We start from the raw sequence: 72,089 nt of genomic DNA, 5'->3' as shown, positions 1-72,089 counted from the left end.
ACCTGACTCCAGCACAGCTACATCAACTCATTGATGAGCTGTCAAACAGACTTGTGGCAGCCAGCAACACCAATGTGACGACCCGAATTTTCGGACCGTCTTACTTATCTTATTTTTAAACTTTAGAAAATTCTTTAGAGAACTTGGAGAGATTTTTTTTTTAAAAACACATCGAATCAAGGCGAACTAAAATTTTAAAGATCTTAAAAAGAAACAAAAGCATTTAAGAAAAATATGAAGATTGCATATAAAACATTTCATGAGAAGTACTTAACCAAAATTGAAAATACGAATTTAAAACCAAACATAGCAGCAAAAATACTAAAACAAAATCGATGATCTAAATCTCAACCAAAATATAAAACTCTTTGAAACTTCGATGTAAATTAAAATAAAAACCTTTAAAAACTTATTTCTTAAAAACTCGTAGCGGAAGACTTATTTCTTAATAACGAAAACAAAACTTTAAACTTTATTTCTTAATAACTCATAGCGGAAGACTTAATTTGTGAATGGAATCCATGACCCAACCATCTCGCTATCGATACCGCTGGTCCGCCCTGCTCAGTTCCTTGTAAGATGTTTACCTACAACACAGACGTATATTTTTTTCGAAGAGATGAGCTTACACTCAGCGAGAATAATATAAAGCTCACAAAATAAAAAGAGCAATGCAATGCATGCACCGGTTATTAGTATTTTAAAACTAATCGGTGACTTGATCTTTCTTTTCTTGATTCTATCAACTTTTAATTCGGGGTGCCCCTAGGGTAGTCGTACATATTTCAGTGCACACTTTAGAGACGAAGATATGGGGTTGCAAGGTCCCACACTTCGCTCTATCTTATAAACTTATTAGGGCCTCGGCCCGAGAAATTTCTCCATTTGGGCCCGTAAGTCGGCTCGAGAAATTCTCCTTAAGACCTCCGTAGCTCGAGGCGGTACGACTCCCTTGCTTATCTTTATCTTTTCACTTTTTTTTTCGTTACATGCACGAATGAAGTATGACATACAATAAACATGATAACATGACTAGAAAAAGAACATGATATAAGTATTCTAATTTATAACATATCATCACATAACATACCATACCATACCATATCATATCATCACATAGCATACCATACCATATCATATCATAAAGTCAGCATATCATAACATATCATTCATAATTTATCATACGATACCATATCATATCATATCATTACATAACATATTATACCATATCATATCCTAAACTCAGCATACATAACATATCATTCATAATTTATCATATCATATCATTACATAACATATCATTCATAATTTATCATATCATACCATACCACACATATGTAAAACAATCACACAATAACAATAAAAAAATATTATTAACTCATTCAGATCATATACTTATCGTATTTTATTTTGAACTAATCTGTGTTGCATTGAGATTATTCTCACCTTCGTTTCGGAAATTACGACCGTTGGTCGAGGACGGCTCGGGAAAACTAGACGGGTCGAAAAACTACGCAGCTCGGAACCTAATCGATGGAAAAAAATTATTAAGCTACTGTTGAAGAAGTTTTAAAGACAACTCAGGTTCTGGAAATTTTCAAAAACGACTTTCAAAGTGAAATTACCAAAATATCCTTGGCTATTAGGGTTTCGGTGAAAAACTAAAACTCTAAGAAAACTTCTGTAAAAATTCCAATACGTATAAAACATAATTTTGATCACTTTTTGTAAAGGCACCATGGCCAAAATAATATTTTAACTATTTATTAAAAATAAAAGAAGTTCTAAAATCTAACTTTAAAATTTTTGCCAAAAACTGTCTGCGCACCGTTTTTAAAATAATCAGAAAATATTATGTATTTAATGAAAAAAAAATTCGATTAAAGGTTTAGATAGAAGACATCTAAACCTAACTTTTCCAAAAAGAATCAACGCAAAATCAAATTTGTTGAATCAACAGTAAGTGTTTAAAGTCTGAAAATCAGAAATAGGTCTCAGGTCTGTGCACTGATTTGAAAATAATCGGAAAATATTCTGTATTTCATAAAAATATTTTTCGATTAAAGATTTAGATAGAAGACTCTTAAACTTTCCAAAAAAGAATCAACGTAAAACCATACTTTGAAACCAGAGAAAGTGTTTTAAGAAACCGTTTTCAAGGAATCCGAACCAGATAGAAAGAAGGTATACCTAGCTACGAATTTCCAAACAAAGAGAGGAATATGGGAGGGAGAGCAGAGAAGAAGCGTTAAAAGAAAAGGATGGGATGCTTATATATGGTTTAATTAAACCCTAAAAGTCCACCCCTAAAAGCCCAAACTCTAATCCTACTTCTAATATTAATATACTACTTATTATTATTATATATATATATATATATATATCTATATATATACACGTATATGTATAACCTAATATATATAATCCTACTACTATATATACTATGTTTTACGTGACTTAGTATAATATTATATTATTTTATTATATAACATAATATACAACCTAATTATATATACGTACATACATATAAAACTACTCCTTGATTAACTTTTCTATGAAAAAAAAAACAACAACTGTATATTCCTATAAATAGACATACATTAATCATAAGCGTGACTACATATAAACATATCTATCAGATTAAATATATATATATATATCTTGTTATATAAATTAAAAAAATTACTTACGTTATTTATATATATATATATATATATATATATATATATATATATATATATATATTAGCACTCCAAAAAGAGAGAAAAGGAAAAAAAAATTAAATCTCCCATAAATTTCCAAAAAAAAAAATCATTAATATCTTAAAAAAATAAATTGGGGTTTCACAATCTCCCATATTTATTAGAATTTTCGTCCCGAAAATTAACTAGAAAGTCAAGAAGAAACGTAAAAACTCTTACTTGGACATAGTAAAACTCTCTAAAAAGAGCTCGGGATATTGAGTTCTCTTGTCTTATTCTCATTCTCAAGATAGCATCGAAAACTTTCATCTATAAGACGATGAAATCGATCCTTAGCTTCTGAGCACTAATTATTATCGGTACTTTTTTAAGCAGTACTATGATAATGATAAAACATCACCGAACGGTAATGCCACGTCCTTAAAACTAGTCTAATTTTCTCTACACTATTGCCTAACATCGTAACTTTTCCACAAAAAAAAATGTGTGTTGCTCCAGAGTTAACCAATACAAAGGCATCATAACGGACTAAGTAATTTGACCTGCTACTACATTCGAGGTGCTGGCTAGGGTATCGACATTAGTGTAGGCGTAGATGCAACCTTGAGGCGACGGTGGTGTCTGAGTTGCTGGAGGTGCTTCTAGTCGATCCTAGAAAATCTGTGACCCTTCAATTTCTTCTTGAATGAAGGTGATTCACCCATTCTGATAGTTCTGCTCAAAGTTCTGCTTCAGACAATCTTTGAAGATGTGTCCTGGCTGACCGTACTTGGTAACACAATATAGTGCCCATCTTATATTCTCCTAAGTGTATCCTTCCACATATGTTGCACTTCGAAAATGACCTATTTTCCATCTTGACTTTGTAATTTGCATTACCACTATTTTCAGGATGAATCCTATTCTTCCCGTTTTCATTCTCGAGATATTGCGCCTTGTCGACTTGGTTGTTGAAGAGACGCTGGTCGGACTTTTTATTGTTGCATATTCATCTACTTTGAGTCTTCTCTTCCTTCGGTGTCTTGATGTACTGGTCTCGCTCCTTCTTCACTTGAACCAAACGGTATTCAGTACGCATTGCACGTTCGAGACAGTCTACAACAGTGGATGGTGGATGACTTCCACTGTCGATAGCTAGAGCCAGTTTCGGTCAGAACATTCCCATCATCCTTCGAACTCTTTCTGACTTGGTCGGAACCAGGTGAGGGCATAATCTTGCCAACTGGTTGAACTTTCTCACAGCTTCAGTCACAGTCATCGTAACTTGCGTTAACTTCGTAAACTCCTTTTGTTGAGTGTTCATCGCGCGCATGTTGAAATACTTACTGTTGAACTCCTCGATGAAGTCGTTCCAAGACATAGCGCGTGTGTCCCTTCTAGCTGCTACTGTCTCCCACCAGTATCGTGCATCCTTCTTCAGAACAAAAGACGCGCATATGACCTTTTCAATTTCCAAAATATTCATGAAGTTGAAGATCTTCTTCATCTCTGACATCCACTCATTAGACATTAAAGGATCAGTGGATCCTTCAAAATCTGGAGCTCTCATCCTCCTGAACCTTTCGAAAAGATCATCAACCACAACAACTTGACCCATCTGAGGTACGTCCCGAGGGGATTCTTGTTGATTCTCTCCCACATTTCCATTCACTTGGGGGAGGTGGTTCCTCAACTCTTGTATCTCCGCTTCTCGAGCTTCGATACGTTGCAGCGATGCAGTAACGAGGACCGCAAGATCTGGTTGGGCAGCTGGCTGAGGTCCGGGGCTGGACCGTTGGGATTCTCTGCTACTCCTTGTTGTGCGGGAAACGGAGTGGCATGATGAGCATCTTGCACTGGAATATCAGCGACAACTTTGCCTCTTCCTCTACATCGGCCTCGTGGCCTACCTCTACATTGTCCACGAGCAACTTGAACATTTTCCATCTAAGAAAAAAAAATAACTAACATATAAACAAAAAAAAGTACTAACTTACTTAAGTAGGGGGTAGCCGTGCGATCGAATAGAGAAATGGGTCATAGGTTCGTTGCTCTGATACCAACTGTGATGACCCGACTTTTCGGACCGTCTTACTTATCATACTTTTAAACTTTAGAAAATTCTTTAGAGAATTTGGAGGAATTAAAAAAAAAAAACTCATCGAATCAAGGCGAACTAAAATTTTAAAGATCTTAAAAAGAAACAAAAGCACTTAAGAAAAATATGAAGATTGCATATCGAACATTTCATGAGAAGTACTTAACCAAAATTGAAAATACGAATGTAAAACCAAACATAGCAGCAAAAATACTAAAACAAAATCGATAATCTAAATCTCAACCAAAATATAAAACTCTTTGAAACTTCGACGTAAATGAAAATAAAAACCTTTAAAAAATTTATTTCTTAAAAACTCGTAGCGAAAAACTTATTTCTTAATAACGAAAACAAAAGTTTAGACTTTATTTCTTAATAACTCGTACCGGAAGACTTAATTTGTGAATGGAATCCATGACCCAACCCTCTCGCTATCGATACCGCTAGTCCGCCCTGCTCAGTTCCTTGTAAGATGTTTACCTACAACACAGACGTATATTTTTTTTTCGAAGAGATGAGCTTACGCTCAACGAGAATAATATAAAGCTCACAAAATAAAAAGAGCAATGCAATGCATGAACCGGTTATTAGTATTTTAAAACTAAACGGTGACTTGATCTTTCTTTTCTTGATTCTATCAACTTTTAATTCGGGGTGCCCCTAGGGTAGTCGTACCAATTTCAGTGCACACTTTAGAGACGAAGATATGGGGTTGCAAGGTCCCACACTTCGCACTATGTTATAAACTTATTAGGGCCTCGTCCCGAGAAATTTCCCCATTCGGGCCCGTAAGTCTGTTGTCAATGGTGCCCACAAGAAGAGTTGTAATCTTTATGTTGTACATTTGATGTAATAAAGTCTCATGAAGACTCTTGCTTGTAATTGCTTATTCATTAATAAAAAGTTGAAACGTTCATTCATTCTTCCGAGTCTATTTGAAGCTTTATGATAAAACATTAGTCTTTAGTCCATAAACAAACTAAACAACTTACGAAGAGACAAATGTAGATTTGCATGAACAAACTCTTCGTAGTTTGCTTAAAACGATACATTCGCAATCTAAGGGTCAAAGGACTATTGACCTCAGTATGATTGTTAGAAGAATCTATGATGTCTGGTTATGAGGCATTGAGAGTTGGAGACTCTATAGTTCTTCTAGGTATCTTCCGAAGGTACTGAATTGACCAGTGCATTTCTAGAGATAAGATAAGAACAAACCATTTAACCTCTTATGTCTCGAGGTCACTACGTATGAATTGCATCGTGCTTACCTTAATCCTGAAATGAGACATGTCATTTCATACCTTAGTATTCTCATTTGAGAAAGTCAGAGTTCGGACTCACTATGTGATTCCGAACAAGGCCTATTGGTGAAGTACTAAGTTGTGAGAATGTCATGAGTAACTTTGTGAAGTTCTCATAGATATGGAATTCGTGTACAAGAATGCTGAAATGCAATATATATCACATCATGCTTTGTTCCTTGGAGTGTGAATAAATGAACTGGCCAGTATCCAAATTGAGTCTTGACTCTTTTGGATGAAACAATGTGACTTGTTAGCTCCTCGTCAATACATTGTTTCTAACTTATTCACAAGCGACAAAGGAGTTGAGGAAATAACAGCTAGAAGGGTAAAATGGTAATTTTGTAAATCCCGACTAGCTGATGATATTCATGAAGGGTAAACACTGATAATATTCTGTGGATCAACTCATTACAATTAGGTTGAATTCTTGAGTAGAAAATAATTTCATTTGAACCGAGAGATTTTCAGTGTCAACTCTTTAGTGGAGTCAGTTGACATTAAGCTAAACTTGGAAAAGGTTTGTGAACTTTTGAGTCCAAGTATTTTAGCTCAAGCTTTGTTCATTTGGATCCATGAGGTCACTATCACGAATCACACCGATTAGGAATAGTTAAACTGGTAGCTAAGTCAAGACAAGAACGAAAATTGTCAAAAGGGTATTTTTGTCTTTTGAGACATTGGATGAAATGAATGTCAATAAATTTTTTGACAAGTTCATTTGATGACTTAATTTCACTCGGCCAATATTAGTCTTATTGGGCCTTGTGGATTAATTTCATTTCATAAGAATTTTATTGAAAATTCTTAATGGGCTTTTCTCATGTTGTCATGAACACATGAAGAAGCTTCTAGAAGCTCTTTCTAGAATGAGTTTGGGCGCCCAACATACCCATAGGTAGAGATAATATTTTGTGCATAAATGTATCAAGATACTTGCCAAAAGAAAAAGAGGAAACAAATTTGCATATGGATGCACATAGGAATCGGCCAAGGCTAGAAAGGAACAAAATAGGAAACAAATCAAGGCTTCTAGAAGCCTTGTGTTGGCCGAGTATCTCAAGAGGAAAAAGGGGAAATTGGCTCATGAATATGTGATATTCTATAGAAGAGGAAACTACCTTATTGAAGGTAAAGCCTCTCCTATAAATAGGAGCCTCATTCCTCACATTTCATTCATCCAAGTTTAAGAGATTTGAGAGACTCTCTCTCTAGAACTTGGCCGCCCCTCTCCTCTCTCTCTCTAGTCAATTTTGTTTTATTGTTTTGGCACCTAGGTCCTCATTTGACCTAGAGTTTAGCTCTGCGACTTCAAGACTCGTTCTTAAGTCGTAGTGTTTAAAAGTGCCCACTCACTGATTCCTTTTATTTCGAGTGATTTAGTGATAGAAACTTTCGTGGTTGCTCGAGGTGCCGAGGAAAGAAAGAGAGACGTGCTGCGAGGGAGACGAGCGTTGCAACTTTCAAAAGCTTCTCAAAGTTCAAGCTTCAAGAAAGGTTAGTAAACTTCTATGCTCATAATAGTTTTTATTTATATGTACTTGCTCTTTGTCTAGGTTAGTAAAAAACCGTTTTTACTTGAAATTTGTTTTTTTAAATTCCGCCGCTTAACGAAGCGTTAAACTTTTTCTTAAACCCTAGATCAATTCCAACAAATGGTATCAGAGCTATGGTCAAAGATATGCATGTACATGTATTTAAAAATATGAGCTTGAAAATCGTTTTCGAAAGTTAACTAATTTTGTGACAAGTTAGAATTGTTTTCTTAGATTTTTTTTTAATTTATTGCTCTTTTCTTTAAATTAAAAATCATGTTGATTTTCTATGAATTTGGGATGTTATTAAAACACATTAGAATCAGTTCTAAATTTTTTTAATTTTTTATATTGAAAAACGTGTTTTAAAGGTTTGAGAAATTTCGAGTAAATTTTGTGACTAGTTTTCTTGTCTTACTAGTTTCTTTTATTTACTTATATCGTTTTATGCATGTTGTTATTTCTTTTATACCATGTTATTACCTTGCTAATAAAACACAAATAAAAGCTTTAACAACCTCCTAAAACGTTCCGTTACACTCGATTCTTTTTCGCACCTAAAAAGGACCAAGCTTTAATCATTTCTTTTTCTTCGAGCTGGAGTAAAACCCGCAGTAAAAGTGGCATAACTCTCTGCTCAGAAATCGAAATTTAATGATTCTTAAATCAAATTAAATCTCTGTCTGTCCTCTGTCCAATGCCAATGGTTTCAGGTCAAAAGGACATCGGAGCCGCCTGTTATGGCGATTTTACTCCGAGGTGCGCGGCTGTTCCGAAAAACTAGTTTGAATTATGAAAAACCGTTTTCACTTTCAAACTTGAAAAATATTTTGCATCCAAATCAAATAAATTTTCAAAATGTTTTCAAAACTATATCTATATCACATATGTTCAAAATCTATATGCTCTTGAAAATTTGAGTGGGAGGTCTCCTTGTAGACAAGCCGAAAAATAAAAAGATGTGTAATCTTAAACTTTCAAGTGTTCGAGTGAGTTGAAGTTCACACTTCCCTCACGCACTTTCTTGAAATAGAAAATAGGAAAAGATCAAGTATGTACCTTGTGCCTTTATGCACTAATACTGCTCTGAACATGAATATCTAGGATTCTCTTCTAGTTATCCGCTCTATCGCTCTATAACTAGGAAAACCGTTTCCGAACTTATAAGAGTAGATGAACCAACTCCAAAAACTAAGTGGGAGGGTTATACTTGTTGTTTGTAACCCAGGATCCCCAACACTAATGAAAAGTGCAATTGTCGCTAGACTAAGAGTCACCCTCGTGGCCCTCTCTTAAATGAGAGTACTCAAGGGCGCTTTGCACTGATCATTGCTCAATGAGCTAAATCCGAAAGTGAGACAATGAGACAAGACCTCCCCTCGGTGGATTGTTTTTCAAAGTCAATCTTTTGGACTAAGTGGTTGGTTACACACTTAGACTCAATCTCTAGTAATCCTCCCTCGAGGCCCTGCAAAAGGATATGAGTGATCAAACCAATTTAAAAGGTGGCTGGTCAAAATTGGTGTATTGACATCTTGGCTAAGCATTAATGATGTGTCATTTACTTATGAATGGAGATTTTTTTGCGACCTTCCCTCGAAGGAGTAAATTATCGTTTGCTTTATAACACCTTTGGATTTTATCAAAGTCTTAAATAAAACTTAAATCCTAAACCAAAGACTAATCATAAACTTGTTTCAACTTTTATAGGCAATATGTCTCTCAACCCTCTCTCAACCATTCTTTCCTCGAATAAACTTGAAAGCGACAATTACGTCGACTGGAAACGTAACCTCAACATAGTCCTTACTGTCGACAAGCACAAATGGGTTCTCACCACCCCCTGTCCTCAAACGAATGAAGATTCGACGCAAGAGGAAAAAGACGCCCTGGCGGCCTGGCTTCGATCCGATGAGATTGCGAGGTGCTATATTTTGGCATCGATGAACAATGTGTTGCAACAACAACATCGTGATTATGAAACTGCCACCGATATGCTCTACAATCTCCATGAGATGTTTGGAGGGCAAGGACGTCAAGCTAGGCAACAAGCGGTCCGATATGAACTGTCGCATGAAGGCTGGAACTCCCGTTAGAGATCATATGATGCTGATCATTAGCTATCTAAACGAAATGGAGATTCTTGGATCTGAAATTGATGGGGAGACCAAAATAGATATGATCTTGGAAACTCTCCCCGAAACTTTTGATACCTTCAAGCTGAATTACTCCATGAACAAGCTAGAGTACACTGTTACCGAGCTCATGAAGGAACTTCAAACCGTTGAGGCACTCACTAAGAAAAAGAGGGCTCTAGGAGAGGTACATGCTACTGCCTCCACCTCTGGATCTAAGAAGAGACCTCGCAAGGCCGAGAAGAAGAACCAACCTAAGGTTCAAACGAAGAAGAAGGCACCAAAGGCTCCGAAGGTGGATAAGTCTAACGACAAATGCCACCATTGCAATGAGCCTGGTCACTGGCGTAGGAACTGTCCTGCCTACCTCAAAACCAAAGTAAAAGGTATTGTACTTATTACTGAAGCTTGTTTAGTAGCTGATAATGTATCATCGTGGATTGTTGACTCCGCTGCTACTAACCATATTTGCTGCTCCTTAACTGGTTTTAGGAAAAGGAAAAGCTTAGAGGATTGCGACTTTTGCTTCAAGTGGGGTGATGGGAGCGTGGTGTCTGCGAAGGCTATGGGATCCGTGACGCTATCTTTTGAAGATCGCACTTTAAATTTGAATAATGTTTATTATGTTCCTTCCTTTGGGAAAAACTTAATATCTGTTGCTCAACTTTTAGAGCAAGATTATTATTTAAAGTTTATAAAGAATGGAATTCGTATTTCTTTTTCTAATTCTTTTGTCACTGATGCATGTATGAAGAATGGTCTTTTTTACATTTATCTCACTCAACCTTCCATCTTAGACACCGAAATAGATAATAATCTAATTAGGGAGCCAAAAAGGATCAAACTTTCTGAATCCTCCGATCTAACAAAATCAACACACCTATGGCACTTGAGACTTGGTCATATCAGTCTAGATAGGATTAAGAGACTTGTGAGGGACGGTCCACTCCAAGCCTCTGCAATAGGTTCACTACCTACTTGTGAATCCTGCATAGAAGGAAAAATGACTAAGCGACCTTTCTCCGATAAGGGTCGAAGAGCCATTGAGTTGCTGGAACTAATACATTCTGATGTATGTGGTCCGCTCAGCCAACAAGCACGTGGGGGATACGAATACTTCGTTACCTTCACCGATGATTACTCGCGATATGGTTTTGTCTATTTGCTCAAACACAAATCCGAGACCGTTAACGTATTTAAGGTCTTTAAGGCTTTAGTGGAAAAGCAAACTGGCAAAGTGATCAAAACCCTTCGATCTGATCGAGGTGGTGAGTATATGTCTGGAGAGTTCGATGACTTTCTTAAAGAAGAAGGTATCGCTTCTCAGCTTACCGCACCTGGCACACCTCAACAAAACAGAGTGTCAGAGAGAAGAAACCGAACTCTTATGGAGATGGTTAGATCAATGATGAGTTACTCATCACTCCCTCTTTCCTTTTGGGGATATGCCCTAGAAACAGCCGCTTACATTCTGAACCAAGTTCCGTCTAAAACGGTTCCTGGTACTCCTCATGAAAGATGGACTAGCCGTAAAGTAAATCTGGGTCACATCCGAATTTGGGGTTGCCCTGCACATGTGCTAAGGCAAAAGACTAGCAAGTTGGCTAGTAGGTCAGAATTGTGCTTGTTTGTGGGATATCCAAAGGAAACCAAGGGTTTCATCTTCTATAGTCCCGAGGACGATAAGACTTTTGTTAGCACGAATGCTCGTTTCCTTGAGGAGGAATTTATGAAGGATGCAAAACCTAGAAGCAAAATTGTGCTTGAAGAAAAGTTGGGTGAGGAAGCTTCTACCTCATTTGTAAGAACTATTCTTACCCCAACTGAAACACAACCTAACTCATCAAAATCTCGTCAAGTAGTACTTCGACGTAGTGGGAGGGCTACTCAAAAGCCTGACAGGTACATGTCTTATGGAGACTCTCTCGTAGCCGTCTCTGACATGGATGATCCTGTTTCCTATAGCCAAGCGATGGCTTGTTCTGAATCAAACCTTTGGCTTGACACCATGAAAGTTGAGATGCACTCGATGTATGTCAACAAAGTTTGGAAACTTGTAGACATTCCTTAAGGGATTAAACCCGTAGGGTGTAAGTGGATATACAAGAAGAAAAGAGGTCCTGATGGGAACGTCGAGACGTTCAAAGCACGACTTGTGGCGAAGGGTTATACCCAACAAGAAGGGATTGACTATGAAGAAACCTTATCGCTAGTCGCAATGCTTAAATCCATCCGTATACTCATATCCATAGCTGCAGCTCTCGACTATTAGATCTGGCAAATGGATGTCAAGACAGCCTTCCTGAATGACAATCTTGACGAGCGCATTTACATGGCTCAACCAGACGGTTTCGTGGAAGAAGGTCAAGAGACCAAGGTTTATGAGTTACTTAAGTCCATTCGATGAAACTGTGAAAATCTTCGGCTTTGAACATTCAATAGATGAGCCTTGTGTTTACAAGTAAATACATGAAGGCAAAGTTCTGTTTCTGGTGCTATATGTCGATGATATACTACTCATTGGTAATGACGTGGGTAAGTTATCTGAGGTTAAAGTCTGGCTGGCAAAGCAATTCGATATGAAGGATCTAGGAGAAGCCGCGTACATTCTGGGAATCCAAATCTTTCGAGATAGGAAAAACCGGACCCTGTTACTCTCTCAAGCATATTATATGGATAAGGTGATGGATCGCTTCTCGATGCAAGACTCCAAGAAGGGTCAAACACCCTTTAGGCATGGAGTTTCACTATCTAAGGACCAGTCTCCGAAGGTATGCTATGCTTTGCACTAGACCTTACATATGTTTTTCCGTTGGCGTAGTTAGCCGTTTTCAATCCAACCCTGGACCCAAGCACTGGATTGCTGTTAAACATGTTCTTAAGTATCTTCGAAGAACTAGGAACTTGATGCTTACATACTCAGGTACTTACCTGACTATGACGGGATATACCGACTTCGATTTTCAAGCGGATAAGGATTCCAGGAAATCTACTTCGGGATCTGTGTTCATCCTTAATGATGGAGCTGTTGTGTGGAGAAGTATTAAGCAATCTTGCATTGCTGACTCCACAATGGAAGCAGAATATATGGCTGCTTGTGAAGCATCCAAAGAGGCTGTATGGCTTAGAAAATTCCTTAAGTATTTGGAAGTTGTTCCAAACGTCGACGAGCCCATGACCCTTTATTGTGATAATAGTGGGGCTGTCGCTAACTCAAAGGAACCTCGAAGCCATAAGCGCTCTAAGCATATTGAGAGGAAATACCATTTGATTCGAGAGATCGTGCAGCGCAGAGACGTGGAAGTGAAGAAGATCTCAACGGTGGACAACCTAGCAGATCCATTCACAAAGGCCCTAGCGAACAAGGTCTTCGACCAACATCGAGAGGGATTAGGCATGAAGGACTACACACATCTTCTTTGAGTCAAGTGGGAGTTTGTTGTCAATGGTGCCCACAAGAAGAGATATAATCTTTATATTGTACATTTGATGTAATAAAGTCTCATGAAGACTCTTGCTTGTAATTGCTTATTCATTAATAAAAAGTTGAAACGTTCATTCATTCTTCCGTGTCTGTTTGAAGCTTTATGATAAAACATTAGTCTTTAGTCCATAAACAAACTAAACAACTTACGAAGAGACAAATGTAGATTTGCATGAACAAACTCTTCATAGTTTGCTTAAAACGATACATTCGCAATCTAAGGGTCAAAGGACTATTGACCTCAGTATGATTGTTAGAAGAATCTATGATGTCTGGTTATGAGGCATTGAGGGTTGGAGACTCTATAGTTCTTCTAGGTATCTTCCGAAGGTACTGAATTGACCAGTGCACTTCTAGAGACAAGGTAAGAACAAATCATTTAACCTCTTATGTCTCGAGGTCACTACGTATGAATTGCATCGTGCTTACCTTAATCCTAAAATGAGACATGTCATTTCATACCTTAGTATTCTCATTTGAGAAAGTCAGAGTTCGGACTCACTATGTGATTCCGAACAAGGCCTATTGGTGAAGTACTAAGTTGTGAGAATGTCATGAGTAACTTTGTGAAGTTCTCATAGATATGGAATGCATGTACAAGATTGCTGAAATGCAATATATATCACCTCATGCTTTGTTCCTTGGAGTGTGAATAAATGAACTAGCCAGTATCCAAATTGAGTCTTGACTCTTTTGGATGAAACAATGTGACTTGTTAGCTCCTCGTCAATACATTGTTTCTAACTTATTCACAAGCGACAAAGGAGTTGAGGAAATAACAGCTAGAAGGGTAAAATGGTAATTTTGTAAATCCCGACTAGCTGATGATATTCATGAAGGGTAAACATTGATAATATTCTGTGGATCCACTCATTACAATTAGGTTGAATTCTTGAGTAGAAAATAAATTCATTTGAACCGAGGGATTTTCAGTGTCAACTCTTTAGTGGAGTCAATTGACATTAAGCTAAACTTGGAAAAGGTTTGTGAACTTTTGAGTCCAAGTATTTTAGCTCAAGCTTTGTTCGTTTGGATCCATGAGGTCACTGTCACGAATCACATCGATTAGGAATAGTTAAACTGGAAGCTAAGTCAAGACAAGAACGAAAATTGTCAAAAGGGTATTTTTGTCTTTTGAGACATTGGATGAAATGAATGTCAATAAATTTTTTGACAAGTTCATTTGATGACTTAATTTCACTCGGCCAATATTAGTCTTATTGGGCCTTGTGGATTAATTTTATTTCATAAGAATTTTATTGAAAATTCTTAATGGGCCTTTCTCATGTTGTCATGAACAAATGAAGAAGCTTCTAGAAGCTCCTTCTAGAATGAGTTTGGGCGCCCAACATACCCATAGGTAGAGAGAATATTTTGTGCATAAATGTATCAAGATACTTGCCAAAAGAAAAAGAGGAAACAAATTTGCATATGGATGCACATGAGAATCGGCCAAGGCTAGAAAGGAACAAAATAGGAAACAAATCAAGGCTTCTAGAAGCCTTGTGTTGGCCGAGTATCTCAAGAGGAAAAATAGGAAATTGGCTCATGAATATGTGATATTCTATAGAAGAGGAAACTACCTTATTGAAGGTAAAGTCTCTCCTATAAATAGGAGCCTCATTCCTCACATTTCATTCATCCAAGTTTAAGAGATTTGAGAGACTCTCTCTCTAGAACTTGGCCGCCCCTCTCCTCTCTCTCTCTAGTCAATTTCGTTTTATTGTTTTGGCACTTAGGTCCTCATTTGACGTAGAGTTTAGCTTTGCGACTTCAAGACTCGTTCTTAAGTCGTAGTGTTTAAAAGTGCCCACTCACTGATTCCTTTTATTTCGAGTGATTTAGTGATAGAAACTTTCGTGGTTGCTCGAGGTGCCGAAGAAAGAAAGAGAGACGTACTGCGAGGGAGACGAGCGTTGCAACTTTCAAAATCTTCTCAAAGTTCAAGCTTCAAGAAATGTTAGTAAACTTCTATGCTCATAATAGTTTTTATTTATATGTACTTGCTCTTTGTCTAGGTTAATAAAAACCGTTTTTACTTGAAAAGAAAATTTTTTAAAATTCCGCCGCTTAACGAAGCGTTAAACTTTTTCTTAAACCCTAGATCAATTCCAACAAAGTCGGCTCGAGAAATTCTCCTTAAGACCTCCGTAGCTCGAGGCGGTAAGACTCTCTTGCTTATCTTTGTCTTTTCACTTTTTTTTTCGTTACATGCACGAATGAAGTATGACATACAATAAACATGATAACATGACTAGAAAAAGAACATGATATAAGTATTCTACTTTATAACACATCATCACATAACATACCATACCATACCATATCATATCATCACATAGCATACCATACCATATCATATTATAAAGTCAGCATATCATAACATATCATTCATAATTTATCATACGATACCATATCATATCATATCATTACATAACATACTATACCATATCATATCCTAAACTCAGCATACATAACATATCATTCATAATTTATCATATCATATCATTACATAACATATCATTCATAGCTTATCATATCATACCATACCACACATATGTAAAACAATCACACAATAACAATAAAAAAAAATATTATTAACTCATTCAGATCATATACTTATCGTATTTTATTTTGAACTATTCTGTGTTGCAGTGAGATTATTCTCACCTTCGTTTTGAAAATTACGACCGTTGGTCGAGGACGGCTCGGGAAAACTAGACGGGTCGGAAAAACTACGCGGCTCGGAACCTAATCGATGGAAAAAAAATTATTAAGCTACTGTTGAAGAAGTTCTAAAGACAACTCAGGTTCTGGAAATTTTCAAAAACGACTTTCAAAGTGAAATTACCAAAATACCCTTGGCTATTAGGGTTTCGGTGAAAAACTAAAACTCTGAGAAAACTTCTGTAAAAATTTCAATATAAAACATAATTTTGATCACTTTTTGTAAAGGCACCATGGCCAAAATAATATTTTAACTATTTATTAAAAATAAAAGAAGTTCTAAAATCTAACTTTAAAATTTTTGCCAAAAACTGTCTGCGCACCGTTTTTAAAATAATCAGAAAATATTCTGTATTTGATGAAAAAAAAATTCGATTAAAGGTTTAGATAGAAGATATCTAAACCTAACTTTTCCAAAAAAGAAACAACGCAAAATCAAATTTGTTGAATTCACAGTAAGTGTTTAAATTCTGAAAATCAGAAATAGGTCTCAGGTTTGTGCACTGATTTGAAAATAATCGGTAAATATTCTGTATTTCATAAAAATATGTTTCGATTAAAGATTTGATAGAAGAGTCTTAAACCTAACTTTTTCAAAAAGAATCAACGCAAAATCATAATTTTTGAAACCAGGGCACACGTTTTAAGAAACAGTTTTCAAAGAATCCGAACCAGATAGAAAGAAAACATACCTAGCTACGAATTTTCAAAGAAAGAGATGAATATGGGAGGGAGAGCAGAGTAGAAGCGTTAAAAGAAAAGTATGGGATACTTATATATAGTTTAATTAAACCCTAAAAGTCCACCCCTAAAAGCCCAAACCCTAATCATACTTCTAATATTAATATATTACTTATTATTATTATTATTATTATTATTATTATTATTATTATTATTATTATTATTATTATTATTATTATTATATACACGTATATGTATAACCTAATATATATAATCCTACTACTATATATGCTATGTTTTACTTGACTTAGTATAATATTATACTATTTTATTATATAACATAATATACAACCTAATTATATATACGTACATACATATAAAACTAAACTCCTTGATTAACTTTTCTATTAAAAAAAAAAACTGTATATTCCTATAAATAGACATACATTAATCATAAGCGTGACTACATATAAACATATCTATCAGATTATATATATATATATATATATATATATATATATATCTTGTTATATAAATTAAAAAAATTACTTACGTTATTATATATATATATATATATATTAGCACTCCAAAAAGAGAGAAAAGAAAAAAAAAATTTTAAATCTCCCATAAATTTCCAATAAGAAAAAATCAATAATATCTTAAAAAAAATTGGGGTTTCACAACCAACACCACAGAAGTCAACATTATAATGAGTGAGAAAGGTCATTGTTGCTTTGTAGAAACCTTGAATTCTTCTAACAATCTCAACAGAGATTGGATATTAGATTCAGGTGCCTCAAAGCACATATGCACCCATAGCTCTCTTTTTATACTATCAAAAAGGTTTACAATGCCACTGTTACTCTCCCCAACCACACACACTGTGATCCCAGTCAACTACTTTGGTGATGTCAAAATCAGCTCTACTCTCACCTTGAAAGAGGTTCTTTTTGTGCCTGGTTTTAAATTCAATTTAGTGTCTGTTAGTACACTAACAACATTACCAAATATTAAGATCAGTTTTACAGATTTTGACTTTATGATACAGGAAATACAGAAGAAGAAGATGATTGGGAGGGGTAGCATGATAGAAGGACTGTACGTGTTCCAAGAAGAAGCTGACATGCCTCACCACACTGTTGTGAATAACATCTCAGCAACTACTTGGCACAACAGACTCGGACATGTGTCCAAAGCTAAGCTTGACTCTCTAAAAAATATCTAGCACTTTAATCCTGTTAATGATCTTAGTCCTTGTGGCATTTGCTCAATTGCAAAGCAACGACGCCTTGTTTTTCCTACTTCTTCTCATACTAGTGCCTCGGTTTTAGATTTGATTCGTTGTGATATATGGGGACCCTTTCATACTCTTTCACATTGCAATCATAGATATTTTCTTACTCTTGTTGATGATCATAGTCGTTTAACATGGTTGTTTTTACTTTCTAAAAAATCTGATGTGCATACCATTCTTCCCAAGTTCTGCAACATGATAGAAAACCAGTTGTCTAAGACCATTAAAATTTTTAGATCTGATAATGCAAAAGAATTGGTCTTTTCCGAGTTCTTTGGCAAGAAAGGTATTCTACATCAGTTCTCTTGTGTGGATACACCACAACGTGGTGGAAAGAAAACACCAACACCTTTTAAATGTTGCGCGAGCTCTCTTTCTTTCAGTCACATTTGCCTATCAGGTTTTGCAGTGAATGTGTCACAACTGCTTGTTACTTGATAAATCGTGTACCGACTAGAGTTCTTGACAACAAGACACCATATGAAGTCTTATACAACAAAGGAGTTGATTATCAGCATCTTAGAGCTTTTGGATGCATGGCTTTCGCTTCAACTCTCAAAGCCAACAGAGACAAGTTCCAACCTAGAGGATGGAAGTGTGCTTTCATAGGTTATCCACAGGGAGTTGAAGGTTATAGACTCGTTGATTTAAATTCCTATGATATTTTTGTCTCTCGTGATGTGATTTTCCACGAGCTCATTTTTCCCTTTGCATGTATCACTAACAAAGACATTTTGTTTTATCCTTTCCCAGATTTAGTGTTACCTTGTGTAAGCAATGTCTATGAATTTGATATCCCTGTCCCAAAATAGCTCACAGACACATCACAAAACCATGACACGGAAATTGACCACTCAGATACTGACACTACAACAAACATCACTGATCCCATTGACCCTCCTGTCACTAATGACCAACCACACCCTGACACTTAACCACAAAATATTCAATCCACCACTGTCAGAAAGTCAAAAAGACCTCTTAAACCCCCTAGCTATCTCCAAGACTATCACTGTGACTTGGCCAATTCTGTTTCTAACAACATATACACATCACCACACCACATATCCAAAGTGGGCTATGACTCGTTTTCAACCACACACAAAGCCTTTGTTCTGAGTGTGACATCATATTATGAGCCTACAAAATTTCACCAAGCTGTCAAGTACAATCATTGGTAAGAAGCTATGCAAGAAGAGCTTGATGCCATGAGAGCTAACAACACTTGGTTTATTGTTCCTTTGCCTCATTATGAAAAGGCTACAGGCTGTAGATGGCTTTATAAGAACAAGTATAACGCTGATGGTCAATTGGCACGATGAAAAGCTAGGCTTGTAGCCAAAGGTTACAATAAAAAAGAAGGCTTAGACTATCTTGATACCTTTTCACCGGTTGCCAAGCTTGTTACTGTCAAGTTGCTGCTTGTTCTTGCTTCATCACAGCATTGACATTTAGCTCAACTTGACATAAATAATGCTTTTTTTAAATGGTGATCTATATGAAGAAGTTTACATGGATATTCCTCCAAGTTGTCAAAAACAGGGTGACAATCCCAATACCAAAATGGTGTGCAGGCTTCAACAGGCCTCGCGACAATGGAACATCAAGTTCACTGATGTTCTGATTGGTTTTGGTTTCAAAAAGTCCAAAGCAGATTATTCCTTATTTTATAAAGGACAGTCTAATTCATTTGTGGCAGTGCTTCTGTATGTAGATGACATTGTGGTGGCAGGGCTATCTCAAAAGGTGATCATGAAAGTCAAAGAAAAGTTACACAAGAAGTTCAAGCTCAAAGATCTAGGAGCATTGAAGTACTTCCTTGGACTCGAGAGTGCAAGAAGCAGCAATGGAATTCACTTGTCTCAGCGCTAGTACACTCTCAACATTCTCACAGACTATGGTTTCTTGGAATGCAAGCCAGCTAAGACACCAATGGATCCACATACCCGTCTCAGCGTCGAAGATGGTGTTCTTCTTCTAGAGCCAGCTGTTTATTGAAGCTTAGTCGGTCGTTTGCTATACCTGACCATAACAAGACCTGACGTTATGTTCAGTGTTCATCAACTTAGCCAGTTTGTTGCGTCACCTTGATCAATTTACTTGGCAGCTGCACACCACTTGCTTCGATACCTCAAGAGTCAGCCAGGTCTTGGGCTTTATTTCCCATCGTGCACTTCGTTACATCTCCGAGCGTTCTCAGACACAGATTGGGCAACGTGTAATGACACAAGAAGGTCGGTTACTGGTTACTGTGTCTTCATCGGAGACTCTCTCATTTTGTGGAAGGCGAAAAATAAAACAACAGTTTCACGCTCCTCAGCTGAAGGCGAGTATCAAGCCATTGGTGCAGCCAATTTTGAAATCATGTGGTTGCAACAGCTGTTGAAAGACTTTGGAGTGTCCCATTCACAGTCTGTAACGTTGTTTTGTGACAGTCAAGTGGCGATGCACATCACAAAAAATCCATCTTTTCACGAGCGCACGAAGCACATCGAGATAAACTGCCATTTTATCTGGGATCACCTTAGAGCAGGTGTCTTCAAGCTTTTACCTATTTGCTCAGCAATGCAGCTCGCGGACATGTTCACAAAGCCGTTAGCATCACCGGCTTTACAACTTCTTCTTTCCAAGATGTCACTCAAGAGTATATGTGTTCCATCTTGAGGGGGCGTATTGAGAGAGAAAACTAAACACCGGTTTAGCTATGTAAACCTTGATTAGTGGCTTAGCGTGTATTCATGTGACCTTCCCGTTTTGGGTATATAAGCAGTGTTTGTATTCTTTTTAATTAAGTTGCTCAGTTCATAATTGAAAGACGTTCTTCGTTTATCTGATATCTCTCAGAGTCTTTCACCTCCTCTTTCTCTTCTACTGAGTTCTTGAAAACACAATCCCTAGATTTAGGATTGTAATAAAAGCCATTCTATATCACGTCCTTGAAATAAACATGAATATACGCGGCTGATTTAATTACAACTGTATAATATCTGTCGTCCGCTAGGTTGATTTAGATTTGCAAAAAAAAAATGTTTTATTCATAATTAGGTAAATTCCACAAATATCTAGTTTTAAATTTTAAACTGACTTTCCCGTTATTTTATATGAAATTTGTAAATAACTAAAAAAAAAGTTGAATGAAACTGCAAATAGAACAAAAAAAAATAAGGGTTAAATATTTTATAAAATGAGCAAAGTACCAGAAAATATAGCATAAAAAAAGCTATTTTGATAGCAACATAAAAAATGCCTATATGAATTTAATTCATTATTTCAAGATAGGGTTCGTTCAAGATCCCTTCTTACTAAGTGGAATCAAAGAATTTGTAGATCTATTCCGCCCAAATCTAAATGGGTTAGGATTATGAACTTATAATCGATAATCTAATGATTGAGCTAAATAAATTGTGAGCAATAAAGAAACTATATTCTCAAAGTAAAATTAGATAGAAAAATTATACCAACTAAGTCGCATTAGACATTAGAATTGCATTCTAACTAATGTTTCATTTTTAAAAAAAAGTAGTCATTTTAATGACGTGATTATTAAATCACAAATTTTTGTACCCATATTATCCTTATTAATTGATTATTTTATTTAAATAAAATCAAGGATATTGTGGGTGTAAGATTTGGCCTTCTAAGAATATAAATATTTTGGAGCCCAAAAGCCTAATAGTCGAGAAAGGCCCATGCAATTTTAACAACTAAAGATGACTATATGACGATATTAATGTCGTTTATCTATTTAGCCTTGTATATTGAATAAAGCATTTGGGCTCGGCCCGAATGTTATGCTTAAAGCTCAGCCCATTCTCCTTAAGCAAAATCACGACGACAAAGACAGCATGGATTGCGCTATTCCCCCTCAAGACTCGAAGTGTCGACAATTTCTACCAACCGTTTAACCAAGCGACGAGACGTGGCAAGAGAAGACACAATAGAGGACGAATTCATCGGTACGCGTTCCCGGATAAGGCGCACTTCATCAGTCTATAAATTCCTCGCCTACATGAACAAATAGAGTCTTGTTTTCCTATTGTTATTATGAATTCCTTATATCTCAATTGTATGTTCGAGCTCTATATCTACCTTTGTGATTGCTGAGTTTGGCACTTGTAGTTGAGATTATCTCGTTGATAAAACCATCCCTTTTGATTCAGCTTTCGTTTATTATCCCGAGTTTATCCTTGTGATTGTTGAGGTTCGGAAATGACATAACCATATATATCCTTATTATGTTCAAATTCATAAGCTAAGACTTATATTGCCAATAAAATATAACCTAATTGCTAATAAAATATTATTTGATTCTATTTTGATATTGCAACATTTAATGGCTGAGATATATTGCCTTTATTATCTGTCTCTTTTTTCAAACGAGACACACTCTCTCTCTCTAAAGATATGGGCTTCGAGGAAAAGAATCTCGTCGGTGATGCAATGGCGAACTTGGTGGGCGGAGGGCACGACTCTCCGAGGCGTCTTGATCCTCCATCACCACAACCCTTGCGGCGGCTCACCAAGGACATCGTTGCCACCCACGCCTTCTCCTTCATCAACCCTAATAAGAATCCTAAGAAGGAGAAGTCCCTGGCTCGGATCATCTCTGAACACACGGTCCTCCTCTGCCGCCCTCGTCGCTCCACCATCATTCTTCTTCCGTCCGACCGAGGTTTGTAACCTAATTTTTTTGTGTCTGTATATTTTGATTATATACGACAGAGTTTATTTTTGGGTCTACGATAATAAAAGAATAAGAATGAGATATTGACTCTGAAGAAGAAAGAACAAGATTTATTATGAATCTTGAAAACCTAATTACCATAAATTGTCGTTAATAATAGTTAGTTATTGTTAGCGCCCAGTCATGTTCATCTTCGTCTACATATTTTTTTTTTTGGGTTTTGTATATAATTGTTAATTTCTGTATATTTCTTTTAATTGAGCTAATGTCGGTAAATTTATTGTAAAAACGCATGCTGAATAAATCTGGGAGACTACGATGCAGCCTTTGAACGCCATAAAGAAGAGTGAAAATCGGAGTAGAGAAACAAAATCATCGTTAATGGATAGAGCGAGAGAGAGAGAGAGAGAGAGAGAGATAGAGAGAGATAATTAAGGATGAAGGGTCATTAAACATGACTATGGTCCAACTAATTTAATGACTCCTCTTTTTGTAATTCTAAAATGTCTAATTAAGGGTATTTTGGATATTCGATTTTCGTTAATTTTTTTAATTGCTATATTGTAATATTAACAAAACTTTTAATATTTAGTAAAATTTAAATTTTTGTATTGACTAGATAGCTATAAAGCCAAATTAAATAATATTAGAATAAGAATGAAAACTTATTTATTCATAAATAAATCAATAAAAATTCAAATATTTGTTGCAACTAGTCAATCCTCTACCTCTTTTTAAGGATTTAACCAAAGTTTCATTTTATTAAAAAAAATAGCCCACCAGGCCGAAGTAAAATAATTAACCTAACCAAGTTAATTAATTTACTTCGGCTTGGAAGACTATTTTTCATAGTAAATTAAATTAACCTAACCAATTAAAAAATGGGCGTTTTAGATTTCTAGACAAAACTACACTATAAAATTGGGATGTAGTCAACGTTTGTAAACGTTTAGGAAAATAGTCAATGATAATTATATTTGACTTAAATATCCGCATATTAAACATGTTATAATTAACAAAAAAATGTAAATAATTTTAAAAATTTGACAATTAATAATAATTACTGTACCAATGGTGAACTCCGGCGGAATTCTATAGTAGTAGACATGATTTTTCATCCAACACAATGGGTCTATTTTTGAAGCTCTCCACGTCATGAATATGTAGGATTTGGAATCACTCAATTTCGAGTTCATATGAGAAAGATATGGATTTTGAAGTTTTGATGAGAAAAAAAAAACTGTATGAGAGAAAAAAGTGACGAATCATTGTAGAAAAAAAAATACAAATAAACTGTTTTAAACAACAGACAAATAGAAAATTCCAGTGGCTTATATAAGTACCACCTCATCTGTTTTGCTATTTTTTAATAAGTTTTCAGCCGTTAGCTAAATCTCAAACGTGATGTTTGGAATGACCTAATAAGTTATAAATTTCTTAATAAACTTATTTCGGCCTGTGAACTATTTTTTTTAATAAAATGAAACTTTGACTATTTTTTAAAAGGAAGGTGAGCTATTGATCTAATTTCCCCATAAAAATATTCGGATATCTCCACATATTATATGGCTTACTAGTATCACTCGTGATATAAGGTTTACCACGTTCGGTTTTTATAAGTTTTTCCCTACATCAATAAATAAATGATAATGTGCTTCATGTTATAAATAATTAGTATGCTCAAAATTCAAAAATATAGGGTAAATTAAACTAAAAAATATGAGGTAAATAATTAATTACCCTATATCTAACTTATTGACTAATGTACACAAATTTTACTATAAATACATGAGGATGATGGAAAATCTATCCCCAAGTCTACATTTTACTATTTTATTTTCTCTCTATCATTCCAACCTTATTAGTGTTTAAAGAGTTTTTTTTATTTAAGTTATTCCTTTGATTTTCATAACACGTTATCAGCACGATCACTCTCGTCAAGATCAACTCGGAGTTATCATCATGAAAATTCTCGTCAAGCTCGATTTCAGTCCTTTAGACATCACATGCCAAAACTACATGCCCTAAAGGGTGGATGTAGAGATGCATATAGAATCTTTGGGTTTATTGGAAACACTTTCTAAGGAAAATGCCTCGTTAAATATAGAGAAGGCAAAATCTTTAATTTTTCTTCGTCGACATTTTGACGAGTACTTAAAAGTGAATAGCTCACAACCTGAGATCCAAGTTTACTCTGGATGGAGTTGAGGGACAAGTATTTTCACCGAAAAGAGATCATGCTTCCAGTATACCGTGATCAATGGAACGCTTTACGGTTCCAAGATTTCAAAAAAGTCAGCGAATATAACTCTGCAATGTTCCGAATAGTATCTCATATGAGATTTTGTGGAGACCAAGTCACATATCATGACATGCTGAAAAAGACGTTCACCACTTTCCATGCATCGAACGTAACTTTGCAACAACAATATCGCGTTCGAGGATTTACGAAATATTCTGAGCTAATCACTTGTCTTCTAATTGTTTAGAAGAATAATGAATTACTGATTAAAAAAATCAGCAATCTCGTCCGACAGGTTCAAAAGCGTTCCCTGAAGTAAACGCTGTCAATTCCGAAGAACCTGAACAACAGAACTATATTCCGAGACGAAGACGAGGTCGAGGTCATGGTCGTGGTCGTGATCGCGAACGTGGATACGGATGTGGTCAAGGTGGTTATAATCATAATCATCCTTATAATACCACGAAAGATTACCATAAAATACAACAAGATAAAAAGAATCACGATAATCCCCACAAAAAGGGAAAATACTTAAGTTCTTCCAAGGGTAATGAAGATGTTTGTCATATATGTGGCACAAAAGGACACTGATCTAGACTTTTCCGTGTTCCTCAACATTTGTGCAATCTATATAAAGCATCATTGAAGGGGAAAGAAAGAGAGGTAAACTTTATTGACCAAGTACCTTTAGATGACTCCACTTATCTTGATGCTTCTGACTTCGATGGTGATCTTGCGCACACTGTTGCTGGTTCTGCTGCTTTCGCAGAAAACTTCCATGATATAGATTAATGATGCATGTCTGTTTTACCTGGTTACTAAATATGTGTAATATTTTTTTCAAGACTATGTAACAAATTAGTATTATATAATATAAGTATGTCTTCCTAATTAACTTTATTTTGTTTTTAATTTGAAGTTATCATATGGAAAAAGCTAATTGTGAGGCGAACCAAATGGTTGGTATTGGAGAAATTTACATAACGGATAGTGGAACAACACATACTATTTTGAATGATAAAAAGTTTTTCTCAATGATAAAGTCAACGAAAATTTTTGTGAATACAATATCAGGTCTTGTAGATCTAAATGAAGGTATTGGTAAGTCAAATTTCACACTGCCGAATGGAACATAATTCAATATGTGGCGTATTCACCCAACATCTGATCTATTTCGATACTTCATGGTATTGATAGATACCTCTAGCAGATGGTCGCATGTTTGTCTGTTATCAACTCGCAATATGACATTTGCGAAATTACTTGCTAAAATAATCAAATTACGAGCTCAATTTCCTGATCATACAATTAAGAAAATTAAGCTCAATAATGCCGGTGAATTTACTTCCCAAACATTCGATGATTATTGTATGTCAGCTGTGATTGATGTTGAGCATCTTGTTGCTCATGTACATACACAAAATGGTCTAGATGAGTCGATAATCAAGCGCCTCCAGCTTATTGTTAAACCATTGATAATGAGAACAAAGCTCCCTGCTTCAACATGGGGTCATGCAATATTGTATTTTCTGCATTAATTAGCATCCGACCAAGTGCATATCATAAATACTCCCCTCTACAACTTGCATTCGGTCAAGTACCAAATATATCTCATCTAAGAATTTTTGGATGTGTTGTTTATGTGCCTATAGCACCACCTCAAAGAACAAAGATGGGACCTCAAAGAAGGCTTGAAATTTATGTAGATTATGAAAGTTCATCTATTGTTAGGTATCTAGAACCTCAAACTGGCGATGTTTTTACAGCACGTTTTGCTGATTGCCACTTTGATGAAGAAAATTTCCCAGTATTAGGGGGAGAAAGAAACCTGCTGCAAAGGGAAATTACTTGATCTGTACCAATATTATTGCATCTTGACCCTTACACAAAAGACTGTGAAGGAGAAGTGTAAAAGATTGTACATTTACAAGGTATTGCAAATCAGCTTCCTGATGCGTTTGCAGACACTAAGAGAGTGACTAAATCATACATTCCAGCTGCAAATGCTCCTGCACAAATTGATGTCTCAAAAGGACAATTTGAAAATAAAATCACTCATGAAGTCACAACACGCCTAAAGCGTGGAAGATAATTCGGTTTCAAAGATAAAAATCCTCGGAAAAGAAAACAGAGCAGAGAGACAAAATGACCCCAAAATGGGGGAATGTATTCCAGAAATACAAAACGAGGAAAATCGAAAAATTTCGATTACTTATGCCAATATAGGTATACAATGGAACCGAAATGATGAAATAAATGATGCATTCTCATATAGTCTGGCATGTGATGTCATGGATGAAAATGATGGAGATCCTGAACCAAGGTATGTTACTGAATGTAAAAATAGACACGATTGGAGTGAATGGAAGAATGCAATTCAAGCCAAACTTGACTCGCTTAACAAGCGCAAGGTCTTTGGACCTATAGTACTCACACTTGTAGATGTGAGACTTGTTGGGTACAAGTGGGTATTTTTGTACGAAATTGAAACAAGAAAAACGAGATTATGAGATACAAAGCTCGACTTGTTGCCCAAGGTTTTTGTCAAAGGCCCGAAATTGATTTTGAAGAAACATATTCTCCTGTAATGGATGGAATTACATTCACATACTTAGTCAGCCTAGCAGTGCATGATAAACTAAATATGCATCTCATGGATGTTGTCACAGTTTATTTATATGGATCGCTAGATACTCAAATATATGTATGAAGATCCCTGAAAGATTCAAGATGCCTGTAGCATCTAGCTAGTTCAAAGCCTAGAGAAAATTATTCCATCAAATTACAAAGATTTTTATATGTGTTAAAGGAATCCGGATGAATGTGGTTTAATTGCTTAAGCAAATATTAAATACAAAAAGGTTATGTCAATAACTCTCTTTGTCCCTGCGTATTCATTAAGAAAACAACATCCGAGTGTGTGATTATTGCTATTTATGCTGATGATTTAAATATCATTGGGAATGATGAAGAGATAAAAGAAGTAATCTCTTACTTAAAGCAAGAATTTAAGATCTCGGGAAGATAAAATATTGTGTTGGCTTACAGATTGAGCACGTGAAAAATGGAATATTTGTGAATCGGTCAAATTACACGAAAAAGTGATAAAACGCTTCCATATGGATAAGTAAAATCCTTTATGTCAGATCCTTAGATGTGGTAAAAGATCCATTTTGTCCATGTGAGGAATCTAAACAGATTCTTGGTCCTGAAGTACCATATTTCAGTGCGATTGGAGCCCTTATGTACCTTGCTAATTGCACTCGACCAGATATAGCTTTTGCAGTTAATCTATTAGCAAGATTCAGTTCAGCTCCTACAAAGAGACACTGGAATGAGGTCAAACATGTGCTTCGTTATCTTCAAAGAACGATTGATTTAGGATTATTTTATTCTAACAAGACAAAACCAGTTTTGATTAATTATGCAGATGCAGGTTTCTTATCAGATCAACACAAAGGGAGATCTCAGACTGGATATGTGTTTACGTATGGAGGGAATGCGATTTTTTGCCGTTCTCAAAAGCAAACGCTCGTTGCCACATCATCAAATCATGCAGAGATTATAGCACTACATGAAGCAAGTCATGAATGTGTATGGCTGAGATCAAGGACGCAACATATCAGATACACCAGTGGTCTTCCAACAATCGAGGATCCATTCACACTTTATGAAGATAATGCCGTATGTGTTGCTCAAATGAAGGAATGATTCATCAAGAGTGACAGAACAAAATATATCCCTCCAAAGTTCTTTTTGTTCACTCAAAAGCTAGAGAAGAACAATGTTATCAGCACCCAGTATATTCGTTCTTGTGATAACTCATCTAATCTCTTCAGAAAGGCGCACCCCACTTCAACTTTCAGAAAACATGTTCATGACATTGGAATGCGTAAATTGCAAGATTTATAGAAAGAATGCACTTATGTCTGCATCAGGGGGAGCTTTGCATAATTATACCTTTTTTTTTCCTTACTGAGGTTTTTATCCTACCGAGTTTTTCCTAGTAAGGTTTTTAACGAGGAAGCATGAACAGGTAAATGTACCAATGAGCATCCCAAATGGGGGGTGTTGTAAATAATTGGTATGCTCAAAGGTCAAAAATATAGGGTAAATTAAAATAAAAAATATGGGGTAAATAATTAATTACCCTATACTTAAATTATTGATTAATGTAAACAAATTTTACTATAAATACACGAGGATGATTAAGTTATTTTTTTTTATTTTCATAACACTTCATATAATATATGTTACGAAAAGTTACGTGGAAAAAACATAAAAGAAAAAAAAATGGTTACATTGTCGGGTTGCAAGGTCTAGTGAGAACCACTAGCTAGACAAGACATAGACATCGATATTTTCCTTCTTATTTGGTGACTTGTCGAATGTTTCAAATAATTGTCACCTTAGAGTTTAGACATGACTATCAAACATATATCGATCATAAAATATATAATCATATTGCCCACTCTAACTTATTTATTTTTAATGAAATATGTATATACATATATATGAGAAATTGCACTAATTAATTAAGCTACTATAAACTACGTGGCAATTAGAAATAGCCATACTTTCATTCTCACTATTTTAAGCATGTTTTGTTTGTTAACTTTACTGTTTTGTCCTTTTCATGCTAATTTATTTTTAATACTAATTTGGAAGTTTTTGTTTAGCATTTAATTGACAATTTTTTTCTCTTATTTTTCAGTTCTATTTTTCCTTTATTGAAGCTCATGCATATCGATTTCATATCAATTGACTTATTAGTACTAATATATAAGGCATGCAGGTTTTTATAGATATATTAAAGATACGTTTATTATTATTTGTTTTTTTCTTAACTAACACTGAATAATACATTAGGTTTTTCTTTGAAAAAATTGTATTCAAGCAATTCTGAAAAATAAATTTATCGAAATAAAATTGTCATATGTTAATTTCATAAATAAATAAAAAAGTTTATAAATGGATTTGTTTTTAAATAGTTTTCTAGTTTGTTTGCGAACAATTAGCCATATATATTTCCTAAAATTTAGTTTTAAAAGTTGTTTGTTTTATAAAAAAAAGAAGAAGAAAGAATAACAATAAACACAAGTGTTTTTTTAAAAAGAAAAGGTATGTTTATTGATTTGTTTGTCTTAGAAATAAATAGTGATCTTAAAAATATTACTTTGTTATACAAATAAATTTATTTACTTTTAAGGACGAAATCAATGATTAGAATTAGTGATTTGTTTGTTTACAAATAGAAGTTTTTGTTTTTAGATACTTAATTTTTATTTTTTCCATAAAAAAAACTACAAAATGAACTCAATTGATCTTACTAAAAGTATTTTTTAATTTATTTTTTATTTTGAAATAACTTAGAACATTGGGAAAAAATGAGCAAAAAATATTCTTAAAGATGTTTCACAATGTATTTTTTTTTTTTTTTCAAAACCACAAAATTTGTGGAAACAAATCTATGTATACCTAATTACCTATTAATGTATTTATATTTTAAAAAAAAAAAGGTCTGACATAAAGAGAAAGAGAGAGATTGTGTTGGATACTTCTCACTCTTTGATTGGTCAACAACAAATTGCATTTAATGCTAAATTACACATCAAAATATTCAGATTGCATTACTCAACCAACGTAAACTTTTTTCTTTTGCTTTTATTTCGAAATTAGGAAGGGCATGTTAGACAAGTTAAATCCACTAAGTAGGCCTATTAGCTACTAATTTAAGACTTTAACTCATCTCAAAAACAGTTTTTGAGTTAAAAAAATTTGAAACAAAAAAGGAAAATGCGTTTGGTTTAATTTTCCGAAAATTTTTTTTAAAAAATTTTGTAGTTGTTTTGTAAAATAGTAAAGAAAACTGAAAACAAATAAAATGTATTTTTGGAAAAAAAAAAAAAAAAAATTATTCTCTTCTCTCATCCTTCTCATCATCTTCTCTTTTCATTTTTTCAAAAACAAAAATGTAAACTGTACCAAATACTTTTTTCATTTTTTTCAATTTCTCAAAAACAAAAATGAAAACTGTACCAAACAGCTTTTTGAAAACAACTGCAAAATAATTTTTCAGTACAACTACAAAAATTAGAAAAAAGAAAACAAAAACTTTTTGAGTTAACTACCAAACAACCCCAACAGTTGCTACCAAACAACCCCAACAGTTGGATATATATATATATATATATATATATATATATATATATATATATATATATATATATATCCATGATCAAATATAATAACGAGCAATTAGGTAAGTAGCGGAATAGCTTACTTTTCCTTTAAGAAATTAACCGAAATTTCATTTTCTTAAGAAAATAACCACCAGGCTTGCAGTAAATTGATCGAGTAAAAAGTAAATTAAACTAACTAAAATGAAATAAACTTTTGCTATAATCTTAAAATGAAACTTACTGCAGACCTAATAGATTATTTTTTTAATAAAATGAAACTTTAGCTAGAATCTTAAAATAAGTTGAGGGATTGATTAGTGGCGACAAATTCTTCATATAAAAATCAAATAGCCCACTTTAACACTTTTTATTTGTTATTTTGTTAAAATTAATGGATTAATAAACAAACTTCAGAAAAAATATGACAAATTCATAAATAACTTTACGACACTTCCTATGTATATTATAAATCTAACTAAGATCTATGATTATGTGGACTTTAGACTCGCATTTAAAATTCACGTAATCTAGATGGACTGGCCCTAAATACCACATATATAGTGTTGATGATCATTTTCCAATAACAATTTATGATGCTCAAGAGTACACGAATAATTTGAGGATCTTATAAAAAAATACAACAGACATAATCGGGGTGGAGGTTTTTCGAACTCATAAATTTTTTTTGCCATAAAGAGGTGTATGGTTCTTCATTGCCTATAAAACCAGAGAATCAAGCTATAATAGGCGCAAATAGATTTTTACTAATGTATGCTCCGACACTCAACATCAGTCATTTGTGCTTAGTGACTTGTGAGTCTATTAGCTTGTCTGTAGTTGTGTTTGTTGTGTGTGTGCGCGCGCGTGTGTACGTTTGTGCGTGTGTGAGAGAGATGGCTTTAGGAGGTCATTTTGTCGGGAGGGAAAAATTAGATGTTTCGCCAAGGAGAATGGCGCTCGAAGCGGGTACGTAGCCAAGGGAATGGTAAATGACATGTTGTGTGGCATGGTCAAGTAGTCAAGCTTGAGGGTGAGTGCCAAGCCGAGTGATGGAGACTGAGGGACGAACAGTTGAGCACCATGGCCGAATGGTTGAGTGTCGAGGCCAAAGATTGAATGGTCGAGCTCTAAGGTCAATGATTGAACAGTTGGGCACCATGGCCGAATGGGTAGGATAAGCATATAAAATTGTGAAAATTGCATGCGCGCGCGATTGTAGCTTTTTAAAACTAAATGCAAGAATATCATATCTATTAATTTTTTGTTGCAAAAATAACATTTTTAAAAATTATAAACAATTCTCTTTTTTATTATTATTAATTTGATGTAACCACGGTGGTTTTGCCCACATTTAAAAAAAAAAAAAAAAAATTGCTGATGTGTACAGATTACAAAAAATTGTTTACTATTTTGAATTCTATTTAACATTGTTTACTATTTACAATTTTGGATTCTTGTTTGGATACCTACTATTTAACTATATTACACTTTGAAAAAAAAAAGCTATTTTTTTAAAATCCTAAAACAATCGTTATTTTTAAAAGGGTAATTTTGCTTTCTATGAGTTAAAGAAAGGGAAATTCCATTTTAAAATGATAAATGGAATAAACTTGAAAATTATGTTCAAAGTGACAAATATGCCCTTTGGCACATAATTTTATAATTTAACTCATCACCTCTCTCACTCTCCCCGCCTATCCTAATTGGTTGCTGCAATCATCCTCGATCGGTTCAAGCTTCTTAAGTTGTTACTCCATGTCACTGACGCCATCCTCTCTTTATTCTCTTCTCGGGTTAGTGTTTTCATTTTTTCAAGTATTTTATGTTTGAGGTTAGATTGCATTTTTTTAATTGATTTGTGTTAGTTTAGCTCGAAATTGTATATTATTGATGGAATTGGTGATGATTTAGGTCGAAATCTTTGTTTATTAATTTATTTTATCAAAATATATGTTTAGTTTCGAATTTAAAGTTTTATCACTTTTTCGAGTGCATGTCTCATTCCAAATCTACGGTGACCGCAAGCTGCGAGCTGTTGTGATCATTGAAAAAAAAAACACAATTACGGAATTTTTAAGTAAATACTAACGCAAGAGACCGCAGTCCACCGTAAGAGACGGCAACCCACAACAAGAGACTGCAGTCCACCGCAAGACACCTCAAGAGGCCGCTGCCACGCATATAAAATGCAAATTTCACAGTCTGAAAGTACTCGTCAAACTTTCGGAGATTTGCTACAAAATGTTAACTACAAATTCATTACACTTTCCCTTTATTTATAGAATTTCTATGTCATTGACACATACAAAATAAAATTACCCTTTAAAAAATGCTATATTTAAAAGCACTATCTCTGTCATTTTCTATATGATATTTAATAATGTATATTAATAAATTTTGGAGCAAACTGAGGCATACCTTAAAATTTTGAATATGTAATACCTATAAATTTGGAAGATTTAGCAACGTAGCCAATGACTAAAATGATTTAATACATACTTGATTTAGACAACAAAAACAACGATCCGCTCATGATGCTATGAATCTATGAAACCAAAAAACATTTCGAGAGAATCAGAAATAACATAAATTTTAATATATTGCTAAATAATATGAATATTGTTATGAAAATAAACAAAAATAAATCATTCTCACCAATGGACTACTTCACTAGACTGCGTTCAGAGAAAATTTTCTTAAGAGAAACCAACGTATAAAGAAACAAACGTTTAGAGAAAGTGCGCAGCCAAATAATTCAAATTTTGAATTACTTAACGAATGAATATATACACAATAACTAATTCAATATCATCCGATTTACAACGCAACAAATTGGACTGCAAATGAAGAAATAAAATACTACGAAATAAAGCTTTAATGGCGTGTATTAAAGCTCACTAGGACAAAATACGTTATCCGGTGCGACGAATGTCGTACCCAATGCTTCAAATGTCGCACCTAAAAGTTTATTAGGTGCGACATTAGCTGTCACACCGGATAACCCGTGGCAGAAGATATTGGGTGCGACATGTCGCACCTAATAAGTACACCTTTAGGTGCGACACTTTCAGGTGCGACATGTCGCACCTAAAGTCGCACCTATTTTCCTGCCAAATTTTATAAAATTGGCGGGTAAATACATATCGGGTGCGACATGGTCGCACCGAATATGTTCGCGCCATGGTATTCGGTGCGACAATGTCGCACCGAATATGTTTGTTAAATTAAAAAAAATACAAAATTAAAAAAGTAAATTAAAATTCATTTAAAATTAAATAAAAATTAATTAACAAAATTCTAAATGAATTAGAAATAATATTCTGAAAATAGAATTCTTAATTAAAAATACAAATTCTTTCCAAAAAAAGCGAAAAAAATGAATTCCTAATTTTTTTTCTTATAAAACTTATCGATAGTAGAATTTCCTCTACCGAATAAGTTGCCAGAACTTCGAGAACCGCCAGAACTTAACGTTGTTTCTTCACATGTTGATCACTGTTATTTTAGTTCCTGTTTTGGTAATGATACGCCTCTTAGGGATTATAATATATATATATATATATATATATATATATATAAAGAGTGTGATATGCAAGGAATAAGGAATAAGCAAAACCGTAGAAAAACAAATGAGAAACTTATTATTGTGGAAATGAAATGAAGCAGCAAGAGAAGCAGTGGATGGAGTATTAAAGCAGAAAGAGAAGAGAGTGATCAGAGGCGTATCATTACCCACGGATTTGGGGGGTTCGAAGTTCAACGGGACAAGTGGTGGTTGAGGAGACTCGGTTTTCGTCCGAGAGAGGACGAACGCGTATGCGAACAGAGTCGGGGCTCTCGGTTTTCGTTCTCGGTGGTGTTCGAGGAGGGAGCGAGGTGGTGAAGTACCATGGAGCAAGGCCGGAGCGGTGTACGAGGTGAGGACTAGTTCGCCGGAGGATGTTCGGGTCGTTGTTTCGCCGACCAGGCTTGAGTTCAGCGCGGAGAATCAGAGCTTGGCTTGGGTTTCGGTCTTCGAGGGCTTCGACTGAGGTCGGGTGGGTCGGGCCTGGTCAGAGAGAGACAGAGTGAGATTGACGGAGAGAGGGTGAGAGAGAGAGAGAGAGAGAGAGAGAGAGAGTGAGGCGTACCTTGGAGGACGACGAGATTCACGGCGGAGGGGACGCAAGTTGCCGGAGAAAGGCCGAGTGGAGGCTGGTCGGAGAGAGAGAGAGAGAGAGAGAGAGAGTGAGATTGAGAGAGAGGGAGATATGCAGATAGATTTGAAACTCGGGTAAGGAAGAAGGAGTCTCGGGTATTTATAATACCCTAAACCTATTGGGTGCGACACTGTCGCACCTAATACACATATTCGGTGCGACATGTCGCACCTAATGTCGCACCGGATATGAAATCCGAAACCCAAAAAATTTCAGGGGAATACGGCTGACAACTTTAAATTTTAAAACTATTGGGTGCGACAACCGTCGCACCTATTAGTATTAGGTGCGACATTGTCGCACCTAATGACATTAGGTGCGACAAAAACATATCCGGTGTGACAGTGTCGCACCGGATACCACTAAAAATTAGCGAATTTTTTTATCATCTGGTAGAGTATCCGATGCGACAAGTCGCACCTAATATGAGCTTAGGTGCGACTTTTAGGTGCGACATGTCGCACCTAATACCCTTCCGCACCCAATATGTTAATTTGTATTAGTGGCTTTAATAACATGTATCAAAACGCCAAACTTAGGCTACATGTTTTGCCGAATTTTACTTAAAGGATAAACATGTAATTTGCTATATAAATAATTAAGCCACATCATCACTTGTGGCTATATATGCAACTTAGTTGAAACGTTGGGTAGATTGCAATTACAATGTTTCAAGTGGTTAAATATGTATAATTTTTTTATAAATTAATGTAAACTCTTTTATACCAATAAATTTTAAATACTAACACCCTTTCTATGACTTGTTGACTCTAATAAATCCTCAATAGATTTGTTTGGGTGTTTAACCTTCAACGAGGAAATATTATTGACGTTTCTCATTTTTTTTGTTATATAGATAAAATAAAAATATATGCCAACAAATTCCCAATGTGTACTTGTTCTTTGTTTGGAAATTAAATTCAGAACATTATTGAAAAAGAAAAAAGAAAAAAAGTTATTGGATTCTTGATTAGGTGAGACCGGTTGACAAAGATGAGAAAAAACATGGGCTAGGTAGCTCAAAAATAACAATTCAAAGATAAAGGTCCAGTCAGTTCTGCCCATTTTCCACGCTCACTCACACTGCTTTGTTTTTGGTTATCAAGAAAAGAATGGGCACTGTGAAGGACTCTTTTATTACATTACATCTCTTTCTCTCTCGGAAGTGATATTTGATTTGACAGTGTTGTTCTTTGCTCATAAATTATTAAGCTAAACCGTAGAGGGGCCTCTATTTCAATATCTAAGTTGTCCACTTGCCAATCACTCCTTTCATAATTTTAATTAGAATAAATGACGTCATTGGCGATTGTTCACTTCGGTCTATGAACTCTCAAATCTGATTGGGTAGTGTTTGAACCAATGATCGAAATACTATTACCGTTATCGTTCCGAGTTTCAGAATTTACTGGTAACCTCTGATACCGTAAAAGAATACCGGGGAAAGCAGGAAAAAAAACCGGTACCGTTGAACTTACCGTTACCGTAGAGGAATACCGTCAAATACCGTATTTACCGATGAGAATTCAGAAAAGAAATATACAAAAAAAACATACAAAGTACGTAGGATAAAATTCATAAAATTAAAAATAGTGTAGAATGTTTCAACACAATACCAAATTACAAACACAAAAAAAAAGTAAGTTCAATAGTACAAACCAAAATGATAAAGTTCAACACAATCCACCAAATACTATAGTTCAACAAATTCAACATAAAAGGGATATAAATGAAATGACTACTCATAGCGACCATATGCAGCGGTCATACAGTAATCATACCAAGTCATATTATGAGCACATGCACGAAAGTACCTGTCCAAGTGATAGTCGTACTCATACTGAGATGAAGCAACAGACATGGAGTGGAGGAGATAACTTGAAACTGGTCTCACCGTTTCGGGAGCTTGACTTGATGCATAGTAGTCCTAGTTGTAACTGGAAGATTTGTCATCATAAGAGGACTTCGTGCCTTGAGGACCAATTGATACCGATCCGAAGTTATATGACAAGTCATCAACGTCATTGCTAGACATAAATGACATGACATCATTCATACCTCCGCCCTGACCTCCGCCTGTATCCTAAACAAAAAAAGGCAGGGTGATGAAGACGATCATAATCTTCTTCCGATGGTGCGTATCCAACTTGAACACCGCCGACATCACCAAATGAACCTCCAGCACTAAAGGAACCTCCAGCCCGATATGAACCTCCACCACCTCCTCATGATCCACCTTCATCTCCACCTCATCCGCTTGATCTACGACTTGAACCTCCGCCATCTGAATCCAAACTGTCTCCGGATCCGCGTTGAGGTTGGACGTCCTCGTTCAGCACTCGCTCCGGATCAACTCCATGCTCTGGAGCCGCTTCAGCTACTGTCGGATCCAGGTTCTGGTTGACGTCGTCCATGTGAACTTCGTCAATCCAACGGAGCATTTCGTCGTCTCCCTCATTGTCATTCCCCGAGCGTTCGAAAGCTCGTTCGATGATATCCAAAGGATCCATCGGGGTGAGGTTGTTGTCGTGAATCCAAGTTGCTTTTCGGAGCTGCAACTTCATGTTGTATGAGCAGAAAACAAGCTTCTCGAGTCTGCTGTACGCTAGACGGTTCCTTTGTTTTGTGTGGACGAGGGCAAATGTACTCCAATTCCTCTCACAAGCGGAGGCGGATGAAGTTTGTGATAAAATTCGAATGGCCAACGTCTGTAAAGTCGGGGTCCAATTTCCGTAAAGCTCTCACTCACTTGCAATCATGTGATATAAATCATATCATGTCATTTCATTCCATTCCATGACATAGTTAATGCATACAATTCATCTCACAAGCTTACTTGCACAAAGGGTGCCTCGTGCCGAAACAACACTTCTTTGTGAGAAGTCCCCTCATGCGTCTCGAAATGCAATTAACTATAATTACAAAATCAAATAAGACTCATATATTCATAATGTCATATATCTTGTAACAATTTATACCTCTCTCCCAAGAGTTGGCCCATCAAGATCCAGATGCAAGAAGTCGAACACCTTTGTGACAGCGGCCATGTGAGTATTGTTCATGGCTATATCCGAGTTAAACAGCAACTTTGGATTTAAGAAGAAAGCTGCAATGTGTAGTTGATGTTCCATTTGAGTACTCCATCTGTGGTTCACGATGTCGATGACCCATTTCTTTCCACTCATCGCTTCCAACTTTTTTTTCATCTCGTGGAAATCGTAGTATAGTAATCCCATCGTGGGATGCACCTCAGTGTCGACTAATCGAAGAGTGGTGTACATCGGCTCGAATATGGCACACACTTCGTCCACCGAATGCCAAAACCTGGGGTTTAAACAAGTCACGGATATGGATCTACTTGTAGGTGTTGCACTCAATTTGGAATCATCCCACCATTGACTACTGAACATCGTCCTCAACGCAGCTCTCTTATCTCGGAGAATTCTGAGAGCTAGATAGTTCGTGGCAAATCTTGTTACGCCGGGACAGATGATTTCACCTGGGGATGTGTCCCGTAACTTGGACAGCACAGTGCTTGGATGCATCAACTGACTTTAAGAACACCGTTGCACCAGCACAATAAACCATAATATTTATGATGCTCAGTCTGATCGGTCCCGTCCAACCATCAGTGAGTATGGTGCATCCGTATTTTACCAACCGCTTCTTTTGTTCTTCAATGTAGTTCTCCATGTCTGCAACCTCCATATCGAGGTACTTGTTATGAATTTCATACGGAGATGGTATAGGAACATTAGGACCTGCAATATGCCAATATACATCATGTTAACGTCTCAAGAACACATGCGATTCGACAATATGGAAATACAATTAGTGATCACGAATTGAGGATTACCTAGATCTTGAGCGGTCGCTATCATGTTTTTTTAACTCATGCGAGTCCGCCTTACTCGCCGGCACATGTTGGTGAACAAAGAATTTTGTTATGGATCTTCCGAGTCACGTTCTCTTCTTCGGCTCCACCATCTCATCAAATTTTTTTTTGCTTAGCACTCGCTAACTTATATAATGACGGAGCAGCTGGTGGAGATTTTGCCGTACAACCACTGCCGGGCCCCGACATCATCCGAGCCTCCCATTCTGTCTGAGCCGCCTCTTGTCTTGACCTCTTCATCACTGCTCGTAATTGAGCTTCATAGTTTTCTTCGTCTGATTCTTCCATGCCAACAATTTTATTCAATGTCTTACGAAGCGTAGAATCCAATGACTGTTTCTTCTTTTTTTACGACATTGCGTTTAAGTAAAGCTTGCATCTCTGTTTTCACTTCAGGGGGGACTTTTTCACAGAATTTGACACTCTTGGTTGGGTCTACATGGGCTACGTGGGTTTTCGCTCTCGTGATGCCGCCACCTCCCATAATGTGCTCGCAAAATATACACTGGTGAGCGCTACTTTTTCCGGGAACGGGTGTACAATACCTCCTAGCTGGGTCGGGGGCCGACATTCTTGCAAGTTGTAACCTACAAATTAACAAATCACCTTTAGTAAATTTAATTAAACTAACAATCATGAATCGTATTCACAAGATCTAACATGTTCCCGGATCTAAATGAAAATTTAAAATAATTCATAACAAAGTTCAACATAACCATAATCATCACTAACTAATAAAAAAATTACAATAAAATTCGGATTAATTACAAAAAAATTATAAACATGAACACAAACTCTAAAATTAAAAACAATTCATAATAATTTCGTCATAAATCAATAAACAAGTTCAACATAACCTTAATCATCACTACCTAATCAAAAAATTACAAAATAATTCGAATTAATACAAAAAAATTATAAACATGAACACAAACTCTAAAATTAAAAACAACTCATAACAATTTCTTCATAAATCAATAAACAAGTTCAACATAAACTTAATCATCACTAACTACTCACAAAATTACAACATAATTCGGATTAATTACAAAAAAATTAGAAACATGAACACAAACTCTAAATAAACACTACATTTATGTTCACAACTATCAATTTATACTTAATCTTCAAGAATTATCAAGAAATTTCAAAAATTAGACTCAAATTCATTAAAAAAACATAAATATGCCGGGAAGCTCATCGGAAAAGGCGGGTATCGGCGGGATCTGGGAAGAACGCACCTAAGACGCGTCGGGAAGCAGGCGGTACGGCGGGATCCAGACGGGATCTGGGAAGAACTAACCTAGCTCGAGGCGGAATTTTGGAGAGATGTAACCGGACCGGGAAGTGAGAACTGGGTTCCTTCCCGGGTCCCTGTCCGGTTCCCCCGGAATCACCGGAAACATCCGGTTTTGGTGGTTCCGGTGCCGGAGAGTTCAAAAAAGGGGGATCCCGTCCGGTTTTTCAATCCATGGTTTGAACTATAATTATTAATTTTTTTTGGTCCTTTCGTCTATATTTTTGCATTCCGTCAGTTAAATTGACATGTTTATCTCACGACTTGTTAAAAAAAACTTAAAAATAAAAAATAATATAAATAAAATGAACATATTATAAAACATCTCATACCACACACAAACACACGTATATGCACACACACACACATTATGAGCAAAAAAAATAATACACTCGTACAAATTACACACACACAAAATGTTTTCAGAAAAAGCCCATACATTTAACAATAGAAAAAATGTGTTGATGATTATCTTCCAAAAACAATCACTTGAGACATCGTTACTGTGAACAGGTCATTGAATCCCTGCTTTACACAGATCAATGGCAACACAAACAGAACAATATAATTATCCCAAAATTCTAATATATGAGCACTGAGAGACGTACAAAGATTTCACATCACTCAGGTAATCTGTGTTTCTAGAGATGGCAAAACTTGAAATGCCGGTCCAAAAAAAATTAACCCTATTTTTAAACATTGGCAATATAACAAGAGCTCAAATTCAAATGCCATATCCGACTAATTACTGAAATCATAGCCATAAATCTCATCATCAATTTTTTAGATATATTTAGAACAAATAAAATACCCTAAAATCAATGACCGTTAAAAGCAAAATTGAAAAATGACAATTTCAAGAACACTTAGATCGAGAATCACGAGATCGCAAAACGAAACTACAACTAAAAAAATAGATAACAAAGTTTTCATCATATATAAAATTAATAAAGTTTGATAGAGATTAGTCCATACAAAAATAGATATCGGAATCAGAAACAAACCCTAAATGTACGGTAATCATCAATAACAAGGAAGCTACAAAATACCCTATCTATCTAGACTAACTCGCGACGGAATTAACCTTGAAATCACGAACGAGAAGAGAACCCTCTGTCGTTGCTTACGGCAGCGGTGACAGAGGACGATCTGGAATTGACAACGTCGAGCATCCGCGTGCTGATCTCCTTGTAGTAGAGTTGGAGGATCTGGATTCTGTCATCGTCGCCAGCGGTGGAGAAAGCCTCTTCTTTGAATAAATTGGGGCTTCTCTATTTATTTATTTTTTATGTTTTTTATTTATTTATTTTGTAAGATTACAAATTTATCTTTATTTAAGAGGCACGTGACACACACGTGTAAAACTTAGCTGACATATTGGAAACAAAAAAAAAAATTAATTAATCGAAGTGACAAAAAATTTAAAGTTCAAACACCACTCAGCCAGATTTGAGCGTTCAAAAATCGAAGTGACACAACTATCATAGTATATGGGACAACAGTGTCATTTATTCTTTTAATTAACTAATTTCATTTTATTGTTAACAATGAAATCTCCATATAAGACAAGACACGTTGAAAAATGAGTTTACAGTTTTAGGCTACTGTGCAATGATGCTTGAGCTTTGTTTTACTCATGATGTCATTCCCTTTCAAAAGCTTAATTATCTGCTGATTTCACGTCTTATCATGTTTGTGCAGAATCGACGCGAAATTATTATCAGCTAGGTTAACGTACATTTAAAGTTTAAAGACCTGTTAGGGTTACCTGGAAAAAGGCTATATTACTGATATATATCTGAATAACCTGATTTATAGGAGAGATGCTAATTTACAAGTGTGATTAGGATAGCATTCATATGATGTTAAATTATGACTCAAATCTCAATCTGTTTTTGCTAAAATGATGATTAGAAAATTATATCAGTCCTTTTTCATAGAAAGGGACAAAGGGTTGAATTCTTGGCCCGATATTTAATTACAAACACTGATATCTACCCCAACCAAATTAGTTTATTGTCTGTAAAAAGAGAAGAAATTATCCATTCATCAGCATTCATATTGGCCTCCCTCGTGAAAACTTAACTCTCGAAAAGATAGACAACAAACTCTCATCCTCAATCCAAGAGGTAAGAACATCTCTCTCTCTCTCTCCCTCTCTCTCTCTCTCCGAGTATATAACAGATTAGAGAGTGATGGGGATGGGTTGGTTATATTAATTTGGTTTATCTCTTTATTGGGGGAATTTATATGATCCTAATCCTAGATGAATAAAAAAAATGTTTGAATTATATAAAAGAAAATGTGTGCCCATCAAGAATCTCTCTTCATCTTCTTTTGTAATCTCATCCATGGAATTACATAAGTCGTATATATGTATATATATAATTCATCTAAAATTAAGATTCTGTATATGCGCCAATCTAGTACTTCAAAGGAACATGAAATTATTTCTGTGTGCATTATTATGCACCCTTCAAAGGAACATGAATATTTTTTTGCCATAGCCAATTAGTCCAACATGTTTGGATGAGATTATCGACCATCAGTCACGACTAGATAGGAACAATATGGTCATGAATATATTTATAACTATCATATCTTGCTGTAGTCCTTTGGGTACTTCAAAATTATTGTATGTATTTGTTTGTTGGATATGTATTCCTAAATTTTTATACCTATAAAAAAAATAAAGCATTGTATTTAGCGTGAACAAAAATATATTTAAGCGTTGTCGTATTGCTTTGTCAGGAAGTCACTCTAATACTATACCAAAAAATAAAAACAAATAAAATTCTCATACTAGAATTCAATACTTCAGTTCGAGGGATAAGAACTATTATTAGCTCTACAAATTGGAAGAGCCTATAACAGTTATAGCAGTGTCGCACAGATCAATATGAGACTATTTCTGTATTTCTTTGTAATACTTTGAGAATATTTCTGTCTCTGAACTGACAGAATAAGAGAATTCAAGGGAAACTCATAACTAGAAACAAAAGTGAATGTAATGTTTGACTTTTTCTTAATAAATATTTGGTTTCCAATCGTATCAATATTTTATAATGTTGTAAAACAATCACGAATTTTACATAAATGCGCAGTAGCAATCAAATTAGGACATTATTTATTGTGAATTTTTCTTTCTTAAAGAAAAGCACAAGTAACTATAGATGAACATTTTTTTATTATTAAATAAATAAAGCGTTAAATAAGGATTAGCAATCTGCTACCCTTTATAACATATGATACTTATAGGACTTTGCAGACCGAAATAATTAGTCAAATGTTAATGGTGGAATTAGTACTACATAGAGTATTAGCCTATATATAATAAGCTGAATCATAATCATTTGTTCAACATGTAATCAAATCGTTATCTCAAGATTCATTTTATCAAGAAGAAAAAAAAGCCTAGTACTTCTAGAGTTTGGGCATGTAGCTTACTCACAAATATAACTTGAGAAAATAATTATTTGGGAGGGAGAAATTAGTTTAATCTTTTGATAAGGGGCTCATCAAAAAGATATATTGATAAAAGCCAAATGTTTAAATTACAAGCACAAAGAAAATTCAAAAACTTCTACAGAAAAAAGATGAAAAGTGAACCACAAACAATCATCAATACAACAAAATAACATGTGGGTTATCTGTCTATGCACGTAACCAGTCATTCTCAAATTACTATACGAATCACGAGCCAAAATGTTGGTCCTCACCTATTCTAGATTGCGGTTTTAAGGGTCTTGCCTGACTGAGATCCACGCCCTAAAAAAATCATATCTTAGACCTGAAGAAATATTCAAAATTACTCCAATTAAAAATCGGGCGGTCTGATCAAATAAGTCTAGATTATTGAAACATAATAATAATAAAAAAAAACATGAAGAGTAAAATAAAAATACCTTCTCATAGGTCAAGAATCCTCCATTAGTGAAGACCATTGGAATCTCCTCTTTAAATTCTCGTTTATCTTGTAATACTAAGACTATAGTTTATCCATAGGATTCGAAAGTTCTTATTAATTCGCCAACACGAAAAATAATGATTTATCATTTGATTTCATTTTACCTTCAGAAACATAAAAAAAGAATAGAACGCTTGATCACAAATTTAGGTATTGATTAATGATTATGTTGTACATTCATAATTCATAATAGGATCTTATAAATTATTTGTATACTCGATTTAACGTGAGAGTTGGACTTGAATACGACCAAATTATTACCGTTAGATAACATTTTTTCTACTTTTAATCAAAACTATAATTTGGACAAATCTACCCAATATACAACTACTCCTTTACCATCTCTTTATTTATTTTTTCTTCCTTTCTCTATTTTCCCTCTCTCTCAGACCATTACCACATTCACCACCACCACCACCAACAGCCCTTAAAATATTTCACTTCACAGAGAATTACTGGGAATAAAATAGAAACCGAGAACTTTAGAGAGAGAGAGAGAGAGATGAATAAGAGCGATCTCGTTTCGGATCTTGAGTGAGTTTCGAACCAGACCGATCGAAGCGAAGCCGTGCGAGTGTGGATGGCGAGGACTGGCGTTTTCGACTCTAATCCGGGAGCCGTGGCGGCAAGAGTGACGGAGCTGAAGGAGTTGTAGAGGCTGGTGAGAGCGATCGTGGATGAAGAGGATTTCAAGACCGAAACAGTCGTTAAGGCCAGAGAGGCATTGTTTGCTCTGAAGGAGCTGAAGATGAGGAAGAAGCGATCGGCGTCTCTGAAGGTCGATGATGGCCTCTCGTGTCCTCGGGAGTTTCGATGTCCTCTCGTGGTTGAAATTCTTTCTTTTTTTTCTTTTTTTTTTTTTGGAATTCGACTTGTGGTGGTGGAAATTGTCGAAGACGCCGTGTTATTAATTTTTTTTTTTCTTCCTGCAATTGTCTTAAATTCGTTCTTCTGTGTTTTGAATTATACGGATTGTATTTAAATTAAGGATTAAAATTGATGTTTTCTTTCTCCGGCCAAGTTATGTATGAATGAAAATAATTCTTGTAAAAAATTTCAACTATCATTGGCTAGATATTTTGTTTCTGTTTTGCTTTTCGATCCAAGTCTTTATATGATCTAAAAAATTGAAGAGGAAAAAAAAAAGTTACAAGAACAGGGAAAAAATTAAAATATTGTAAGTTGGATTAATTGTCGGAATATATGGTTATAAATGCTTATCTACTCGCATAAATATGTTTATAAATGTCACGTGTAGCTTAGATCAATCGATGCCCTAAAGTGATGGTTTTGAGTCGTTAAAAGTTTTGACTTAATACACACCAAACACACCAAATTAAGTTAGTTTTAACATAACAGATATAAAAAGTCACTTTTAATTACATTTTTTTTTTATAAACACAACTTCTCCTTCTTGAACTCAAATTTGGTGAAAGCAAAATAGAAAATAAATTGTCTTGAAAGCTTGAAACAATTTGCATACAAATTTCTAGTTATATTTCTAAAACAATTATTTGAGCTTTAAAATTTAAATTATTATCGTAATTATTAATTTTTTTTTGGTCTTGATTTTCTATATTAAGAGAGAAGATGAATTGATTAACTCTAAAAAATAAGTGAACAAATGTGGAGATGATGAAATTTTTAAGGCCTAATATTCTCGATAACTTAAATACATATAATTTTCTTTCAAATTACATTTACATGGCTCTTTTTTTGAGGTGCATACGCATAAACTTTTGCGCAATTGCAGTATTATACAAATAATTTTTTTGAAGATACGAAATGGCAGACTCTACTGTGTGAAAACAATCGACTGTAATAAACATTACTCCACAAACCGAATGTAACTAATGCCATTAGCCATCTGATTCAATAGAACTCTGTGAGCAATGCTTTTAAGACAGAATAAGTATTTCTTGTTGTTCTCTAACTGATTTCTTTATATTTTCCTAGTCTTCTTAGACTTTTCACCCAGATTAAGTAGCTTATATAGAATCTGTGCTGAGAAAAATTGAAGTCGTGTATATAATTAACTATGAGGGTGTAATCGATCTGTTGTCATAACAGCAAATACAATAAAGATCGCAAGTAATATCCACCACCAAATGTTAGTTTATTTTAACAAAGATGCAATTTTTTGATCCTCCGTATCATAACTTTAGGCAGAAAAAAAAGGAACGTCTAAAAGAAAATGAACAAAAGACGGAGTCAGAAACATCATGCTAAACTAAAGATCTCTTCTTCTTCTTTTTCATTCTTCCTCAAATCAATAACTTGTGATAATATTTGCAATGCAAGAGCAAGAACACAGAGGTTTGAGATTGAAAACATGCCTCAACTTGTCTCGATCGGATTATCGTCGGCCTTGATCTTTTTGCTCGGCAACACTTGGACCACCATATCCACAAGATCATCCACACTGTCACCGAACCGCTTTTCGCATTGCTCAATCATCTGTACAAACATCATATAAACACAGACTATGAAATTCAAAACTTCCAAGTTCAACAACACTACTTGATCACAGCATAAATACACGACTTTTCTTTCACTATTTTTTTTTTTTTTTGGTACCGAGTAGATTTCAACTGGGGCCGACGGCCTGATGTTCATGATGTTGAGAACTTCGGCTTTGGCGAGATCATATTTTTTGCACTTCTCGACGAACTCCAAGATATTTTCTTCGGTTTGATTACAAGCCGCGGTCTCAACCAAGTAGTCATACACCTATAGAAACACCAGATTGAAAATCTAGGCTACAACACACCATGACACTCTAATCAAAGTAAAATTGAATATTTACACGTACTTTATACTCAGACGGTGCCACATTGGCGAGAACTCGGGTCGGGTCTTTTGAAGCGCCTTTCGATCTCAGAAAGTTGAGCACTTCAAAATTGGTCAGTGGACCAGCATTAGGTTCTAGTCTGTACGAAAAAAAACATAAATATATATATATATATGATAATGGAGTCAAAACAAAAACAAAAATTGGGAATATCCAATGAAGCGAAGTTTGGGAACATACATCTTCATTATTTGAAAATACTAGAGCCGGTGAGATTCAAGTTCTTCCTTAAGCTGTATAAGCTGATAGAAATTGATTAAAGAGAGATTAAAATGAAGCCAAGCGAAACATTCAAAATTTAGGGTTTCTTGATGACTATTCAAAAAGAGCTTACCTTGGTTGAATAATCTTCGGCAAGATTCGACCCTCTTTTTTCCTTTTTCCCTCTTCTTCACCGAAGCTCTCTTTCTCGGTCTCACTCTTTTTTTTTTCTCAGTGTCACTCTTTCTTTTTCTTTTTATTCTGCTTCTCGTTGCCATGGTCGAATGAAGGGGATGAGTGAAGTTCCATAATTGCTCATCTAAGTCATCAAAATGTATTGCTCCTTCTAATTTTCACCCCAAAACATCTTTTCCTCTCTTTTGATTATTACAAATGGGTCCTTTTTCATTAATGCATAGGATTTTACTCATGATTGAAAGGAAATAATTTTTTTATAAATTAATTAAATACTTTTCTCTTTAAGTGAAATTTATATAACATATATTTAAGTTTTTTTATAAGAGAATTGTCACCAAATAAGCTACTTCAAACGTGTGATTCTCATTTTAGCCAACGTTTCATTTAAAAAAAAATAGTCATCATGCTGATGTAGCTGATTTTTTATATCCTTATTTTTATTATTTAATTAATTAAAATTTTTGAAATTAAAAAGAACCAATTTATCAATAAAATCTCTCTCATTAGTAGGATCTCACGCTCTCTATCCTATATCTCTCATCTTTTTTCAAATTTCTCTCTCCTTCTCTCCAAAATTGCACACACACACTCTCTCTAAAATCGCTCTCTGATGCAATACTTGAACATGAAGTCGAATTTCGCAAATCGGTATAGATTTTTGAGTGAAACAGGCCAATACAATGTTTTCGTTTTTATCTGATTTAGGATTTAAAAAATTAGGGCTTGATTTGTTTGTTGTTTTCAATAGATTGCTTGATGTAGAGCTCACAACCGAAGAACGGGGCTAGGGTTAGGGTTTGAATATCGACGCGAAGATCATAAAAATGATTGTAAATTATTTCTTCTAAATCGTGTTCACTTAATATTTGTAATAACTGTTAATAGGTAACTAGATTTATGATTTTTTGTCTTTGTTTTTCAAACTACGCAATCAATAGTTTTCAATATCTGTTATTGGGTTTCCAGGTTTACGTTTTTCGAAATTTTATAAAAATATGTGCAATTAATATTCGTTAATAATTGTTAATAGTTTGGCGTCTTCATCTTCTTCTGCGGGAACTTTTTGTTCTTCTCGGTTTTGTTTTTGTTAATGAAGAGTGACGGTTTTTTATTTATTTTTTTGTTAATTTACTAAATTTGTGGGATTATAATTATCATACTTTTTTTTTTACAAAATGTCTTAAAATAGATAATTAAGGGTATTTAGGTAAAATACTAATATGTTTTTTTGTCTAATTACCATAAATTAATCAAACTATGGCTACATTGCAATCCTATGTTTCAATTTGATTAGATCCCTTTAGTGCCCTTTTTATAATTTAATCTCACCTTCGAGACATTTTCTTAATTTTGAGAATTAACTGAAAAAATTTTGTTCGGTAATTTAATTATTCGAGACCTTCTAAAACTTCATACGATTAAATATTTTATGTTTCCATCCTCGGACCACTCTCGTCTCTGAGATATATTTATTTGTAACAATTAAAGGTTTATTCTGTAAATATAAGTATTCAAAACCTTCCATTCGAGGTTTAAATTTACAAAGGTAAATCCATATACTTTGCAAAAAAAATCTTGGATCTGAGCAAGGTTTAAAATTTCAGGGTATTTTTTGGGAAGTCTGGCACAATTCTATCACGTTGGTCGTTTCGCGTCATTATTCATCGATCTGTCGTCGATTTATCGTTGTTTTTTCACCAAAGTGACGCTATCGTTGCCCATGATCGTGTAAGCAGATGGTGTTCGGGGACACGGTGGAGTAATTTTGCCCGAAGCTTTGAGATTTCGACACATCCTTTGCAAAATCAACATTATTTCAGTGATTTCGCCATGAAGTCGTCATTTTTCTTGTCGTTCGTCGTCGTTGCTGCGTTGGCCAGATCTTCAAAGATCTTAACGTTTTTATTTTATTTTTGTGAAATCGTGAAACAGAGAGAAAAAAAGAAAAAGAAAAGAAAAACATGAAGAAAATAAAGGTAGAGGTAGAGGGAGTGTGCGTCATTTGGTTTTCTATTAAAAAAAAAAACATTGTATAATAATATCACCAATTAATGATCATTATAATGTTATATCACATCACAACACTTTTAATGATATTGGTAACCGAGAATAATGTGAGTCTAATACTGATTAATTGGACAAAGGTTTTTTTATTTTCTTTTTCTTTTTTCTTTTTATGGTAAGACTTTTTATTCAATGAAATCGAAACTTATTTATGCTTATGATATTTATTTTTTATATTTAGAATTATGAAATATTATTTTCGTCGGCATTTCCGTATTTTATCGTAATTTTTGTCGAATTTTTTTCTTTCCAAATTTTCACATTATTTTCGTCGCAATTTTCATCGGCTACCGCAATTTTCAATTTTTCAGATCATCGGTACAAAATCGGCCGTCAGCATTTCAAACTTGGATTTGAGTATGAAATTACAAATAAACTAATTCACCCTAAAAAAATCACATTTTTACAAATAGTTGAACTTTTGTTCATAATTTAATATAAAAAAAATACGGATAAAAAGGAATACGATTAGTTCCAAGTTTTCAAAGTACATGGACTACTGGTACACAAAAAATAGACTTAGTATGCTACAAAATTTCATTTGTTCATTGTTTAAGATCTCACTTGTAAGAAAAATAATTTCAAACACAACTTGAAAAAACACTATCTTTTTTTTAAAAAAAATTTAAAACACCACTATTTTCAAAATTTTATACTTGTTTTTCTTTTTAGGGCAAAATTTTGCACTTTAGAAATAAGGAAAATAATACATATATACCATGTATTTTAGTGAAATATCGAGTTTAACCTCTGATTTTCAAAAGTGTCGAATTTATACATTTTTTTTTATTTAAATGACGAAATTATACCTTAAAATAGATTACAGCGCAACAAATCTAACTTTTACTGCTTTTTCATTGATGTTGACTCTGATATAAAAACCGAACCAAACCCTAAACTAGTACCCTAACTTTCAAATTCCTAATTTTGTAACAAAAAATAGTCCTAAATTGAAATAGACTAATAAAATTCATACATAGCTTCCTTATGTGTTTGAATTGCAACTCTAAGTCCCAGATTTCACGCTCGAATCAGTGATATTGATGACTATCGACTGTCGATTTTTACCCATTTCCTCTGTTTGCGTTCTCCACGATTCATAAATTGCTTATGAGAAATTGCCCCATTTGCCACCAATTTCATAACATTTTCCTACTTTCCACCAAAAGACTAATTTGTCCCAAAATGCCACAATCTATGTCAATAATGTTGACATCTATTTTTGTCATTCACTATAAGATGTCAACATTGTTGACATATCGGTGATATTTTGGGCAAAATTAGTCTTTTGGTGAAAAATTGTAAAATGTTATAAAATTGGTGGCAAATTGGGCAAATTCTCATTCCTTATTGTTTTTTTTTTATATTTTAAATAAATTACATATAGGGCGCGAATTAATAACGGTAAAATGAAGTTTACATATAAATATTAGGGTCAATAGCAATGAAAAGTCAACAAAAGGAAGATCCGTGATATTGTTATATATTTTAAAGTATAATATCATCATTTTAGTTAAACAGAAGATATAAACTCGAAATTTTTAAAAATAAAATATTAAACTCGATATTTCACTAAAACATATGATATGATATATGTGTGTCATTTTATCTTAGAAATAATACTTAATTTCCCAATAACATAATCATCAACTATTTCATATAAATAAAAGTAGAAACTTATTAACTACAGGGATCTCATACACATTGCTCTAAGTTTGAAACTCAACGGTCTCAAGCTCGAGAGGCAAATTACCACTACGGTCCCTAATTCCCATCAAACTCCCAAAATCACCCTCAAAATACCCCCTCAAGAAAGCAACAATAGCCCCAGAAACAAACCTCCTCATAGGCTCTCTGGGCCCACCGTTGCTCTTACACAAGCAATGAGTCAGCTTCCCTCTGACCCCACCGGTCTCGTCGTCCAACATGTCAAGATGCCCATACCCCTCGGCCACGAAGTGCCAGCGTGGCACTCTACACTCCCCGAAAAAGTCCACGTGGCTGACCCCCATTGGAGCGCACGGAGGGAAAAGCGGGCCCAACTTGGACCCGCCGAGGCCCGAGCCCAACACCAAGACCGGAAGCCCGTTTAGGTCCATCGAGTTCGGGACGTAGGTCAGGACCCGAGGCGGGGTTTGCTTTCCTCGGCCCGTCCCGTCCACCGGGTCGATCCCGATCAGGGCCCGCGGTTTGATCGACAATGTAGCCGTTATGTCTTTGCTTAGGGCTAAAGCAAAGGAGGTTTTCCCGCCTCGGCTGTGCCCGGCTAGCGCGAGCTTGCTTGTGTTTGCTTTCACTTTTGGTGGTAATATTTTGTCTAGGCCTTCGCTTATCCAATTTATTACTTTGGCTGTGGAATTCACTTCCTCGTTTGAATCTGGTCCAGCCACCGTGTACAGCTGTTTGTTTAGGTTTAAAGAAGGAAAAGAAAAAGAAGAAAATAACACATTTCTTAGTTGATTGATCTCATTATTTATGTAGTTACCAATCTAGACACATGAAATTCTACCTCGTTTAACGAAAGCAATTTCCTGAATGCCTCAAATAATTTTAATTACTCTGTGAATTACTAATAAAAATTCAAATGAAAATACAAATAATACCAAAATAAGAGTAATAAAACTATAATATCAAGAAAAAGTATAAAGTTGAGTTATTTTCGTAATAAAACGAGGTGTTTTCTGGAAAAGCAAAATGTTTTTCAAAAATAATATTTTTAAAATGAGGTGGTTCAAGCATTTCTACTACATCTTTACTTGGCTATTAATTTATTGATAGACTAACAATCTGTTTATAATTATCAACTAATTTATAGAACAATAAATTTATAAGTTGATTACTACAATGAGCTCTTTCTATTATTTAAAAACAAACTATATGACTCATAATTTACTATTATTTGTTGACTAATTTTTCTTAAAACATTGTACGTAGTGGGTGTTACAATTCCTTTAAAACTGCAACGTTGATTGGTTGTGAGTCACAAATTAGTGTCTTGTTGGGCAAGGATGGATCGATTATTCATATCAAACCATATATAGGAACAAAAGAAACATTTATTTTGGAGATATTGTTGTAAATTGTGATGAGGACAACCACTTGGCTTTTTTCAATCCATCCATTTTCCTGTCACATTTTCTAGTGTGTGAACACGTATCAACATTTATTAAAGTGAGCTGCATGAAAAATTAAAATAATTTCAAGCAAATAATTACCCAATTAAAATTTCTACCAATTTTGTTTTTTATTTATTTATTGGATTATGAGAAATTAAGCCGCAAGACTGAGCCAATTATCAAGCAATTAATAAAATGAAAAGAGAAAGAGATGTGAGTATAAACCTGAGGGGCTATAACAATGAAGCCATGAGAGGCAATATGTTGGATGAGCTGAGAGTAAAAAGAGTTGTAGAGAAGATAACCATGAGAGAGCAACAACACTGGGAATTCACCTTCTTCACTTGGCATGGAAATCAGCACTGGCTTTGGCGGTGGAACTGAAATTACAATTCCACCCTTACCACCACTACATCTTGTATCGACACCCTCCACTCTTTCAAGGACTGTTGTGTACTTTCCTTTCTCGAAAACATTGGAGCCAACTTCTTCTGTTGTTGGGCTATTGAGTAACAAGCCAGACATTTTTTTCCCCCTTTGAATGAACTATTGCTCTACATTGATGATGATGATGATGGTTATGTATTATATACTAGTGGAGCCAGATATTTTATTTTTATGGCTTATATATGTTTACCTTTACGTTATTTAGTTTTTCTCTTCAGTGGACTTAGACACTATTGATTTATATGGGCCTATCAATTGGGCTTCAAGCCCAATACTTTACAACTAAAATTCAATAAGTCAAAGTTAATCTAAAAGTATGAATTTCGTTAGTACAAAAATACCCTTAATGAAATTTCTTTTTACTTTCTTTTGTAGTTACTTTTGTTATTTACTTAATGGTCACAAAAGCAAAGTTAGATATCATTTTTTGTTTGATTTGTGAAGTTATAAAAAAAAAATTCAAAGAGTTTGGTCTTATCAAATACATAAATTTTATTGACAACAATGTCAATAAATCTTCAAAGAATTTTCTAGAATCGTTTAAATATTTATTGACATTTATGTCAATAAAATGACAAAATGTCAATAAATTTTCAAACCAATTTTTTTTTTCTTTCTAAATTTCCCAAAATATTAGGTATATACGAGGTTTTGGAGGGAGTGGAATTATGAAGCACGTTGATATGGACAGAAATTGCTCTCTCTCTCTCTCTCTCTCTCTCTCTCTCTCTCTCTCTCTCTCTTCGCCTCCACGCCGATTCATCTTCTACTTCGTCAAGATTTATGTTGTTATTGTTGTTGTTGTTGTTGTTGTTGTTGTTGTTGTTCTTCTTCTTCTTCTTCTTCTTCTTCTTCTTCTTCTTCTTCTTCTTCTTCTTCTTCTTATGTTATGTGCTTCTTCACCAAAAATGACAAAAAACACCATAAACCAAATCCAAACCCTAAATTTAAAGCCATGACCAATAAATCTAAATCTTCGCCGGTAAATGGAGAGAAGCTTGAAACGAGATTGATTTCGGATATGTCGTAGTTGATTTTTGTTTGGTTTTCTTTGAATTTTGAATTCACATCCAGATTTTCAAGGTTTCCTAAAAAGAAGTTGTAATGTCGATAATGCCAATAAATCATATAGAGTATTGACGACCATGTACATAAACTAGACAGACAAAAAAAAATATTTTATGGTAGTTTTGTACCAAAAAAATATAAGGAATTCATACTTTTGGATTAATTTTGACATATTGAATTTTTGTCCAAAAGTATTGAGGAGGTCATAGTTTATGAATAATCCCAGTGAATGATGAATATGGATTTTTCTACAAGTATGGCCTTCTGAATATTTTTTTCACCAAAATTCAATAAATCTATCTTAATTAATCCAAAAGTATGACTAACTATTTTGTGTATTTACCTTTTTAATCTTCTTCTTCTTCTTCTTCTTCTTCTCTCTCTCTCTATCTCTCTCTCTCTCTCTCTCTCTCTCTCTCTCTCTCTCTCTCTATCTTGCTTGATTGATTATTGTTTTTGTTTTTGAGTTGCTGAATCTTTATGTCGCTCACTTTCGTTCTCATAGAACATTTTTTTTTCATTTGAAGAATCTTGAAATTTGTTTGAAGATTTATTGACATGGATGTCAATAAATCTTCAAAATTATGGGAATTTCTTCAAAGAATTTGGGAATTTCTTCAAAGATTCCGGGAATTCGTTTGAAGATTCTAGGTTCGTTGAAAATTTATTGACATTCATAAAATTTATTGGCAAAGATGTCACTAAATATTCAAACGAATTTTCATATTCTTCAAATGAAAAAAAAAATCTTTGAACAATTCTATGAGAATGAAAGTGAACGTTGTGAGGATTCAGCAACTCACGATATATATATATATATATATATATATATATAGAGAGAGAGAGAGAGAGAGAGAGAGAGAGAGAGAGAGAAGATGAAAGTTAAAAATGTAAATACTGAAAATGGGTAGTCATACTTTTGGATCAATATAGACTTATGTGATTTTGGTATAAATTGTGACAATGTTATCACAAAAATAAGTTTTTATGACCAACTGATCATAGGGTATTTATGCTCTTTATCGTCTTTAAAGAATACTTAATGTTTATGTACTTATATACTTATTTAAAAGTTACGGGATAAATACTTAATGTTTATGTATTGTATCACTTATATACTTGTTTAAAAGTTGCGGGATAAATACCTAATGTCGTTTTTTTGTCTCTCTATTATTACCAAAAGTGTTAACTTTGGATGGAATAATAATACGTGTCAACATCTGGTAATTTTGATCAATTAAAAAAATAAATAATCAATCTTTATTATGTTTGCATATATTAAAAAAACCCCTCTCTTCCATTGTGGTCCATCCCAATAACTGAAGCTTATGAATTGAAACATAGAACATCAAAACCCCAAAAGTCTGTCAAAAAATCTCTTTCAACGATGGCATCGGATATGCATTATATTCATAAACAGAGTCCATTTCTAATTGATTCCATCCAAACATATTCGATCTGTATGAAATGAGAATGACTGACTTGCAAGCAATCACCATTCTTGGCCTCTTTGCGAACGACATCGATAATAGAATCGGTGAGTCCGGGGACGGATTCCGACGAGGATGGGATGTAATCAGAGTGCATTGTGATGGGATGTAATCAAGTAGGAATTTAAAGAGGATAAGTCCGAGGAGTCGGCGGCGGAGAGAAGACAGTAGAGAGGCACTTGTTTTATTTGATAATGTTGTTGATGATTGTTAGAAAAATGAAAACATATCCGGTTTGATCGATTTCCATTGCCATAACAGAGCAAGATGTTGCACTTTTTTTGTATTATGTTTTTTTTAATATTTAAAACAACATTTTTTTTTATAAAAAATTTACGAAATTATCAGATGTTGACACGTGCCATTCCATCATGTTAACATCTTTGGTAGTAATGGAGAGAAAAAATAAATAAATATTGAGTATTTATCCCGCAACTTTTAAACAATAGATATATAAGTGATATAAACATAAGGTATTTTTCCGCTATTTTAATTATTTTTAATTCTAAAACTATGACTATTTATTGACAAACTTCTCAATAAATAATTATGTTTATCAACAAACATGTCAATAAATAACTGTGTTTATTGACAAACTTTATTATCATAGTTTTAGAATTAAAAATAATTCATGGATTAAGGTAAAAAAAATGATCATAGCTTTGAAATTATAATCTATCCACATAGAATAGTTTTTTTTTTTCCAAGGCAAAATATTAATCAATTCAATATAATCACTAGTTTATGTTTTTCTTGTTCTTTTATAATTGCATATAAAATTGGTATTTAATATATTATATAAAAACGTATTGAACTTAAAACATTAGTACACAGCTACGCACATAATTCGGTAAAGCTTAATTTGTCAAACATATACAATCTTATTTCCATTTTTTGTTTTTTGTTTTTGTTTTTTTTTTTGTTTTGTGAAAGCCTAATATTATAAAGGTATTACTGAATGGAGTTTTCCGATAATTTGTTCCACATGACATGATGACATAGAAGATAAATGTCACATTGGGAAATTATAAACTTACTCTGCAATGAGATAAACAAAAAAGGAGGTAAAATAATGAAAAATATTGCAATCCCCGTCCTATAGTAGAAGTTGAGGAAATATCCAACTTCCTAGCAACACTTCTTTCAGTATTCATATTACCTACAACAAGTTAAATATATATAAAAAATAAAATAAAAAACTTTGTGCAGCACCTTTTAAATACTAAATAACTTATGAATTACATATTTATAAATCTTAGTCCGCCGCTACTCCTAGTAAAATTAGAAGATTTTGGAAGAGGCCAATGATGTCGAGATAGAGCGCTGTCGCGGCCCAAATATAATCGTCGTAGCTATGTCGTTTTATCATTTTATCGGTGTCGTGGATAATGAAGCCGCAAAATATGATTGATGCCAATGCTGAATATATCGTTATCGCCGGCTCACCTAGCGGAGCAGCTGTCTGTTTTTGTTTCCATAATTTTTTTAAAAAAAAAATGCAATGTTAGATAATTCATTCAAGCACTACAAATTATATGCAAGAAAGAAAAAGAAATCCACACCTTACAAATAAAGTTATAGTAAAATGTTGTTGCTACGGCTATTTTTGGTTAGTCTTAGTCTAGTCTAATCTAGTTAGCTGGATAATATATTCTCTTACCCGATTATTGACTTACTAGAGAATTTATTCCGCTATATAAACTCTAAAAACAAGTCCATTTTGTTTCAGTTTGTAACTAAGTTTGTTGATATAATTTAGGAGCTAACTGAATAACTAATCCATTAAATATTTGACTTGAAAGAAAAAACCGACTTTTTTTCGCTAAAATTATACATTTGATTATGAATTATGAAAAACGCAATATATATTTGTGCATGTATATATATGTACCTGAATGAGAATGAAAATTAATAGGACCAAGAGCGAAGCAAACAAAAAGGGCCCAAGAAAACTAAAATCGGAGCCTCTTTTGACAGCCCAGAATGTGTACAAAGTTAGGAACATGACCACTACACAGCAAAGAACCACTGCCTCCAAAATCACCACTCCTGTGATAACAATAATAAAAAAATAAGAACTCAACACACAAATACATATAATAATAATTTACATAAATATATTATACTTCTATATCACGTAAAGATTTCAATTAGATAACTTCTTTGTTTCTCCTAGTCATTTTACTTCTAATCATCTAAACCAAGTTCATCACAATATATATATATATATATATATATATATATATATATATATGCATATATATGTATACTTTTTATACTTTAAAACAATTATCTAAAATTACACTTGCAAATAATACTCGATATATGTAAATCTATTATTTCTTAATCGGGAGTTCTCATATTCAAGATAGTAATTCCTTCTTGAATTTTGAGGCGATCAAAGTATCAATTAATTAAAGGACACAATACTTTGTTATGATCAATTCATTTATCCTAATTATGCATGATTTAAGTAATAATATTTAATTAATTATTACCTTTGGTGAATGCGCAACTAAGCCCCACAGAAAATGAGACCCCAATTGTGAATAACGTAAGGAGGAAATAATTCACAGGATGTCGTTTGTGGAAAAAGTACAATGGAATCATAACTACACCAAAAAAAAAAAAAAAAACAAAACAAAAACGTTCAGTAACCATTAAAAATGAACTAAACAAAAACATAATTAATAATCAAAATTTACGTACGTAGGAAGGTAGAGATGATTATAGCAATGTACGCGATGACACCGGCCATGGTTGTGACGATGAATTGAGGGATCGGATGGTAGAAAATGACCATGGAAGCCACGATCGCCGTTAGAAGTAATTGCATCGATATTATCGTGTAAACTTTTCGAATAAAGCTCCATTGGAGACGAGGGTTTTCGATCATCGTCGGATAGAGAAGATCTTCAGTATTGTAAACCTTGAAGCCATACTCGATGTCACGAGCTTTTTGTTCGTGATTTGATCGCTCCATTATTATTAATAATAATATGTTTTTTGAAAATTTTAATGATCAATCACTACCATAGGTAAATAATTTTTTTTTTCTCTTTTGGTCTTGGGCTCATTTTCTGTATTGGTTATGTTGGTCATATTTATATGTATATGTGTTTACTCTTGCTGAATAATAAAGAACAGAAAACAGTTTTGGGAGGTTTTTCTTTTTTGGTTTTGAATGATAGAAGACTTTTTAGAGAGTTCGAGAAAATTTTGGTGGAGAGAGAGACTTTTAGTTGCATGAGTTTGTTATGATCGAAGATACTATGTAACCTTTTAATAGACATATTGACAGAATTGAGGAAGACAGGAAATATTGGCTCAATCTAATTGTTAAATGAATAAATAAACCATTAAAGTATTTGAGTATTTTGGTAGTATATTGATATAGAATATGAAAAACGACATTGTCTCTTGTCGTCCTAATGTTATGTCCTCACTTTTATCTCAATATGTCTGCTTAATAGAGTTGACTCGGTTCATTAAATATATGAAGATTTTCCAGTTCAGAAAAAAACAGAATTTGTTTGCAAGGAAAAAAAAAAGTATTTTCTTACATAGTTGAAAGAACCGAATTACCAAGACGTTTTAGCTTGTTCTTCAGTATTTGATTTATTTTACCCCGTCATATATGTAAACGTAAACTTAAATCCGCAGCATGTTGTCTTATGATTTTTTTTTTCTTTGTTTGAAAATAAAGGGTAACATGGATTTAGACTTGAATTCTAGTAACGTTGTAAAAATAAAAAATTACACAGTCATAGTGTCTTGTTTCTGATCGAGAGATGCATGTTTTTACATTCAAGACTATTATTATTATTATTATTTATTTTTTTTTAAGAAATAGAGAGGCGGCTCCAAAGGGAAAATGACCACCTTGTAGTTTCGACTCCGATGACTTCAAAGAGATGGGTAGTAATAGCAAGCCCGGCCAACCTGCAAGGGAACTAAAGCAAAGGTTTTAGGCCTCCTCACTCAGAAGGGCCTAATTTTTTTTCCTTTATATATTTAAAATAAAAAAATAAAAATATGCACATGTGGATGTTGAAAGAGGTCGGTATATACAAATCAAGCAGGCTTTAAATGTTGAAATCCGGCCCACATGCACACATCGGGCTTGGCACACACAATCAATTAATATCATAGCCTAAATTGTGTAAGACACTCCACTGACTCAAGAAAGACATACGTTACATACATTCTATAACAAAGCGACAGTTTATCTTCCTTCCAAAGAATCAAGAAACAATGACTAAATTGCTGCTGACAATGGACACAAACAAAACCGTTTCTTTACCGACGTGAAGAAGGAAGACAATGACATAATTTCAGAATTTATCTAATATCTATCTAAATTTTATTTTTCTTTTTGTGTGTGTCTTGCTTGTTTCTTAGATTTAAATCAATTTTTGTGTGATCAAGTGTGATTTTTTTTTTTTTTTTGGTCAAAGTGTGAGTTTTTATTTCTTGGAATTGTAGTGTTTTCTTGGTTTGATTTAAATATGTCTAGTAAAAAATATCAACAGGGGTATGATAAAATTAAGAAAAAATAAATGAAGAAAATTTGATTCAATCTAAAAAATGAGCACTTGAAAAATTTCTTATAAAAAGACATGAAACTTCAAGTGAAGCAATAATAAGAGAAGAAAATTTACCTAATTCAAAGAGACGTGACAAAGTAATGGTAGAAGGTCTAGAGAAAGAGATTAATATTAATGAAACATATGATATTGTAATGGTTGATGAAGAAGGTGAAAAAATCATAGAAGAAGTGGAAATTGATATAAACACCAAAGGTGATAAATGTGATTTTAGTGAAAATTCTACCAATATATTTTAGACCAGTCTAAATGGAAAAATATAGATCATAAGTTGAGAGTTTATTGGTGGAAATAGGCCCCATTAGAGACAATGATATAACATTTCCAAAAGATGATAATTGTAGGTATTTTTCAACTTTTTTTACACGAGAAAATTACTAAATGAGGAAAGATGTGATAGAAGATGGTTAGTCTATTCAAAGGAATCGAACAAAGTGTATTATTTTTGTTGTAAATTGTTTGGTACGAAGTCTAGTGTAAACCAATTAGGAAAATGATGGAACAAATGATTGGAGAAATCTTGGTTCCAAACTTAAAAGCCATGAAACAAGTGATGAACACATGATTAATATGGAAGATTGGTTTTATTTGGAGTTGAGGTTAGTAAAAAATAAAACAATTGATCGGAGTGTTCAAAACATAATTAACAAAGAGAAAGAACATTGGAGAAGTGTTTTGATAAGAATCATTGCTATTGTTAAAACTTGGCTAAGAATAACTCGGCATTTCGGGGAACAAACGAAAAAGATTTATCAAGAAAATAACGGAAACTTTCTTAGCCTAGTTGAGATGGTAGCGGAATTCGATCCGGTAATGTAAGAGCATGTGAGGCGTATTAAAAACGACGAGATCCGTAATCATTACTTGGGACATGGAGTTCAAAATGAGTTCATTCAAATGTTGGCACATGAAATCAAAACTACAATTGTCAAAAAGTTAAAATAGGCAAAATACTTTTCTATATACTTGTTTATTCTATGGATATAAGCCATCAGGAAAAAAATGTCTATCATATTGAGGTGTGTGGATATGTCAAGTCCAATTTGAGTCGAAGAATACTTTTGGGATTTTTAAATGTTGATGATACATTCGGGATAGGCCTCTTTAATATACTTGTGAGGGAGATTGAAAATTTGAAACTTGATATTAATAATGTAAGAGGACAATGATATGATAATGGATCTAATATGAAAGGAAAACATCAAGGTGTGCGAAAAAGATTATTGGAAATAAATTGTAGAACGTTTTACACACATTGTGGTTGTCATAATCTTAATTTGGTGCTTTGTAATGTTGCAAACTCTTGTGTTAAAGACATATTAGTTTTTGGAGTTGTACAACGCATATATTCATTGTTTTCCTATTCAGTCAAGCGATGGAAGATATTGAAAGAAAATATATCTAGTTTGACTGTAAAATCATTGTCACAAACTCGTTGGGAAAGTCAAATAGAAAGTGTCAAATAAATTAGGTATCAAGCTCCAAAAATTAGAGATGCATTATCATACCTCGCAGATGTGACATCCCGGATTTCCGAACCATCATACTAAACTCAATTTTTTTTTACTTGAGAAAAAATGTGGAGATTTTTTTTATTTTTTAGAACATCATTTCCTTTATTTATAAAGTGTAGACTTTAAAATAAAGAACCTTGAAAAAACCACAACGTTTAAAATATTACAAAATTATTTGATGAAAATAAGAGAAATACTTAATTCGGAATTCAAAACCAAAGTAGATGATTTGAAATACATAACGAAAATAAAATCATGAAACTCAACTTCAATTGAAAATAAAATTAAACTTTAAAAAATATCTAAAGTATAAAAATCTCAAACCGAGTGTTTAGAAAATTACGTAGCGGAAGTCTTTTAAATAAATGAGCGGAACCTCAACCCAACCCCTTAGCCATCGAACGACGCTGATCCACCATTGTCACTTGTTTTTTGTTGTTACCTACAACACAGACGAATAAACATAGAATGAGTTAACGCTCAACGAGAATAACTATGACTCAAAAAAAGATGATTAATGCAATGCATCAACCGATTATTGGTCTTTTAGTTCTAACGGTATCATGGTCTTTCGTATCATAAATCTTATCATATTTTATTCAGGGAGCCCCTAGAGTAGTCATACCAATTTCGGTGTACACTTTAGAAACGAACTACGGCGCTGCGTCCTCCTATAGTTCGAATCATTTAATAAATATATATCGTATGAGAAAACTCTCGTTATGAGCCTGTAGGTCGGCTCGAGAGAATTCTCTTAATACTTATGTAGCTCGAGGCGGAAAGACTCTCTTACTTATCTTATCACTTGATTATTCACATTGCATACAAAGGTGGCATATGGCATAAACATAAATAGTAACATGGCTAAGCATATGAGTACGTCATGAAAGAAAATTAACTAATCTCATACATTAGATCATCATAAAAAGACACATATCATAATCACCACAATCCACTCAATAACAGATAAACGTACACATATAAAAATATCAAACAAAAAATCACATACTGCATATAAATCAATCCTGATCACCGACTCATCATATTTAATTTTGAAGGAATCCGTGTTGTAGTGAGATTATTCTGACCTTATTTCGAGAATATGCGACCTTAGACTTTCGGACGATTGGAAAAGCTATTCGGCTCGAGAACTAATTGAAGGAATACCAATTAGATTCTAATAAACACTTCTGGACATAACAAAGTTTCTGAAAAAACTCAGAGACGGGACTCGAAAGTGAAGCGACAAAAATATCCTTTGCTCTAGGATTTCGGCAAAACATTAATTTTAGAGAAATTTTTTTGGGAATATTCCAAAAGCTAGAGAAAAAATAATTCAAACATTTTCTTCTTCAGTGGGAAAAAAAATTCGGATTCCATAATAACGAAAACTAAATAAAGGTATAACGTGTAAAAAGAGAGTTTAATAAGCATTCTGGGAACGGTCTATGCAACGGTCTAAAATAAAATCTTTGATATACTTCCACTGATTAAAAACTCATAAAAAATTTATTGTGTAACAAGTGCACATAAAAGTATCGTATAAAAATTTCATGCTAAAAAACGTTTCGTAGGTATTTAAAAAAAAATAAAACTACGTTGTTTGAAACAGAAATAAAGTGTCTGCACACTGATTGTAAATGATTTTTTAAAATAAAAACCATTCCTCAAAAAATCATGAAATTTTAAACACGTATCAATAACATCTGAAAAGTTCGTGTATAAAATTATTAGCTCAAAATAAAATTCCTAGCTATTTAAAAAAACATGTTTTCTTATTGTCCTGAAATTTGATGAAATCAAAATGTGTTTACCGTAGAATTCTTTAGAAATAAACATAATTACTGAAAAGAAAATACCAAAAATGGTGAAAGATAAATATTTTCAAAAATACCTTTAGAGTTGTGAAGATGTTGCTAGAAAAATAGTCTTAAGGCCTTCAAAAAGGGTTAATGGAAACTATAATATGGTGGCTAGGGTTTTTTTTTAGAGAAGAAAAAAATAGAATATGTAAAGCGTCTGAGACACAGGAGAGAAGAAATTTTGTATGTGTGTGGTATATGGTCTGAAGAGAAAAGAGTTTTGAAAAAAATTCTAACGTGCCATCATTATCAATTGGCAAATTAAATGATATGATATTATTAATCATCAAAACTTGCTTCTTCTTTTCTTTGAATTCCTTTTGTTGACATTTTTTTTTTTTTTTTTTTTTTTGAAAAACACTTTTGTTGACATTATATACATAATTAAGTAACCAAAATAAAAATATAAAAGGTAAACATATGTATATATGTATTCCACTGATACGCTATTTTGATAATATATATATATATATATATATGTATATGTATAATATATATTATACATACATATATATATATATATATATATATATATATATAGCCTTTTTAATAATTCATGATAAAAAAATTATGAGATTTAAATTTATCTTGAAGAGAAATCATCTCCCGAACTTAAATTTGAAGTCAATATAACATTTAGAGAAAAAATAAGCATACATACCACCTAGCCATATAACTCAAATAAGGGTTTCTCACCACAAACAAATTCTAATTAATTTTTTCTGAAGGCTAAGATTCAGGGTTTCACAATCTCTTCTAGTTATTAGAATTTTCGTCCCGAAAATTAACGTAAAGGATCGTGATAAAAGCATAAAATTACTTACTTTGCACTACTAAACTTCTAGGAACATCTTAGGATATCGTGATCGCATATCGTCTTCGCGTTCCCAAGTGGCTTCTTCTATCTTATGATTTCACTAAAGTACACTGACTAATAGAATCACCTTGTTCATTAGGATCTTTTCTTCACAATCAAGAATCTGGACTGACTTTTTCGTCATACGTCAAGTCTTCATGTACTTCGATAGGCTCTTGGACCAGTTCATGATTTGGATCGGGTAGATACTTTTTGAGCAACGAGACATGAAACACATTGTGTATTAATGCTAACTCGGGATTCAGAGCTAGACGGTAGGCTACTTTTTCGATTCTTTCTGTGATATCTTGAAATGACCAATGTACCTCGGGCTCAATTTTCCCTTCTTGCCGAACCTCATCACACCCTTGAGAGGTGCTACCTTCAAGAATACAAAATCCCCGACTTGAAATTCCACTGGTCGCCTTCTCTTATCGCCGTAGCTTTTCTGTCGGGCTTTGGGCAGTTCCCATTCAATCACGTATCTTCTTGATAGCTTCTGTGGTGTCTCGAATAAATTTTTTCTTCTCGAGGCTGTTTTCTCCGGATTCGAACCAGTGAATCGGAGATCGACACTTTCAACCATAAAAGAGCTTCATATTTTGGAATTAGATCAACTAAAAGGTCTTCTTTCATATTTTGAGAGTTATAGAGAAAATGGATTCACATCTGCCATAATTCGGCTAAAGAAATTGCAAATGAGATGAGAGTAAAATCCCAATTTCGTGAAAGATGTGTGATTTGTAGGAAGAGACAATTCGATGAGTAAAATCAACAACAGCCTCTCTATAAGACAAAGGCTCAAACAAAGAGTAAAGAGACACGAGAAAGGAAACAAAAGAGGAAGAGTATGAAGAATAAGCAAAATCGGGAAGTTTAGTGGACTTACGAGGACGAGTAGACTGACGCAAAGGAGGATGATCCGCGATTTCAAGTGACGGCTGAGCTGTCGTAGCAGGAGGGGTCGGAGACGTGTGTGTCTCGGGAACTAAAGTATCAATGTGTACAACCTCATTGGTGTCAATATCAAAAGGATCAATGCGAATAAGATCATTTTGAGTTATGTTATGAGAACTAGCGGGAACATAGAAGAAAGGAATATGCTCTAAAAACACAACACGACGAGAGACATACAATTTCTGACTGACCGGATCAAAACAACGATATCCCTTTTGACCAACACCATATCCCAAAAAGACACACAAAGCACGAAACAAGTGGAACCAAAAACACGTAAAGAGGCATGATCAAGGACATTGCTAAACAACTTTTCAAAAATGGGACAATCCTGAATTATGAGAGGTTGGGATTCTGTTTATGACATAGGCATCGGTATGGATAGCCTCCCCCTAGAAAATACTGGGAACCTCGGCGGACAATAGGAATGAGCGAGCGGTCTCAACAAGATGACGGTGTTTCCTTTCGGTAACACTGTTTTGTTGAGGTGTGTCGATGCATGAGGTTTGGCGAATGGTCCCATCAGAAGCAAGTAACTGGAAAAAATTGTTAGAAGTATATTCACCCCCTAAATCATTACAAAGGCATTTAATGACAGCAGAGTGTTGTGTTTTAACGAGAGCTCTAAAATCACGATAAATACCCAAAAAATCAGATCTACGCTTCATAAGATAAACACAAGTGTAACGAGTGAAATCATCAGTAAAAGAGACATAATATCTAGAACCACCCTTAGTAGACACAGGGGCAGGTCCCCACACATCAGAATGCATAATAACAAAGAGAGCAAGAGATGACGAAACACTGTTTTGAAATGGTAAGCCTGAGAATTTTGCAAGTTTACAACCATTACAATAAGAAATGTCATGGGAATTCAAATGACCTAAAGCTCCCGTAGAAACCAAAAAACACAAATGAGATGCTAAAACATGACCCAAACAAGAATGCCACAAATAAAAGTCAGATGAAAAATGACTCAAACGAAAAGAATATAAATCCACACTAGTGGCAGCCACACCCGATACTTTGAGTTCATCCAAGACATAGAGTCCCCCCTGCTTATGTCCAGTCACAATCACCGTCTGAGATCGCGGATCCTGAATACAACAAGTATAAAAAGAAAAGGTGACTAAGAAACCAGATTTGGTCAATTGACTAACAAACAGAAGATTTATAGCAAGACTAGGGATATAGTAGACATTCGAAATAGAAATACGAGATATAACAACAGAACCAATGCCCTCCGAAGGCATAGGGGTTGTGAAACCCCAGAATTTTTTTATAAATATTGTTGAAATTTTCTTTTTAGTATTTTAGTAGATTTAATATATATATATATATATATATATATATATATATATGCCCTGTATTTATTTATATATATAAGGATAGTGTGCATGTGATAAGTACATATACATATATATAGTATGTGCTTGTGATACGTATATATGATATATTGTGTAATTATATTATATACTGTTATATATGAGGTTATTTCCTTAGATATAAATTTTAAATGTATACACCTGTACGTGTGTATTGATACATATATATATATATATATATATATATGTATGTATAGATATATATACATTACTGTAGTATTTTTTTTTTTTACATATATCGAGTATATATGTATATATAATTGTTACATAGCTACATATGAATATATAATTAGTGAAAACTTGGTATATTGGGAATATGTATATAATATAGGTTATTTATTTATAAATTATATAAAAGTTGTAGGTTATATATTATATATAAACGTTAGGTTTATTAAGTGGTTTTTGAACGTATGTGTTTATATATAGTAAAAGTAATAATTAATATATTAAGAGTAGGAGTAGGATTAGGTTTACGCTTTTAGAGTTTGGGTTTTTAGGGTTTGGATTTTTAGGGTTTAATCAAGCCCTATATATACATACACTCATTTTCTTTTCACGCTTCCTCTCTGCTCTCTCTCCCCTATTCTTCTTATTCATTGGAAATTTGTAGCTCTAGTTAGGCAACTCAATCCTTGAAGAAAAAAATAGGTATGTATTTCTTCTATCTGGTTCAGATTCAATAAAATCGTTTCTTAAAATGCTTACTGTTGTTTCAAAAGTTGTTATTTTGCATCCTTTCTTTTTGAAAAAGCTAGGTTTTTTAAATGTCTTCTATCTAAATCCTTAATCGGATAATTTTTTTTTTTTAATGAAATACTGAATATTTTTCGATTATTCTCTAATCAGTGCGCAGACCTGATTCACTGGTCTGACGTAATTCCTATTTTCAAACTTTGTAACGTTTACTGTGGATTCAAAAAGAATCGTGAAACCCCAGAACTTTTTACAAATATTGTTGAAATTTTCTTTTTATTATTTTAGTAGATTTAATATATATGCCTTTTATTTATTTATATATATATATATATATATATATATAAGGATAGTGCGCTTGTGATAAGTATATATACATATATATAATATGTGCTTGTGATACATATATATGATATATTGTGTAATTATATTATATACTATTATATGTGAGGTTATTTCCTTAGATATAAATTTTAAACAAAAAATTAGAAAAATAGCCAACTTAAACGTTTAATATTGCTGAATAGCCAAGGTTTGGTAAATATTAGGTAAATAACCATAAATGATAACGTGGCTTAATATGACAATGGTTATTTACTTAGAATTTACGTTTGTAAATATATAAAATTGGCTATTTACCTAATATTTACCAAACATTGGCTATTTAGCAATTCCCAACATTTAAGTTGACTATTTTGCTAAATTACCCAATTTTAAATGTATACACTTGTACGTATGTATTGATACATATATATGTATCAATAGATATATATATATATATATATATATATACATTACTGTAGTATTTTGTTTTACATATAACGAGTACATATGTATATATAATTGTTACATAGCTACACATGAATATATAATTAGTGAAAACTTGGTATATTGGGAATATGTTTATAATATAGGTTGTTTATGTATAAATTATATAAATGTTGTAGGTTATATATTATATATGCTGTTATATGTATATATATATATATATATATATATATATATATTACGGTAATTTAGCAAAATAGCCAATTTAAACGTTGTGAATCGCTAAATAGCCAATGTTTGGTAAATATTAGGTAAATAGTCAATTTTATATATTTACAAACGTAAATATTACGTAAATAACCATTGCCATAGTAAGCCACGTCATCATTTATGGCTATTTACCTAATATTTACCAAACCTTGACTATTTAGCAATATCAAACGTTTAAGTTGGCTATTTTTCTAATTTTTTGTATATATTAAGTGGTTTTTGGACGTGTATTTATATATAATAAAAGTAATAATTAATATATTAAGAGTAAGAGTGGGATTAGGTTTGGGGTTTTAGAATTTGGGCTTTTAGGGTTTAATCAAACCCTATATATACATACACTCCTTTTCATTTCACGCTTCCTCTATGTTCTCTCTCCCATATTCTTCTCATTCTTTGGAAATTTGTAGCTCTAGTTAATCAACTAAACCCTTGAAGAAAAAAATAGGTATGTATTTCTTCTATCTAGTTCGTATTCAATAATAATCGTTTCTTAAAATTCTTACTGTGGTTTCAAAAGTCGTTATTTTGCATCGTTTCTTTTTGAAATAGCTAGGTTTAAATGTCTTCTATCTAAATCCTTAATCGGATATTTTTTTTATGAAATACATAATATTTTTCGATTATTCTCTAATCAGTGCACAGACCTGATTCGCTTGTTTGACGTAATTCCGATGTTCAGACTTTGTAACGTTTACTGTGGATTCAAATATTATTATTTTGTGTTGATTCTTTTTGGAAACGCTAGTTTTACACGTCTTCTATTTAAAAATGTAATCGAGAAAAATATTTTCATACTATACATAATATTTTCTGATTATATTACGATCTGTGCGCAAACTAGTTTTGACACAAATTTTTAAAGTCAGATTTAATACTTTTTTATTTTTAAGAAATAGTTAAAGGATGTTTTTGGCCGTGATGAATTTACAAAAAGTGCTCAAAATTATGATTTATAGTTACAAAAATATTTACAGAAGTTTTTACAGAGTTTTAGTTTTCCTCCGAAACCCTAATAGCCAAGGTTATTTTAGTCATTTTTACGTTGAATGTCGTTTCTAAAAATTTCCAGAATCTAAAGTATGCCTTGAATCCTTTTCTTATATGATTCCGGATAATCTATTATCCTAATCATTCGAGTCAAATAGAGCTTCTAATTCCGCCTTCGACCAACGAGCTTTACTCCCGATTCGTCAAGGTGAGAATAATCTCACCGCAACACAGATTATTTCAAAAATAAATTTGATGAACATATTATTTATGACATGTCTTATATGTAGTTTTATATACTTAAGTATGCTTTTACTATCTTATAGCGTGTTTATTCTTTTGTGGTTTATTATTTGAGTGAGCTATGATTTGCAAGTTATGTGTTGATGCTAATTATTATATGTAATTTAAAGTAGTGGTTTATGTTTGGTAAGCTATGTGATGTTAAGTTAAAGTAGATTTGATAATGTACATGTTTTATTAAATAGTCATGTTTTTGTATGAGCATATGTATGAAAGTTTTTATTTACATGTCATATCTGTTTGTAACGTAAATCTTCAAAGTGAAAAGATAAAGATAAACAAGAGAGTCGTACCGCCTCGAGATATTTTAAGGAGAAGTTTCCCGGGCCGAGGCTCAAATGGGGAAATTTCTCGAGCCGAGGCCCTAATATGTTTATTAGATAGAGCGAAGTGTGGGACCTTGCAACCCCATATCTTCGTCTCTATAGTGCGCACTGAAATATGTACGACTACCCTAGTGGCACCCCGAGCTAAAAGTTGATAGAATCAAGAAAAGAAAGATCAAGTCACTGATTAGTTTAAAATACTAATTACTAGTTCATGCATTACATTAATTTTTATTTTGTGAGCTTTATATTATTCTCGCTGAGCTTAAGCTCATTTCTTTGAAAAATATACGTATGTGTTATAGATAAACAACTTGCAAGGAACTGATCAGGGCGGACTAGCGGCGTCGATAGTGAGAGGGTTGAGTTATTGTGAAACCCCCTAAACTAGCTTATAAAGAAATTTATATATTTTATAATAATATGAAATTAAAGTTCAAATTTATGTTATATAGTATATGTGAATTTTTTTTGGGTTAACTACTAGTTCATGGTACAAGTTGTAGGCTTTATTGATTTGTTTATCTAAGCTTTTGATCTTACGTTTTGTGTGTGATGTTTGTATAAATATGTGTACAAATATATATATATATATATATATATATATATATATGTTTTAAGGTTATATATATATATATATTAGGTATATATATATATATATATATATATATATATATATATGTAGATAAGGGTGCGTACTGTACTGTAAGTTAGTTAGTTATTAAAGGAATTTCAATATTCGATATATATACATTAGTGATATATATATATATATATATATATATATTTATATATCAAATTAAGCGTGCATATTTATATATACCTACATGTTACTTTTGTTTGGCCTGATATGCTGCCGATTTCAAGAGAATATATTATATAAATCCTCTTAATTTAATTTGTTCAGCGTTGGATCCAATAAAAAAAGGCCACGTTCAAGTTTTACTCTTATAAATAGATAGTATTAGCAGATTAGGCTTAGAAAAAAAAAGGGGGTCTACGCTCTCAGCTCTCTCCCTCACGATATCTCTCCCCTTTTTCTCTCTATCCCTCATTCTTTTCCAAAAATAAAAATAAAAACCCTAATCACCAAATAGTGACTTTAATCTCTAAGTTTTGGTTCAAGAAGTGTTAGTGAGTTTTTCCAATCTCTTTTAAGGTATTTTTCTTTATGCTCAGTTCATACTATTCCTTAATTTTTTTTTATGCTTTTATTTCGTTTTTCATAAGAAAAAAATTAGGTTTAATATTTCCTGTTTAGAAATCAGTTTTAAGCAGTCTCAAAATCGCACGTTTTAAAATAGCTACAAACGATTTTTGAATCAAATTTTTTACAGAATATACTTTCACATGTTATTTAATTGTAGTTTAAATTTCAGAATTTTTCGAGTTATCAATATTATTTTATGAATTAATTACGATCAGTGCGCAGACTTGTTTTTACCCCGATTCGTTTTACAACAAAACGTCTTGTTTATATATCTACAAAATTCTTTTTGACCTAGTTTTTATACGCGGCCTAGTTCTATATGTTTATGGTATTTACTCCAAATTTTAGAATTTTTGGATTCCCACAGAATATATTAGGAATAAATTCCAAACGGTGCGCAGAATCGTTCCAAAACAGTTTTGTTTTTAAAAAGACTAAATTTTGCTTTCTTATACTTTTTATTTTTTTTATTAAATAATCTGAGCATATTTTGTATATGCCTTTG

General features: G+C 33.6%; 3 protein-coding genes across 3 annotated transcripts; all 3 read right to left on the bottom strand.

Annotated features, from left to right (window-relative positions):
- Positions 1 to 46,701: 46,701 nt before the first annotated feature.
- Positions 46,702 to 47,734, bottom strand: LOC149393165 (RNA polymerase II, Rpb4, core protein). The gene is made up of 5 exons (XM_089617364.1): positions 47,591 to 47,734; positions 47,437 to 47,498; positions 47,218 to 47,335; positions 46,983 to 47,135; positions 46,702 to 46,862 (listed from the first exon to the last, which is right to left on the bottom strand). The coding sequence occupies exons 2-5, from the start codon at positions 47,442 to 47,444 to the stop codon at positions 46,743 to 46,745; spliced, it is 399 nt and encodes a 132-aa protein (XP_089473490.1). The 5' UTR covers positions 47,445 to 47,498; positions 47,591 to 47,734; the 3' UTR covers positions 46,702 to 46,742.
- Positions 47,735 to 51,324: 3,590 nt separating this feature from the next.
- Positions 51,325 to 53,402, bottom strand: CLH2 (chlorophyllase 2). The gene is made up of 2 exons (XM_089617442.1): positions 53,061 to 53,402; positions 51,325 to 52,118 (listed from the first exon to the last, which is right to left on the bottom strand). The coding sequence occupies exons 1-2, from the start codon at positions 53,358 to 53,360 to the stop codon at positions 51,429 to 51,431; spliced, it is 990 nt and encodes a 329-aa protein (XP_089473568.1). The 5' UTR covers positions 53,361 to 53,402; the 3' UTR covers positions 51,325 to 51,428.
- A 3,693-nt stretch (positions 53,403 to 57,095) lies between these two features.
- LOC149393163 (protein LIFEGUARD 2-like) lies at positions 57,096 to 58,823 on the bottom strand. Its single transcript, XM_089617925.1, has 4 exons — positions 58,550 to 58,823; positions 58,339 to 58,452; positions 57,732 to 57,889; positions 57,096 to 57,302 (listed from the first exon to the last, which is right to left on the bottom strand). Exons 1-4 carry the CDS (start codon positions 58,821 to 58,823, stop codon positions 57,096 to 57,098), a joined length of 753 nt encoding a protein of 250 aa, XP_089474051.1.
- Positions 58,824 to 72,089: the final 13,266 nt, after the last annotated feature.

Source organism: Urtica dioica, chromosome 6 (genome assembly GCF_054948205.1).
Source record: "Urtica dioica subsp. dioica isolate 48M chromosome 6, U.dioica_male_clone48M_v1_H2, whole genome shotgun sequence".
NCBI lineage: Eukaryota > Viridiplantae > Streptophyta > Magnoliopsida > Rosales > Urticaceae > Urtica > Urtica dioica.
The sequence above is the reverse complement of the archived record's forward strand: the minus strand, read 5'-3'. Positions and strand labels throughout refer to the sequence as shown.

Coding starts and splice junctions, on each gene's coding strand:
- LOC149393165 (XM_089617364.1), bottom strand. Junction 47,136..47,217: donor TGGCACCGTCTGAGTATAAA/GTACGTGTAAAT, acceptor GTGTTTCTATAG/GTGTATGACTACTTGGTTGA. Junction 46,863..46,982: donor CCCCAGTTGAAATCTACTCG/GTACCAAAAAAA, acceptor ATGTTTGTACAG/ATGATTGAGCAATGCGAAAA.
- CLH2 (XM_089617442.1), bottom strand. CDS start 53,360: ATGTCTGGCTTGTTACTCAATAGCCCAACAACAGAAGAAGTTGGCTCC. Junction 52,119..53,060: donor TCATTGTTATAGCCCCTCAG/GTTTATACTCAC, acceptor CTAAACAAACAG/CTGTACACGGTGGCTGGACC.
- LOC149393163 (XM_089617925.1), bottom strand. CDS start 58,823: ATGGAGCGATCAAATCACGAACAAAAAGCTCGTGACATCGAGTATGGC. Junction 58,453..58,549: donor AATCATCTCTACCTTCCTAC/GTACGTAAATTT, acceptor TTTTTGGTGTAG/TTATGATTCCATTGTACTTT. Junction 57,303..57,731: donor TAATTTTCATTCTCATTCAG/GTACATATATAT, acceptor AAACAAAAACAG/ACAGCTGCTCCGCTAGGTGA.